We start from the raw sequence: 72,089 nt of genomic DNA on the forward strand, positions 1-72,089 counted from the left end.
GTCTGGCCTCTGCTTTTAGGTAGCCCCAAAAGGCACCAATGACTTTAGAATTTGGCCACTACCTGTGGATAAACATGCTCTGTTGGTGAGATGTCAGCTTCTAAAAGCAAAGTGACTGTAATAAAGATTCACTGTTAATGATCTAGAAGTGCACTTTACACACAAATAAAAATTTAATTTAAAAAAAGTCATTAAAATTTTTTTGTGTGACTAAATTAATGAAGATACTGAATTGGTTAAAAGGAAGATTAGAACATTGTTTTCTTTCATCAGCATGAGCATGGATGAGAAACCTGCAAATAGTAATAGCTGAAAGAAAAGTCAACAAGTCTGGTTTTGGGAAGAGGTAGGACTTCCAAATATTTAAGTACACATGTGAACTTAGAGCATTTGATACTGAAGAATTCAAGAAAGAAAACCTTGTTTAAGGGAAAAAATAGAACATGATATAGCTGGACCAGATTCCTGCTCAGAAATTCCATAGGAAGTAGGCAACAAATGTTTTGCTGCAAGAGGGTTATTTGGGGCTTACCACAAATGCTGGATGACATCAGGGCTTTCAGTGCTGACAGAAGTGCCAGTTGCTCTGAGCTGTGTTTGCACGCCTCGTGCTTGTCATGCTGTATCACTGCACAGATGTTTTGCACCAGAAAACAAAAAGGAATTTCTTTAAAGTCATCTTCTTGACTATGTTTTCAGAATCATGAATTTGCAGTAAAACAAAAATGGTTTTGAAATGAGAAGTGAAAATGGCTAAGAATTATTTACCTAAATACTCTACCTGACTACTTGAGTCACATTTAATTCTGCCTTAATCTTCACAGAAGAAGAGGTCAAGATATTTTCTGGACTGAGTTTTACAGTTTGCAAATTTAGAGGCAGCACTAAAGCACAGCTAAGTGTATCAACTCACTGTTCATTTTTTAAGACCTTTTTCTGCCAATTATTTTTTAAGTGAAATAGTTTGACATCACTATATTTTATGATGATTTAAGTTCTTTTGATCTCTGATGGTTTCATAAAGTTGCCCATCAGCTTGTAAGCAAGCATTAAGATGAAGTTCATTTTTTTGTTGAAGCCTTTTTTTTTTTTGATTTCTCCATTAGTCTGTATAAGCTTTTACTGTCCTTGCCACATTGAGGACCAACCAAAAGTGCATCAAACCAACCAAAGTGCATAATTGATGGCTAATTACTGACATTTCACATGGAGTCTGTCCTTTCTTCAGTCCTCTTCTTGGAGGGAAAATTGCATGCATAATGAAATATTTTCCTTTGGCAGAGTTTTATTGTTCAAATGTAGGGTATGTTCAAATGTATGTATGACGTGTTTATTGGAAGATTGAATAATTGTGTCTTGTACTTAGAGCAGAAGCTGGTGATACATCTGCTGATGTTTGCTACCACAAAAGTTCATTCTTGGATGGTTCTTTAAGTGCTGGTTTCTTCAAACACAAATATTGTCCACTTAAAGACCTGTCCTGGGGTCTGAAACTTTATTACCTGTCCTCCAGGAGTCAGGGTAGGCAGTAGAGGATTGGGTTTGATTGACCTTGGGTTATTGCAAATCTTTCCATGCCATCCTTTCTGATAAACATGAAAGTATTTTGGGATCTTCTTTTGGTTCTTGACATTGTGTCTGCTTGCTATGTCAGGCTTCTGTTCCATATTCTGCAACCACCTTGAGAGCTTCTTTTGAAGAAATGTATTGATTTTAAAATTGCTCTCTTGACTTCTTTATCATTGTCCATTTTTATTTAATTGATTTTCTTTCTACATAACCTTCTGGAGGCTCTGTGAAGTAAGAGAGGAAAAAAAGACAAACAACTACCAACAGCTGGTTTCTTACTTCTGCTTAAACACACCATGACATTTCTCAAGGACCAGCAGATAATTTTTCCAATCAATTTGTATTTGGCTAATAATGCCTTTATCCCCTCTAGCAAAATTATGAGTGGATCTGTGGCATCAGTATTCTCTTGTGTTGTGCCTGTATGGCATATTATGCTGCTAGGTGTGGTTAAAACATGGTAGTGTGTCCTCTTAGGGAATTTTTAAGCCAGGCAGAACAGCTAATATGCACATGTACAACACCCACATCCATTCTCATTCATACTTAGGCAGCCGTCAGTAATAAAAGCACTTTGCTGCTAAATAAATTGAAAATAGTATTAATACAATAAATGTCCAAACAGAATTGATTCTGTGTATTTTATAGCATCTGCTATTGCTCCCTGATTTCAAGCTATTAATGTGTTCAAGTCTGCATAATATTGTTATTTACAGATACCATACTGGAGGTGGTGTGAGAGTGCCAATATTGGCTTATTTATCTGGTATTAAGTTTTGTCAGAAATTAACCATATGTGAACAATATCTTGTAGTCTACATTTCTAATGTATAGATTAGTTGTTTTCAGTCCCTTGTGTTCAATTTATATCAACTGCAACAAAGGTCTATCTTCTGTTCCCTGAATTTAGTAAAAACTACTGAAGCTCAACATCAAAGGTCAAATGTCAGTGTTATGAGGATAGTGGTGACTTTAAAGTTGTGGAAATTTACTAAACTAACTCTGGAGTAGGAGAAATGCCTTCTTGCCCCTCTCTGATTTCTATTACATTACAGGAGCATAACATGCCATTATTCTGTATTTACTCTTTCTATCTAGTTCATTTACAAACATAAGGCACAAGAAAGCAGTGATTAGTATATATAGGTATGGAAAGACATGTTACCTGTTAATGTAATGAAGCAGCATAATTCATTCTTTGCTGTCTACATTATGTAGAGGGAAGCAAATGTGCATTAATCATGCAGAAAGCAGGAAATTGAGATGTATGGAGGGGAAGAGTGATATGATACAGGAACCCATCCCCCAGCCTCACAGAGCTGGCAACAGGTCCATTTTTGAATAATGTATATTTTGACAGACTTGTCATTTGACAGACAGGGCTGACCAGAAGGGATGTAAGGAAGCAGCTAGTTATTAGCAAGAAAAAGGAGTGAACAAAGCATTATTACATCTAATGCAACATAATGCTGACCCAGTTAGCATCTGCTGATGTGGAAGTGCTGGCTGACAGGTTTCAGAGAGCAGCCATCCATAGGGACTCCATGCATTTGTGGTGAGTGCTGTGTCCTGCACAGGCCCCTACCAAGGTCAGGGCTGCTCAGCATGGCTTGGTCCCCTGAGCTTCCCAACACCCTGCTCTGCACAGCTTCTGCATGGGGAGGCACAGAGAGGGCAAGGTGGGAAGCATCACCTCTTCCTCGAGACAAGCGCAGGTCCCAGGCTTGCAGCAGTGCTGTCAGCAGCTTGTCCTGGGGCAGCAGCAAAGTCCTGGGAGATGCCACCTGTGCAGAGCCAGGGCACAGCCTGCTGGGGCCAGGGGAGAGCCAGGGCACAGCCTGCTGGGGCAGGGCAGCCAGCAGGGGCTGAGACCAGTGCTGGGAGCAGGGAAGCACAGAGAGCTCACAGCTCCTGCTCTGTTCACACACACTGTGCGCTGTGTGCCCATGTTTCACACGCCCACGTGGCTCACAGAGGGAGACAAACCCGCTCAAACTCCGCTGTGCCCAGCAGAGCAGCACTTGCACATTTCTCACTGAAACTCTGGCTCCTGGGGTGCAGGACCAGCTTGGCACCGGCTGTGCCAAGGCAAGCAAGACAAAACCCTGGGGTCTGCTCAGCTGGTCCCTGTCAGAGCCATCTCTTGGCATCCATCTCCTGTCACTCTTTCCCCAAGGCGCAGCATCGTGGCAGCACCACAGAGGCACGATCTGGGTGCCACTTTCCTGCTGTACCCAGTTTCCTTCATGAAGGGATGTCACACTAGTGCTGCTTTGACAGGCCTGAACTCTTCATTTCTGAGGTCTTTTGGAGGGCTGCAGTCCCTTCACCACACACAGTTTTGCAGAGGGAAAACAGGAGATGAGTGGAAGCTGGTCAGCCCCCTGGTCCAGCTTCATTGAAACCCCTCTGCTGCTCTCAGTGGTGCTTGTTGGTGGAGGTGGGATGTGAGAGTGAAAATAATTTCTTTTTCAATCACTGATTTGTGAGCTGTTATTCCACACTGGCCAAGGCAGATGTTGCTGAAGGTGCCCACCATATGCTTCTTCTTGATTCAATTTTAATTCACAAAAATGCTGCATGGGACATTCATATATACTTTTATATACATATGGACATTTCTGCACACTTTGAATTGAATAAGGTCATAAAAATTGTGAAGATTAAACATAAAAAGAAAACCACAGAAAAAGCAATGCCTGCTGATGTTCATCAGCCTAGCATGTTCAGTTGTTACTTTTTAAACTGTTACCTATTTTTCTACTAGTTGTCACTTAAGGAAAGCTAAAATAATTTTTCTTTATTATGACTCTCAGAAAAAATTATCACTGTTTATTTAATTGCTGGTTTATTTCCTTTTCTCCTCTCAGCTCTGTCTTTTCATATCTGTCTCAATTTTAGATTTAGTTTGTAGGAATTTCTTTTGCTTTTCTATTTCCCCAAATTCCAAAGTTCTTCATACCTAAAAGAAACCAAATACATCTTTCAAAGTGATAGATATTTATCTTGCCTAGGTAGTCTCATACCTAGGCAAATAGCATATAATAAAAATAAATCGAAAGGGAGAAAAGCGGTGCTTGTGAAGTCATAGGCATAAGTGTTAGATGCTATTGTGCTGGTTATAGGTAACAGATTTTTACATTTAGTTTGTTGTTAATTGGTTTGGGGCTATTAACTAGGAACTGTGGTTCAGTTGCTGGCACACAGGACTAAGCTCTGTTACTTTGCCTTGGTTTTGATTGTTCTGCTCTTCTTTCTCTCTTCCCATTTTCCCCATAGCTTCTCTCACATCAGGACAAAATCTGCAGCTCTGTACTGTTTTGCTATAGAAAAATTATTTTTCAAGAGCCCCTGGATGATATTTCCAGTCACTTTTTTGCCACATCATTTTGTCTCCAGCTGCCAGAAGAAATTTGAAATGCATCATAGTCACTTCCCAAACTGATAACATGTGAGAGGTCCAGAAGAAATTGTTTATACAGTTTCTGACCTAGTATGTCTTGTAATGCTGCTCTGTGTCATGTTCCATAGTTTTATGTCCTAATCTGACATTATGAGATTACATAATGCGTTCAATCTTTAAACAAGTATTCCTTTCAAATGTTTGACAGAGTTATGGCACTTCAGATATTATTTCTTATTATGGACAGATAGGTCAAATCTGCAAACAATTTAATGGCCATACATTGCTACCCTTGTCAAATCAATCCTCCTAGCAAGTGTGCTATCAGCAGAAGAAACATTTAGAAGCCTAATCCTTCAAGGTGCTAAACATACCAGTGCTCTAAACCCCAAGCAGAGCTGAGGGCTCTCAGCACCTCACTGGAGAAGGGCTCCAATTAACCTACTCTTATAGTAATCCTGAATGCAGGGACTTCCTGCACATGTGTTAGGATTCAAACTGCCCTTCAGATTTACTCCACTGAAACCTGAGAAGAAGCTATGCAACCATGGACTCAAATGGCTCCATATGCTCCTTGGCTCCAGAATGTGCTGAGAATTTGGTTTTTTTCTTTCTCTCAGATGAGAATGCTGCTCTCAGTTCTGCAGAGCTTCAGAGAAATGTGGTATTCTCGTTAACACTTTAACCCTGATCCCAAATAAATTACCTCATACCACCATTTAGCTTAGCAGCAGCAGGCACATTGAGAGGATCTGAGGTGTCAGAAGGGGACCAAAATTGACCCTAGAACCTTAGGAAATAAGTGTTTCCTTGTTTGAAGAATTGGAGAAGAGAACAGTGCCTGAAATACACGCAGCCTTGTGGAGCAAACACTGATATGATTAGTCCTCAAATTAATCTAGGTTGTCCAAAGAAGACCTGACAGATCCTCTTGCTTCCTTTGTTGGAGCAGTGCCCTTGTGCATGTGTGCATTAGCTGAAGTGCTGCCTGTACAGGGAGATCACTGGCCTCTCATGTCATCTGGTTTTCTGTGTAACTCAGAGGGAATTCCTCTCTGACTCGTCCAGACAAAAATCCTGATGTAGGGAAGAAAGCTCCAGAAGCTGGCCCTGTAAGATTTCCAGGACACTTCCACTTTTTTGAAGGTGTCATGGAAACACCAGCTTTCACTTCAGAAACCATGATGCCTGCCCTACTGCTGCTTCTCCCCCAGGCTGCCAGTTTCATGCCTTCTCTCTGAATATGTGTCACAGCTTCTATCTCCTGGTGTGCTGTGAAAGCCACGGCGCCTGCTGTGGCCAGGGGCGCACGCCAAGGGGTCGGGCAGCGCCAAGAGCAGCAGATGTCCCCAGCGCCAGCGCTGGCCCCCTGCCCCCAGCTCCCCAGCGCTCAGCCAGCACCCTTTGGACACGTTTCCCTGAGAAGCATTTCAGGTATGCCCTGCAGAGCTGAGGAGAAGGATCAGGGTCGTGACCAAGCAGCCTGCGAGGGAATGTGTGCGCCGGGGAGGCGCTGGGCGCTGTGGCGTGTTCCCTCAAGCCTCGTGCAGGTGCACGGAATAAATCAGCCCCAGATTGCCTGAAAGTATGCAGGAATTTATCTGTAGCCAGGGGAGCATGTAATAAGGGTGTCTGGGAATGAAAAGCGGGTCAGCTCCAGCCCTGCATCGCTATGGACATTAACAGCCTAAATCAGGGAATATCTGGTGAGTGTGGGGACTCTCAGATGGCCTTGCAGTACCAGCTGAAAGAAGAAGATGATCAAAACACAGCTCTGCACTTGGACCCTGCTCTTAAGTCAGACCTAACAGGAACAAGACCTCTGAATATACTGACTGCAAAACATGATTTGTTTCTGACTCTGTAGAGCCTTGCTGTGAAGAGCCCTGGAGCCATGACATATAAAAAGGGGGGGGGAAAGGCTTAAATTGGAACAGAGAAAATAAATTCCATGTCCTAATGCTGGCTGTTTAGATATGTGGGGTTGTAAATGAAGAGTTTTAAATATTTCTTCACTGTAGCATGATGTTCCCACTTGCTAGGAAGGCATTTGTGTTCATGGAAAAACAAAATCAGTACATGCTTATTTCAATAGATTGTTTGAATATTCCAGTAAAAGTTTATTTTATAAAAACACATTAAGCAGCAGTGATGAAGTAGCATTTAGCTATAATACCACACAGGTCCTGAGTAGTGATATCAAAGCTAATTTTACCATTCAATGAGAATGAATCAGCACAGTGGGAAATACCTTTTGTAGCACATTACATATTTACAATTCCTGCCAATATATTTCCCTCTTTCTTCTGAAGAGAGTTCATTGTGTTTTCTTCTTGCTATTCCATTCTATTACACCTGTGTGGACTCCTCTGAGTCTGTGTACAAATATGCATGTACACACAAAATCTCTTTAAGATTATTTTAATAACTTTGGCCCATGAATAAGTAGGAGTGCTTGGTAAGTCCCAGTAAAGCCACACTATTAGAACAGAGAAGGTTCCTTGTGAAATATTTCCAAATGTGTTAAGTAGTTCTGGATTCTTCTAGGAAGTTCCTAAGATAGGACATTTCAGAAATGAGCATAGTGAAACTAGAGCTTAAGCATAAGCAAAACAATTGCTTTGACATTATATGTGTGTGCCATTTCTGCAATTATCCATAACAGCAGGATGAATCCCATGGGCCTGAGAAACTGCTTTGCAGTTGAGATTCTCTGAGTGTTTCACAGTCCAACAGGTGATCTGTTGGTTTGGGCCAAACAAATCACTGACTCCTGAGCCTGTGATGCCTTTGACGACTGTAAGTAAGAAACTATTTAGTAACTCAATGCTTTTGTATTCATATATAATTAGAAACACCACAGGAACATACAGTACAACTGGGCCATCTGATTAAACTATCTTTTCTTATTCTTTGTGTGATCTACTACTAGTTTACATATTTAAATGACTGCTAACAATTTAATACAGGTTATCTTGATCACACTAATATAACATGATTTGGTTGCTCAGTGTAGGTGTTTGTATCAGCTCTCACAAACCCACTTACAATGACTGCTGACTGAACTCCTGGAAACAAGATCTCAAGGAGTACTTTCCTTTATTGGCTAAGTGGCTGTTTCTTCATGGGGAAATGTGAAAATGCATTTATTCTCTAGTGAAAATTTCTTAAGAGATGTGTGACCAAGGAGTTTGTAATCTGAATTTCCAGATAGCTGAAGCTAAGAAGGACCAACAGAGTCACAGCTTCAGAACTGCTGGTAGGAGGTGACCACTGGGGTCAGAAATTGGAAACCAGGACTAGGCTGGCTTTTAATTTTTCTTACTTTTGTTTTGTATTTTCTGAGATTTTTTTCACTTACTAGTGGAAATTTCTCAAGACCAGAGAAGTTTTCCACAAAAGCAAACCTGGAGAGAGATGAGGTGAGGCATGTGGGGCAGATTGTAGTGTGGAGCTAGTTCCATTTACCTACAAGGCTGGTGTAATCCTGAAATGCTTAGAAGTGTAAGCATTACATTCAAGTGGGATGTTGGAAGCAGGTTGTTGCTTGCAAGTTTGTTCCAGCCTGCAAGCCTGCTAGAGCTTGTGAATTTAATTTTAGCTCTGGAACTTGCTCCAGTTTTGTAAGGTTACTGAAAACCTGAAAGAAGCCAGATTTCTTACATGCTCCAAGAATAGCATGGCAGTGCTTTCCCAAGAATTAAGACACACCCCACACACACTCCCCCCCACCCCAAACCAGTGCCCCCCAGCACCAAGGGCTTGAACCAGGTTTTCCCACGTGTCAAACACATGCTGGACCATTGCTATTTGATAGCAATCATTCCCCACCCCTTTCCTCCCAGGAGCTACAAGGATTTAATTAGTGAGTTTTTTCCAGCCTCAGAAACCAGGAGACACAAAGAAGACAGGAGCCAAAGTTTCTTGGTGCTGCAATCCACACTGTGCCCTGCTTAGCTTTGTCTCTGCTGCCTGCATTGCAAATAAAATTTTAAAAATTCTTTCAAAAGTTAGAGCAACATTGGTTTGACAAACAGCCTGCTCCTTGCAAGGTACTTGTATTTGAGTTTATTGAACATTCATTATGTATCAGCTACTCAGCCTTGTAAAATTGATCCAGGCAAGGTTTGCTGCCCCAGCTGTGCTCCTGCCTTGCTGGCTGTGTGCTGAAGAGTGCATTGCTTTTGCTGCACACTCGAGCAGACAGCACAGCTAAAGTTCCCTGAAGCAGCCTGAGAGTGAGAGCACCAGAACAGCTCTTTTCCTGGCCATTAATTCAAACTTCATGCAATCAATCAGATGAATCTGCCCTCCTTTGCAGCTCTTGTGGAGATTGCTGTGCTCTCAGCTCCCTACGGTCACCTCAATGCAGTAGCACATCTTCCTTCACTTGGAGTCCATGATAACCCACAGGCAGGCTCATTTTGCCAGCAGGCACGTACCACACAATGGTTTGGGTCAGAAGGAGCATTAAAAATCAGTTCCAACCCCTTGCCACAGGCAGGAGCACCTTCCACTAGACCTGCTTGCTCAAAGCCCCATCCAACCTGGCCTTGAACACTTCCAGGAATGGGGCATCCACAGTTTCTCTGGGCAGGCTGTTCCAGTGCCTCATCACCCCCAGATCACTCTGCCATCACTGCCTGGCATCAACAGATTGCTGCTTATAAACAGAGCTGACATGAAAGCAGCAGGCAGGGCAGCACCCCAGGAGACCACAAACATATCTCTTATGGCCCTTCTCTCTGAGGCTGTCCCACACCCTGGCTGGGTTTTCGTGGTTTTCTTAATTCTGAGCACATGTCAGAGCTGAGAGTGGCACATCAGCCTTGAAAGAGCCCTTTGAAAATGCCTATGTAGGCAGTCTCATCTCAGCACCAAGCCCAACTGCTCTGGAGCAATGTGCATTTTAAGGAGAAACAGCTTTGGCACTCCATCAGTTTTCCTCTGTTGCTGCTGCATATTTTATGTCACCACTGTATTGCAAAACGGATACTCCATATTACAAAATTAATATTGGAAATATTTCCTCTGCATTTTATGGACCTTATTTGTGCTTTGTTTTCATGAGATTATCTTATTTTTGCCTCTGGAGAATTAATAGTATTATTATCAAGGGCAAACAAGCCTAGAATTAATCTGTTTTAATCTTTAATTATTACTTATGATGGGTTTTAGATTACATACCAGTATTGTTGAATGCCATTTCACAAGCTAGAACAGAGAGATGCACAGTGAGCTGGGGCCCTGGGATTTCTCTGAGACTGCCTCAGTGAGGTTTGTCAGCAGTGGCAACAGCCATTGTGTGCTGGGAGGTTTGGTTTCAATTGCTGTGGCTCTAATCAAGCAAGCAGGGACAGCACTTGGACAGGAAGCTGAAGAAATTATAAAAATTTTAAAGCTGAGCTGAGAGCACCCACCTGGATAATTTTGTAGTGAGCACAGCTCAGGCGTCCCAGCCTTCCTCTTTGGCAGTAGCTGTTGTCTGGAAGGTTGCACACAGCATCCGCTACAAAAAGGAATAAAAAAAGAAACTAAAGGATTAGCGCACATGTGTTTAGTATCATCTGTGAGAAAGCAATGGGGTATTTCTGTGGCTTCTTTTGAAAGCTGGTACAGTTGAGTTTCCCTCTAGAGCATACCTGGCTGCCTGGCTTGCAGAAATCCTGAACAATACAGATGAAATTTTGGGCTCTCTGAAGTTCACAGATAAACTGCAGTTGGCATCAGTGAGAGGGAGGGGTTGAGACTCTGATTTTTCCCTAGTCTGCTTCCTGCCTGCCCTCAGAGCAAGGGCATGGATCTGGCTGCTCAACCCTCCTGCTTTGAAAGTCTGCTTGGGGCACTGAGAGCAAGCCAGTGAGCAGCCCATTCCTGGGAGGACAGTGACAGTGCACAATGGAATAGCCATGTCTCCACACTGAGAAGTGGACACATCTTCTGAGATCATTTCCAGGCTTCCTAGAAAGGAAACCCTGCAGTGAAGCCCTGATGTTTGGCACTGTGTAGGCACCAAAATCAATAGCAGGGCAGCGTCATTCTGTTAAAGATGGGCTTGCAGACCCTGGGATAGTGCTGTCCTCATCAGGGTTGTGCTTTCTGCATCACTCCAGGTTGGGGAGGGAGCTGGAGCTGTGTCCTCAGTTCTAGCAGGATTGAAAATACCTGATTTCAACTCACGTTACCCAGTAGGAAAAACTGCTTTTAAATTTCTCTTTTTCTCTTTGTCTTTTTCTTGTTTTTTAACTTGAAGAGTGATTGCAATAACGGAGCTGAAGGGTGACCAAATATTGAATGCAAATTGTTTCATTTAAGATAGGGCTTTATAACTTCTGGCAAGTCTCAGACAAGTCATTCCTAAAACCTCCTAATTGCTTGTGGCTGTCCACATTTGAAATTTCGTTTACATGAAGATTTAAGAGCATTGCTAAATAATTACACAGCAGGATAATCTGTTCTTTTTATATAATATTATAATAATTTTTAAATCTATCCATGAAGTAGTTCAGCAAAAACTGTTCTTCAGCAGCTATTTTGGGTTAGCTCAATGCATAGTCTATTAGAGGTATTACTTCTGCTGCAGAGTCATGAATCATGTTTGCAGTCACAAAGTCACTTGTGTAATTGTCATTAAATATAACGAGTACAAGGCTATTTAAAGAATTTCAAGACTGTCTGATGTTCTGTTAGACACTGTTTCTCTGGAGAGAAAGAGTAGAAGTCCCTTATTCCAGTGTTCTCAGTGTTTTAATATGGAAGAAAGGGCATTGTCGGGGTTTGTGCAATGGGATTTTGTCATGCTTTTGCAATTTCTATATAAAGTGGAAAGAGGGCTTCTTAATTTGGAAAATTGACTTGTAAGCAGGGTATAAAAGTATAGCAGAACTCCTCTGCATATTAAAGCTTTTATTATTGATTTTAAAACTATTCTCTTTGATTATTTATTCTGAGCCCTGTGTTAGCACAGGACTTAAACCCCCTATTGCAAATCAAAGCAGAAACTCTGAAAATACTGATTGTTGCAGACAAATTCCCTGGTGCTTCATTTGACAAAAAGATGGATTAGAACAAACTCCAGAGTGTTATTATTACCCCATACATGAAAGATTGTTTCTTTTATTTGTATTAATTACTGATTAGTGCTTTCTGTATCTTCAGCTCTTTCAGATCTTTTGAATGAGATGTATTGCCTTCCATAGTTGCTTATCTAAAGGGAACCCTGACAGAAAACTGGTGTCTAGCCCCTGTGCACAAGGAAGTCATTGTGCTGAGACACTGTCCTTCAGGGAAAACCCTGGGTGAGATTCTTGAGAGGTAAAAATAAGTTCACAGGTAATAAGGCAGACAGATCATTTTCTATCCAGCAAAACTGTCCTGAGAAAATATATAGTTTTAAATTGAAGTAGAAGAAGGAATTGAAGCAGGAGAAGGAAGCTGAGTGTGTGGGGCGCCTTGGCTGTGTGGTGCTTGGGGGGCAGCCTGGAGCTCAGAGCAGCCCCAGCTGTGGAGGGGCATGGGGCATCCCTTGCTGGATGGATTTCCAGCCCTGCACTGTTGGATTTCCAGGGCTGCCCAAAGCACTCCTCAGGCAGACTGGCACTGCTGGCATTGTCTGTCTGTGGAAATGTCTGGGGGCTTTCAGTTACTTGGAGAGAAGCCCAGCAGAGGCGCTCCCACCCAGCTGGGACAGAAAGCTGTGGGACATGTCCTGGCCAGGGGCATCAGGGACAGACAGGGCGGCTTCTGACCGCCAAGTGCCGCACTACCAGCCAGCCCTGGGCTGGCAGCTGCCCCTGTGCCAGCTCCGTGTTCAGTGGTCTCAGCTGGGGCAGAGTGTCCTCACACCGGTCCCTGAGTGCCTCTGCTCAGAGGGAGCTGAGGCCTTTCTCTGCCTGGGCAAAGGCACTTGAAGAAGCAGCAGGTACACAGGTAGGTGGAGGAGGTTGTGCTTAACAACTTTAAAATATTATTGAGCCCTTGTTTTCCTATGGGGATTTCAAAACAGAAAACTCCAAGGCAGGTTGCCAAGAGTTAGGGCTGCAGGTTCAGCATCCTACCTGAGTGTTAGGGGGGAAAAAAAGAGATTTTTCTGAGGTTCAGTGGTCTTGTTTTCATGTTTTTGCATATAACAAAGTGTTTTTGTTGCTAGGAAGTGAGGCAAGGTATCAATTAAGGTATCAATTAACATGAGGCCAATGTTTTGCCAGGTGACTGCATGAAATTCAGTGATGAACCTTTCATGGTCCAGGTTCTGTTAAAAAGGGTAGGTTTAAAATAGCCTGTTGTACGTCATCAGTTGATATGTCATTTTCCATAATTCATGAGCACTGGTGCAAGATTAGACAATGGAGCCTTGAGTGAGAATTCATTAATTTCCTCCATGGTTTTAGAAATGTCAGGGGTGCAAAGCTGAGAATAATAAAAGTCAAACTCCTTAGATATATCTACTGTACTAGGAAGAATATTACTCTGAGCATCTCTGATAGTATACAGCGTCTTAGTGTGCATGTGTCTTTAATTGGTATGCAAGGAGTTTATCTGCTTTACTGCCTGCACTTATCAGAAAAGATATAAAATGGGATGGTGATAATGGCTGCCTTCAAAGAAAAAGATATGTTCTTTCAAGGGTGTAAGTGCAATAAATCTTTCTGCTTTAAGGGCTCACTGGAAGCAGAAAGATTCTGTTCTGCTGACAACTGAATGTGGGGAATTTTCCCAGGGGAAAACAAATCACATTTCTCCATTCAAAATATAGTAAAAAATATCACTGAAATGTGATACTCCAGAATGTATATTACAGTATTTCCCACTGAGTCCTTTACCAATTAAGCACACTTACAGTTCTCAAATGGTTAATCAAAGGTGTCTGGCACTGAATATGTTTAGAATACACTTGTGATCTCCCACTGTAATCTGCAGCTCAAATTTAAAAAACAAAAGACTAAAAATAAGTGGTCAGCTTTAGGTCTTTTTTTAAACTATACTGCAGGAATTAATTTGCCAGGAATAAGAGAGACAATGCTGAGGTCATTGCTATTCCAGACCCATTCTGCACGTCTGTGGAAAGCAGAGTTAATACTACCGGTACCTACCACGTCTCGAAGGGATCTTTTGTGAGTTGAAATCATTTTATTTACTTTAGAAAAGCCCACATTATTCATAAGAATCAAATGTTGTGCCTGACTGTTACAGCAAAACAAAATAGACAAGGGTGTTTTAAATTAATCTGTCAGTATGGTGCTTTCCAGGGCTCACTTTGTTCATGCAGCCAGCAACTGATGTTAGCATGAATTTAAATAATTCTTCTTGCTCTGAATAATGACTGTGAAAGTTGAGTAATGGTATCTAAGAAATTTCCAAACTTTTGAGGAGCTGCCTCCTATCTAGGACTGTTTTCTTGCTCCTCATCTCCCCCGCCCCTAATTGCAGGGAGGTGCTCCACACAGCATATAACTGAACAAAATACAATTTGATTTGTGTTGCAGCGTTCTCCAAAGAACAAATCTATAAAATTACAACATGTGAAAGCTTAACACAATGATATAAAATGGCAGTGGCACGGTTCATATCTTAAACTGACAGACTGATGGTGATTATTGCAAGGACAATGCCCTGCATATGTCAAACGATTTGCAAATAATTTATGTCACCTTATCCTCCATTATTGTTTTTGCAGAGGACATAAACTGTGTCACTAATATTAAACTGTCTGCAAAAAAAAGCCTACCTCAGCTCTTTCCTAGCTGAGAATGCAAAGACATCTGCACAGAGACAAACATGCATATGGCCATCATTTGTCCAACATCTTACACATTGTGAAGGTTTTTTACTTGAAATGCCAACCTATGTGGCAGATGATGTATGTGTTTCTTCAGTCCTGTGATTACCAGCACAGAGCTGCTCTGCAGTGCTCTTCACCTCATCAGTTCCACAAGCTGCACTCCAAGGTGTGTGAAACATTTGCAGGGAGATGGCATCTGACATGCAGCAAGGCAAAAGCATTCTGGTGTGAATATTTGACTCCAGATTTTGTTCAAATCAGGGTCAGATTCTGACCTGGAGAAATTAGTGTGGGTAGAGATTTAGCACTACAAAATAGCAATTTGAAAACTGGAATGAATATATTTTAAAGATGGGGAAGCAGAAGAAAGTGGTGCTGTCTCCTGGGTGACTCCCAAGGGGCTGTGAAGGAGAGGGGAAGGGGGAGGGCTTTATAAATGACCTGGGCTTTATTCTTTGGAAATAAGCAGAGGACAAGGCAATCTTAGTCATTTCTGTTTGTTAAGTTGCATCATCTCAACTGCCGGGTTCTTTGTTTAGGTTTTGATGGTTCATTTATTACTACCAAGAAATGCCTTTGAAGAGTGATTTTCAGAGGCTGTTGTGGTTAAAAAAGCAGCAAAGAATGCAGTGTGGTGGTTGGAGTGTGGAGCTGGGAAACGAGCCCTCAGCCTCCCGCTCTAGATTTTGCCCTGCTCACATTTGGGACAAATTACTTGCAACTGCTGTGGCTTGACTTACTCTTATGTCAGGCAGGTTTTTCTATGTGACTCATCCAGTTGGTTAAATTCACCAAGTATTTCATAATCCTCAGCTGGAAATAACTCCTTTGACTGCAGATCAGTGACATTTCAAATAAGATGCATCACAGAGTTTCTGTTGGCTTCAGTGCAAGAGATGGCTCCAAATCACTGCGGTGAGAAGGACGATGCACTGACAAACTCTGAGCTAAGGACTGGAAGGGAGCTCCATTCTCTTGCTGCTACTAGTTTTGCCTCTTTTGGATGCCTCATTTCCCAGACTGAGGGAGTTTAAAGTGCAAAGCATTTTGTTCTTTAAACTCCCTCAGGAGTGAAGAATCTTCTTCTTGCCCTTCCAAGCTTTTCTCAGTCTGCTTCTCATTAAATCAGAGTTTATGACTGCATTGATAATTTTTCAGTGTTATGAGACATAAGTGCCAATGAAATTTGAGAGAACTGCATTATCTATATGAGTTTTAATCTCACTTCCCATTCTTTCAATGTTGAATTTTGTCAAGCTTTAAAAAATCCCAGTTAACACCAATTACCTTGTTATTGCAATTGTTTCTGATTACTGAGTTAGAAAGCAAATTTTGGGCATTTTAATTTTTTTGAAACAAAATGCGTTTCCTGTGGCAGCAGCATTTGGACTCCCTACAGATGCACAGAGCAGAAGGATGCAAGCTTGTAGGATGACTCTCTTTGCCTAAACAAATCCTCGAAAGCATGCTTGTTTCTCTACTCACACTAAAGGGATTTTACTGGCACAAGAAATCTCTTTGGAAGCAGAGGGAGGAATAGAGCCCACAGGTGTGAAAACCTTTCCCAGGAGTGAGACCCTTCCTTTTCTCAGCGCAGGAAAACCCTGAAGCACCAGAAGGAGCAGGGGAATCACAAAGGATATCAGGGAGAAGGGGTAGCAGGATGGGCCCCAGGAAGATGCACTGAACCAAATGAAAGCGCCTCCATAGAAACAGGTCTGCAGGAGCTGTCCTGAGTGTGTCACAAGCATTTCCATCAGATGACAGGCAGCTTTTTGCACAGCGGTGCCTTTGGGCTTTGCCTCAAATGTGCTTTGGCACAACAGCCAGACCTTTGCACTCACATTTGCATGTAATACACAAGTCATGGTCTTTACACACACGTGCAGAAACCTACCTGTCTTTTGCAAAATGTCATAACCTACAATAAAACAAGCTGGAAAGTTTATTTAAGTAGTTAAAAACTTACCCTTCCCATAATGCCCCCAAACTACTGATCTTCATCAACTGGTTCCTTAAACATGCCACAACACAGACTTAAAGCTGCAAATGAAAGAGATCATGGTGATAGCCAGTAATCTCAGTTATACACTTCTTTGCTAGGAGGCATCGTAGATCAAGGTGCTACACACTTGTGAGGGAAGGAGCCTGTAAAAACTGCAGAGGAACTTAAGGGAGGAATTTACACGAATTAAGTTAGAAACAGCAGTGAACCTAAAGAGAAGTTTGCAGTGTCTTGACAAGAAAAGAAAATGGCTAGTTCTTACCTAACAGTCCAAGTGATAACAACTGAAAGATGAAGGATAATTTCCACAAGATAATCTCATGTAATAATCCTGTGTGTTGGTGAAAAAAATATTGATCGCAGCAGTGAGAGAATGTTACAACCAGAAACAGATGCCTTCAAAGTCAAGAAACCTGGACAAAGCTGTACTTTGTAGCCAAAAGTTGAAAGAGATGTCACCAGCCATGAGAGTATGGCAGGGGCAACCTGAGATGTATGACTGGGGAGGTGGGCTTGCTGTTGACAAAGTCTTGGCAGGAAGAAGTGACAGAAAATGTAAATGCATGCTGGGAGAAGACAGCCTTGGAAAAGATAGATGCTCTGGGGACTGGGTGATGCCACAGCTTGGCCAGAGCAGCTGGGTGGTGATTGGTCTACAGAATTTGTCATGGCTGAGCTTCCGTGGTTCCTCCCCACAGTACCTACAACAAGGTTCATTCAAACACATTCTGGTGATTCCTGCTTAGCCTCAGAAGATGGTCTTTTGTTTGCAGCAAGCCATTTGCTGCCATTTATATTTTCTATGCATCATCATCCTTTTCATTCTTGTTTCAAGTCTTTCTATGTGAACTGAGAACGTAAACCCTGGAAGACTGATGATTTGAGCAGTGAATGAAGGGAAGGTGATCATTATGCCCTATATTCCTAAGGTCTTTCATTTTCTTCTTAAGTGCAGAATAAACTTCCAGGTATAAAAAAATCTGGATGAGAAAACATATATGTGACACAACACTTACAAAAAAAATCTTTATTGACAAACTGGGTTACTGTCAACCCAGTACTATCTACCCACAGCTACTGTCAGGAGAGGGGTGAGTTCATGTTGACCTCTCATGTCAGCTCATTGTTTCAAGTCAGCTTCTGAGCACACTGGCTTGTAGACAGGAGTTACTTTGGCTGCCATAGATGTCATGTGTGGCATGGATGGCAGTCCATCTGTGTCAACAGTGTGAAGTTCTTTTTCTCAACTAGCACCATATTTGAGGTCTGGAGCAATAGATGGGAATGGTTGATATTCTCTATGGAAAAAGCCTGTCCTTTCTTCCTAGATAATTAATTACTTGGAAGAAAAGAGGTCTCTAAAGCTCTCTGTTTAAGTTTTTTCTTGTAAGTCTCAACAAGCTAAGATTCAACAATCACTGTTTTCAGAGGTGAGGCATCTCCCCCAGGCTGAGTTCTTTGACCATAGTCAAGGCTAACACTCCATTTTTACGTCTCATTTATGAACTCAGGAATTAGCACCTCCGTGGGCACACAGTAGGTCCTCAGCTGCCCACAATGGCCTGTCAGGGAGAGGATGTGGTGTCACGGTCATTTGGTGGCTTGGGGTTGTAGCAGCACACACAGACCTGACGCCAATGCAACCACTTGTGTGCAGGCCAGCCCTTTCTGTAGGTGAGGTGCATGTTGAAACACACCTGACCAGGCAGCTGTCACTTGTGGGCCCCTTTAATCCCAAGGGTGCCTAACAGCCCCAGTGTGGATCCAGGGTGTGAACTTCACTCCATTGGTGTCGCCAATCTTGTTTCCTGCACGCCTCTTATTGCCTTCACACAATGGTATTTTGCCAGGCTGGTAGCTGCTCCTGTGGCAAAACCTGCCAGCCTAGACAAGCCCTAGAAGCTTTAAGTCTTTCATTTCTTTCAAGGCAGTTACACAACAGGCCTCAAGCTCCCTGCCAAATGCTGGTTTTTACAAAGTTGGCACGGGGGATGTAAGCCAAGTATCACAAACCTGTGAAGCATGTGTTAGTCAGTGAATGACAGAGTAGATCAGCCAGGAAGTTTCAAACTGCATCAGGCTAGAGCCTGACTTTGCTAATGCTTTCTACTTCCTACTCCTACTTTTATCCTAAGATCAGATAACGAGTAGCAGTTTTTCTTTGTAACAATTCATTAATCAGAGAAATGATCCTTGCTGGTGTTTAGATGTTTTACTTAATTTGGTACTTCTGGCCTGCTGCCCCAGTAGTGCCAAAATTATTATTTCTCACCCAGCAGGTGATAAATAACAACTTCAGTCATGATTAATACCATGAATTTCTCAACCTGACTAATGCAAAAACTTCAAACCTGCAAAACAAGTGGGTGCTAATTGTTGTGAGAGCCATTGGAGCTGCACTCTGCTTATAAAGAAAGAAAGCCACAGGAAATGAAGTGTTTTTTAGCAGCACAGCTGATCCTAAGAGGCATCATTAAGTGCAGCTCAGCAGCATTCTCCATGTGTAAGGCTATGCTAGCCTCTTTTTTTCCACAACACTGAGCTTTAAGTACATTCGAGAGGCAGGAGATTGCCAGGTTGTTTTCCTTTCCCTGGGGAGGAAAAGGGGAAATAAAACAAAAGGCAGAGAAAACAGCAGTTTAATGTCTCATTAACACCACTCAGTACTAAAATTTTTATAACTGGTATGTGAAAAGTGATAGGTCCTAGCAAAAACTGCTCCCACCAAAACCGTCTCACATGTCTCCCTTGAAATCTCATCACATAATAAAAGGCAGCATCAAGAGGCTGCCCAGTCAAGGAGAACTTGCTTCAGAGAGGAACAGGAAAACCAGAATGTCAGGGAGGACTGTCAGCTGGAAACAATGCTCCAATACTATAAATCAGCCTGTGGCTGTCTGGCCACCTTCAAATCACCAGCTGGTTTGCTACAGCCCGTGGTGGAGCAGGGTGGTTGCTCCTTTTCCTGTGCTGTACCTAAGAGTGGCACAGGGCACACAGGATCCACAATCTAGCTGTGTGTACAGCACTGTGCTGGTCAGGCCAACGAGGCCTTCACACCTGGAACCGGCACCCTGCCTATTTCTGATAGGAGCAGACACCAAAATCCAACAAGAACATGAGCAGGTAACTGTGCTGAGGAGCATCTGTGCTGAGCAAGATTAGCCCATCCACAGTCCCAAAGAAGCATCTAGGGAATGGAGAAGCAGTCCTGTTTTCACCAGGACTTCCCCAATTGTTTTAGCTCCATCAGGTGAAGAAAGGATCTGCTACTTTCCAACTTGAGCCTTGCCTCTGAAGCTAATTACTTGTAGAAGGAAAAGACTAGGAGAAGCAAACCACAATGGTCAGGTGATTTGTACTCACTCAATTATGTCTATTCACTTGTAGCTCTGAGAGCTTTTGTAACTTTGTGTGCTGTTCTGGTTAACTCCTGCACTTCCTGGTGAGGCATTTTTAGAAGGTGACTGATAATCCACAGTACAGTTGCTTCCGACATTTTTTTCTGTTGGAAACCTAAATTTTGTCTTAACTTGGGGAAACTTTAGAAGTTCCAGCTATCTCTCTTCACTCAAAATCGCCTGTAAGAACTTTGTATTTTTGAGCCTGAAAAGCTAGGAAAGAAAAACATTATCCCCAGTGTCCTGCCATGTGGGACAAACCATAGGCCTTCCTGGCCTGATACCTGTCTGGTGCAGCAGCTGTGCTTTAGGCATGGGAGATCTCCCAGAAACACCCACAACTCCAGGGTAAAATTCTCACAGACTGCACATGCACAGCCTTGTCTACCAGAGGGCCACTCACACCAGCAGAAAGCCCTTGCTGCTACGCCTGGGAGAAGGCAGCTCTGTGCCCTTGCTCAATCCCCTTGTGAGAAAGGCTATGGGGTTCGGGTTGGTTTGGTTTCCTGACAAACTATGTGCCCACAGAAGTGCTAATTCCTGAGTTCATGAAGGCTATTTGGCTTGGGTTGGTTTGGGGTTTTTTCTGCCTTTGTTTTATTGCTGGTGTTGTTAAAACTTTTCATTCCCTTTCCTGAGCTGTGCCCAGCATTTCAGGAGCAATCCGCTTAAGTGTCCTTTGTAGGACTGCAGCTTCACTGAGTTAAAGCACAGCTTGCCAAGCAAGCCTTGGTCCTTGGAGCTCAGCCCAGTCTGCTCCACAGCACCAGTCATGCTACCAATGTCACTTCAAAAAGCATAATGGTTTCTTGTATTTATGAGGTACAAAGTCTGTCATTTGGCTAGGATTTTAATTGCTATTTTCCACACGGGTAGCAAAGCCAAAATTTTCCTTCTAAGTTTAGATATCACCTAGAATGAGATGCAGCCTGAACTACAAACCAGCTCTGTAGCAAATATGCCATACAGAAAAAAATCCTCTTCAGTCAAGGAAGTAAAGAATGCTCTTTTCCATTTAAATGAAATTATCAAAGTCACGCACAAGGAATGAGGGATGGTTAAACTTTCAGAAACTTCAGTGTAACTTGAGAACTCAGTCTCTGCTTGTCCTCTCTCTTCAATATTGAAAACTCGATGTGATTTGCCTGTCTCTGTATCCTTAAGTGGAGTCTGAGTAGCTCAGGTGGATTTACACAAACTTTGTTTGCAAGAGATCAGTATCTTTTGCCCAACCACTTCCACAGAATTTATTTTCTAGATGAGATATTCAAAGCAGGTTAATGCATATCGCTCTGTGGGGGTTTTTTACTACTCTGAAGTTATAAAGCTCGCTGTATGCTGCTGCACAAAATCTACAGTAACTTGCTGTTCAGCATTCAAGGTGTTGTATTACCAGAGCTTGTTCTGCCTCACCTTGCCAGAATACAAAAAGTTTCATTTAATGCTGTTTCAAAGCAATTGCTGAAATTCAGCTACAAGGTGGCTAATGGCCACTGAAGCCCTGAAAGAGGAGGAACACGTCCATCTGCACTTTTTAAGACCAATAAAAATTAACAGGCAGGTTTAAAAATCCATTAAGTAAATTAGTCCTGTAGTTCAGTCTACTGGTAGCAGAATTGTGAAAACTACATAAGCTAGCTTAAAATCTTTCCTGATGATTGGTGCTCTGCAAATAGTGAGAGGGTAAAAGACCAGTTTAATTACTCTGAATTAAGATACTTGAGTTTTCACACAGGATTTCCTCATCACCACAGCATGCTAACTTTAGTCTGCTCAAAGTAGCATGTATCACAGTATTCTCTCCAAACTTTAAAAAAAAAAGCAAGTTTGAAAGAAACATCTGGGTTCTCAGCTACCAACTGGTTTGATAGTGGAAATGGTCACTAAGCAATCAACAGCTGATGGGGTTCAGTTTCACAAGTATTCAACACAGAGACGTGTGAAATTCTAAGACTGAAATTTAGGACAAGGGCAATCTGCCTGTCCTGGCAAGAGTGGTTGGATGAAAGACCAAGACACTGATACTTAGTGGGTTTGGCTGCAGTAGGACTTTGGACTGTTATATCAAAAAGCAGACAGTAAGAATTCAGCTCTGTTTTCCAGTCCAGCTGGCAAGAGTGATCCCCACAAAAACAGTGAGTAAGCAGGAGTGGTTCAGGAGCCTGACATGGGAGATGAAGCCAGTCCAAGGCATGCAGCTGCTTTCTGCTCAGTTTAAGAGAGAAGGAAATGGCAGCCAAAACCTCATGACCATTGTATAACCATTTATAACCAGTCCAAGCCATTAAGTGTTCTTACACTGAAGCATATAGTCAAATGAACATATTTCAAAGTAAGAACACAATGGTTCCAACAAGCCAAACAGCCTGAGCTGGTTCCCAGTTGTGGCCATGACTTCCTGAATGCACAAGGTTTGTTTCAGCCACCAGCATGTTCCTGGTGGTGCTTTTGGAAAAGCATCAAGTACAACTGACACAGCAGAACAGAGCAGCACCATTTAATGCACTCGAAATAATACCAGTCAGATCAGTCCTTGCCTGCACACAAGAACTCTCCCTTGAAAAGTTCCAGGTTGCCAGGGTTTTTGGAGCACCACAGTGATATTTCTTTGTTTACTCCTGTATCATTGTGGCTACATGTACCATGAATAATGTGGAGGCAGAAGGACCAAGAGATGCCAGCCACAGGCTCACAGAGACTCCTTTTTCTATGAGAACTACATCTGGTAGATAGATCAAAGTTCAGAAGCAATGTCAGCATACTGGAAGTAAAAACAATGAGGCAGACACTTACCTGGCAAATTAGTTTCTTAAATACACAGCAGGACAAGCTGAGGATTAAAACTGGGAAACGACAGGATAAAAAAAATTATAATCAAAAAACCAAAGGTGAATGAAAGATAAAAGCAGAGGCAAGACACATACAAGATGAAGGACTGACAGCCAGAAGGTACTTTGACACAAAAATAGTAACTGAACAAGATCACATTAATTGTGTGCTACAGAGCTCCAAGACATTTTTTTCACCCAGTTTCTGAATACGTTTCAGCTGAGGCAGACAAACATTAAGATCTCTAATGCGTACTTTCATTCCCAGCCTAGTAATTGTAAATAGTTCACAACTTTCTTCCAAGTGTCCTGTCAAAAGGATCCCACTCATGAACTACACAGAACTTAAATTTAGTAAAAGAGGCATTTAGAAAGATCACAGATCAACTTTCAGTGTTTTATTTTTTGAAACAGATACAATATTTTTCCAAGGTGACTGACTTTACAGTAAGTGGCACACAGGCTTTTAAAATGGAAACACCCGTACAGACACTTCAGCTTAAATGTGCACAGTGTATTCTACAACACAAAAACTGTATTGAACATTTTTCCTTACTCCAGAATGACTTGGCAGCTTCAAAAAGCTAACACACATTTCCATTCTCAAAATCCATTTATAGAGCAATGATAAACCCAAAACTGCAACATGATCCACCTCAAGCACCATGTTTATCTGAGCAGGGACCTCTTGGAAGATCGGGCTGCAATTGCAGCGCTGTCTCTCTCCTGACCCTCGAAGTACTGCTGCTCTATTCGCCGACAAAACGCTGTGAGGTTACTGTAGTTCTTCACTTTTTCAGAGAGTTCATCAGTGATTAGCTGAGTAGTAAGGATTGTGAACAGATGTCCAAACACCAGAGCATCTAATTCAGTTGGTCTGGAAAAAACAAAAAAAAAGAGAAAAAGAAGAAGAAAAAAAAGAACAGGTATTTTGGAAGACAAGTCCTGGTGAAGAAAAACTGTGCTGTTCTGAGTAACATGTAGCTAGCCATTCAGCCTAGAACTGGGATGAAATCAAGCAAGGCGAAACCAAATGTATGAAATCTGTCTAAAGGGTATATTAAGAACTCTGCTTGTTCTCAGGATGGCATTTTCCTTGCTTTAGGGAGCTTGGAAAGTGTCTCTTAGATCAGAGACACTTACTGATCTAGTTTCAAACCATGCTCCACCTTTTAGTCCTGTGATGAGGGCAAATGCTTATCAAGTGGTTTGTGGCTCTTCTTTTTATTCTGCAGATGTGTGTTAAAAAATCCAACTATTATCTCACAAGAGGAAAAAAAAAGGAGACGAGTGGAAGCTTATGACTCCCATTCATTTTTTTGTGCTCTGCAACAGTTTGGAACTACTGAACCAACAAAAAAGGGAGTTCCATGGTGGCAGCAGCTGGAAACATCCCTTTTCTGAAAGGGGATTACACAGAAGAAAACAGGTTTTTGGGAATGTATTAGGTATGATGATCCTTCTGAATTGTCACCTTGGACCTTTAAGTAGTCCTTGTATGTAAGTAGTCCATGTAAAAATAATAACCATGTAAAAATAATAATTTTTTTTCAAATCTATTAATGACTTCAGAGTCCCCCTCTACTAATGTTACATGTCTGCATCACAAAGCTTTCCTAACTGGTAAAATTTTTGCTTTTTTATTTGTGGATCACTAAGCACTCTCCAGTGGAGATGTGGGCCCCTGCATAACAAACTTTAATCTGTCAAAAAAGGCTGCTTTTCTTATTTAACTCCTAAAGACTCGCAGAAGTCACAGACTGAAAACTACTGGACCAAGAACATGTATTTTCTTAGTAATATTTCAGACAGCTAAAAAATTCAAAGGTTGAAACTACCAAAAAAGTATGATTAACAACCAACCAACACAAATTCCCCAAGTTACAACTCTTTAGAAATACAGAAAGAAAAGTTAAGAGATACTATGTTTAATAATCAAAGGAGAAGATGCACCTTAAAGTCATGTTCTGTAAGGAATACTTCTGTATCCTCTGAATTAAGACTACCCAGCTAGTCTCAACTTGAAATAGATTAAGGGGCAAAGCCACAATGCAGAGAAATAACCAAATGCTGCCATTTTAAGACATCTCCCAGTTCAAATGCAGTAAACTGAAATCCAGAACTGAGCAGTTCTAGGCTGATCTATGCACAGGGGACAAGAGGGAGCTAATGTGATGTTATTTAAGTCTGTAACATTTCCAAAATTGTGAATTATTGGAGAGAAAAAAAAATTAAATTTCATATTGCAATTGAACGAAACTGGCGAGAACAAAGGACATTCCAAGGAGGTCAGATAATTTCTTTTTTCTCTCCTGGCAATGTGAATATTTTTTTTTCACTTTATATTTAGTTCTTTGTGGATTAGCTAGCTTCTCCCCCAGTTCTTAGAACTCAGACACCCTCATGCTAATTCAGTTCATTCAGAACTGTTTCTCACGTTAAAACAAGCTGCCCTGATCAGGTTGGCACAACATACATTCACTCCTCTAGCAGAGAATGTTACCCAAGAAATACAAGTAATGCTTTAAATATATCATTTTTATTAAGAAACTAACTATATAAAAATGTACATTTGTAGCCTACATAAGTTGTGGTAGAATCTGTAAGACAAGCAGGAGTAAAATGAAATCATAAATACAACAAACTTACAGAGGCTTTCCCTTTAAAACCTTTAAATACTTATTCCTGAAATTTCATGTTTAGATTCCAGTCACATATTTGTATTTTTGCAATGACTCACACAGCATTAAAATAAAATAGGAGTTTCATATAAATACATTTGTATGTATGTGGGTATATACCTATATCTCATATTGCTGGGTGCAGTATTTCAATGAAGAGTAACTTACTGCTTATTGAAGAAATATGGTTGTGTTCCTAATCTCTGGGAGAGAGCATGACAGCACTGATCTACATCTTCAAGCACCTATCGAAATACACAAGAAAGAAAGAAAAATCCATATTGTCAGGAAGTAACACCATTGCAAGAAAAAACCTCCTTATTCTATTTGCACAGTGGGAACAAGGAATGTAACATGTTGGAATATCAAAAGCTGTTAAAGTCAGTCAAACCTACACAGCAGGCAGGTAGCAAAGTGTTACTTAATCTAACATTTGAGGTAAGGCAACTCTGATTAAGTGCTTCCCATAACATTTACAACTAAGCTTAATGAAAGTACTGACTTAAACCCCATAGCTTGCCACAATCCCACAAAGAGTGCCTATCAGCATCATACAGGAAGCAGGGCACAGAACTCACAACCTATTTTCAGGACTATGGCCCAAACTAACACTGACAGAGCTGTGTACAGTTGTGGCAAAACATCCTTCCTTGGACCCCATCAGGTTGCACATAACTTAAAATTTATTGCTGCTGGAGGCAAATACCTGACTCCTGATAATGTTTAAAGTACAGAATATGCATTTCACTACATCTGTTTCAGGAACATACTACTCTCCAATGCCTATTAAAAAAAAAAAAAAAAAAAATAAATTAAAGAAATAAGGTTGATTTTTCATACTCACCTGTTCAAGTGTCTTTCCAGCCCATCCAATGGCTTTCATCTTCCTCCTAACCTCCCACTGCTTCTGATAGGATAAAATGCGGTTCAAAGGCCAGGGGTAAGGAGAGCCATACCTTGGGTGAGTAATCTGTGTTGAAAAACAGAAAGGTACTATGTTATAATACAAGAAATACAGATTGAACAAAACAGCTGATATTTAAACATTTCTCTCAGAAAAGGAGCTGCAGAAGAGAAAAGCAGCTGTGTGTATGCTGTAACTATTTGCACAGATCCACTGTTTGCAGCATAACTATTTAAAATTATTATTTCAGAAAGATGAACAAAACCTGTATCTATTCTGCAGTCAGCTCCCTCCAGTAACACAGCTTCTCTAAAATGTGTATGCAAGTGAAATTAAAGTGAAAAGACTTTATCATTAATGGTATAAACCCCCATGTTTCATTTATGAGTAGGGACTTGCAGTTGTGAGCAAAAGTGTTTTCTCATTAAATTTTAATTAAGATGAATGCTGCGGAACCACTCACCTCCTCTACTGTAACATCATCACACCACTGGAGATAGAGCTAGGAAAAGAAAGAACACTTACTAAAACTTCCTAATAAAGGAGAATACAGAGACAATCATTTTTCACTAGCAGAATTTTCTTTTCTAAATTAGATTAAAATTTCCATTTCATTTCTTCTCATAGACCTTTGATGTACAACAGAAATTAAAACTGGAAGGCAAAAGCCCAGCTGCTAGTCCTTACTTCACCAGCACCAAAACTTGGCTGAGACCAAAAAAAAGCCTGCTCCTGCTGCCCACACCACACCCAGCCCCAGGCCAGCAAGCAATCCACGGTGTAGGAGAATTTATTCCTGTCATTTCACCTCAAAAGCTGATGACCTAATCTAGGAACAGCACTATTTCCACTACAGGGAAAAATCCTAAAGCTTTCTTGCCTACAGTGTGTGGAGTTACTAGGGTTTGCTATACCTCTGCTGTCAAGAGCATATTATTGACCAATTCCATGTAGGCTTTCATCTCAGCTTTTTGGACTTCATCCAACCCATCACTAAGAGAATGGCCCTAATGGGGAAAAGAAAAAAGACACATGTAAGAATGGGTATTGGAATATTCAGCAACATATGACCCAAGGACCTTAAACATCAATGAGCTTTGGCTCAGATCCTATTCTCTTGCATAGTTCAATAAAAAATTACATGTGAAATTTTTACATACAGTATCCTTTACAATTAGAACCAAATCATCATTATGTAACTAATCTAATCCATAAGGAATCTAAGCTAATCTACAGGAAATTTAGACTATTATCAGTTATAGATGAGCACACTTTGAGCACACAACCTCCTGGTTAGTGTATCCCTATAGCACAAGGTAAACAAATTTACATCCATGATACAAATTCAACTTCTCAGTGAAAACATGGTATTTTTAAAAATACAGGGGACGGCGGGAGAATAAAGGCAAAGTTGAACAGTATTTGACATTTCAGGATTTAAAACAGTCAATTCTAGACTTAAGACCCCTGAGACCCAGAGACAAAGCATGTAGGAAAAGTCTCAGAAACTGGCACTGGAATGCAGCTATTCTACATAGAATTTACTGGGAGAATTTGAGGAAATTACAAAGAAAAACATTTTCACCTCACAAACTCCTGTTCCATGATATCTGTCTTTTAAAACAGTACTAGATTCCTATATTGTTTTAACAAATTTAGTAAGATTCCAGAAAAGCACACTAAATCAGTGCAATGCTCAGCAGGATTAACATTCATAATTAATGAAAACAATGAACTATTACCTTGGCTTTTACAAACTGGACTATGGGTCCAAGTTCAGATACTACTTGATTTCCCACATGAATAAAGGGTACTTTGCCTGTAAAAGGAGAAATATATTGGAGTAATGAGACAGAGGGTGGTGGGGCGAGAGAAGGGAACAAATGTAAACCTTCTCTGAATTATCATTAAACCAATATAAAGAAAGGAAACAAGGAAAGTGAGTAAAAGTGAGTAAAAGTGAGTAAAAACAGTAAAGGACTCCAGGAGTAAAGAAAGGGCAAAAAGAATACATGTAATTCTGGCTACATTTAAAATTGAGGCAGTATCATTTTCCCTCTTGTGCTCCTTGTTTTTAGGAGAAGGAAGTGTTCAGACCTAAATTACAACATTAGGTGCCAGTAAGTGTGGACATGAGATGTGAGTGGCAGAGAAGCCATAGCATAGAAGTGTCACCAGTCCTACTCCTGCACATGCAAGATGCCCCTGTGTGCCTGGATTCAGCATTTCAAATCTCTATTTGCTAACAAATAATTCATATACCTGCATATTTTGCTTTTGCAGGGGTTTCACTCCTCCCATGCAACTGTTGGTTTTGGGTATTTTTTAAATCACCTCATTTCACTGCTTTAACCAAAAATATCAGTACCAGCAGTAGAACCCATATAGCTGGCAGACACATAGTGACAGGCACTTCCATATGGCAGTGATCAGCCAGAGCCAGGTAATCAGTAAATATGGAGCTCCTCACACAACAAAATTCTGGGACAGAGCGCGAGGATCTTGGCACCTTGTGTTCTGTAATTCTTTCTGATTTTTAGGCAATTTTCTGAAGCTGGTCTCTGGGCATTTTTAGGCAGTCACTTCCAACAAAAACAGGCTGTGTACTTCACTTTTTGGTGCTGGGTTTGAATTTTTTTCCAGACAGTCTCATGGATCTGAGGAAGATTTAAAATCACCTGTCACCATTTACAGTGAAAATGCACCCTTTGGTCTCCTGCATCCTGGCAATCAACTCCCACACAGAGAAACAAAAGAGAACCTTTCTCCAGCATTGTTTCATTCCAGCAACAGGAAAATATAACAGCATTTCCTGGAATATTCCCTGGATGCAGAATAAAGCCATTTTTGGACACATTTGTCTTTCTGCTTTATGGCATTTGAGAGAAGGTTTCCACCAGGCACTGAGCTGTGTGAACACTTTACACAGGTACTGTTACACATGGTGCCAAGGTTACTTTGCATTTCACTGTTTCGATTGCTTGCAGAGGTGAAGCTGCTCTGGAGAGGAGGGGGAAAGGCAACCCACACACAGCAGCACTGCCTGTTATCAGCAAGACAAGGCCTAGTTGCCATGGTATCAAAATGGAGGTGTAACACAGTAATCTAAATGAAGGCCACACTTACCAGATGGGGACATGTACTCGGCGTTTGCCCTGCAAATCACCCGGATTGGCAGATTGCACATTTGCAAGAAGGCCTGGAAACAAAGAGTCGCATTTGAAAAGCATTCATACACCAGTGGCAAACAAATGTGGTGCTCTCCGTGCATTTGCCTGTGTTAGCTGGCTCCCAGCACACTCTTAGGAAGTATAGTTCCCTGCATACTGTTCTTAGGAAGAAAGAAGGGTAAGTAAAAGAAAAACAAAGGGATTTTGACTTCTTTAGATAACTGTTTATCATTCAAACACCAACTGGAATTCTTCCAATGCAGATTCATCTATTTTTATTGGTTTTTTAAGATGGGCAAAGAAGCAGTATCTGACAGACACAATTAGTGCTGTGGCTCTACAAAACTGAGTGACATTTTGCCTCTTTTAAAAACCACAATATTCATTTCTCCTGGCTAAAGCTGACTCATCAAGGTAATGTTATGGAACATGGCAAACACATAGGGCACCTTTCCACATTATAATAACAATTTTGCTCTGTGATATTGTCAAAGCACAAGTCTGGCTGGGGAGAAAGTATTATTTTTAATTTATGGGATTCATGGAGAGCATAAGTGATCGATTTACCATTTCCTTCTATCTGTGTTCTTGGATTCAAAGCTTTCTCAGGAGGATAACAATTTCTGTCAGCACCTGCCACTACCACAAAATCCACAGGCTGTTTCTGCTGAAATACCAAAATGTCAAGACAAATATTTGCAGTTTGGACAGAACACGGCAAATAAGGAATCTCTTACTTGGTAGAGATTCTCACAGCTCAGCTCAGTCCTAATCATTCATTTTGTCTCTGCAATTAGACAGGTCACAAGTCCAGATTCCAAAATTATTCTATTAACTATTTATACAACGTGACTTGAGGTAAAAAAGGCCTAGAGCAACCAGGCTTCCACCATGAAGAAAGAGAGTGCTGTAACACAGCATTTTCTGCACAAGCCTCCTCCCTGCTCTTCAGAGGGCAGGATCTGGCAGTAAACCACATTCTCACAGCTTTAGCTGCTCAGACTCTAATCACACACAAGAAAGCAACCTAAACCCTAACCTTAAGATTTGCTACTCTTCGTAATACAGCACAGATTCTAGTAATATTAGAAATCATTGCGTCTACCCTCAGTTAAAAAAATCAAAATTAAAAAGAAATGTAAGAAGACCCTAAAGTAAACACCAAATCAAAAACCTGAGAAAACTTTCTTGGAATAGTCATCTTTAGTTCTGATGAATGCCTCATTAGGACTGACACTGAAAAGAATGATTCATGCTTAAAACTGGATAAACCCATCCAGTGCTGAATTTACCAGATCAGTCTTCCTGCGAGTTTCTGAAACAGTGACCACTGGAGCTGCTCCTTCAGCAGCTTTACAGGGCTTCATCCAGCACCCTCTTCAGCATCCCCATGCCAAGACCTGTTCCACTTCAGTCTTTGGCTATATTTAGGATTGCCTTTAAGATGAGTGATGAAATAAACCTAAATATGTAATATACTCTGTAATATTAACAGTATAATCTAAATATAAAATACAATCAACCCAAGAAAATGTTTTTTGAAATCCTGCTGTTACATATTTTAAAAGATAGAAGCCCAGGGAATAAAAAGACCAGTGTATCTGTTTATTATGAGCTGTGACTTGTATCCAAAGCATGACCTGCTCACCTTTAAGTGCTCCTTACAAAATGTTCTGCAGCAAAATAAAGGAAAGGTCCACAGTATAAGACAATTTTAATCCTTATTGAATCTACACTGCTTAACTAAACATTAACTGGAGAAGTAGGCCAGTATCTACTTCTTGCTTCAGCTTAAATTAATGGTCCACTGGACACCCTTCATGTCAACTAAAATATTCATGTGAATCAGTAAAAGACAGCAGTATTATCCCAAATTAGGAGGGCTCAGTCTAAGAAACAAGCCTTGTAATTTGCATTACTATGAGTACTTACATTCTTTCACTGATGTAACTGACAGGCTTTGGAAATTATTACCATTAACAAGTCAGGTGGTTTTGACTTTTCAAGCATAGTGAATGCATTCCATATTTATGGAAATTATAGTTTCTTTTAGAAAAAAAAAAGACAAGGATCATGACCGATGCATTCCTATAAATATTCACTGCCAGAAAACTTTTTCTGGTGCATTCAACTAGGTATGCTAGATATTAGACAATAACTGATATTAGACAGTAAGTGGCATGAACTATTACCAAAATAATTGAAACTGGAACAGTTCAAAGAAATCTTCGAGAGAGAATACAGAACAAAGCAGCAATTTCTCTGAGCCTTTATCTCATTACACGCTCTAGCCCAGTGATCAAGGGAGGATTTGTTCCCTTTTTGACCACTCACACAGAATGTCAAGAACCAGCACATTTGGTGTGCAGATGGTATGAGACCACCATGGCTTCCAACTCTGATAAAAGATGCCATGGAACACTGATTACTTCAGCTCAGAACATCTTGTTTCCCTTTGGGTACCTCACATACACAGTCTGAGCAGGCAAGTTACCCTTGCTTTTCTTGTGAGAGAAATCTTTTTCTGTGAGCAAATGGGAGTGTGCTCAGCTCCTCTGAGGGCTTTTGGGCAAGACACTGAAGGCTGAAACCACCCCAGTCCAGCTTTGCTGAGATTTATGAAGATTTATGAAGATATCAACACCCCTTCAAAGACAAGGCATCAAAAATTGAGCAATCTGAAAGACCAAGGGCCCAGGCTCATTCTAGTACATCAGAGATTATTGTTAACATCTGAAATTTGGCTGATCAACTTTAAAAAGGACTGAAAAGGGCCAACTAAATTCCAAGTAACACACAATCTAGTTAATGACACCCTTGTGAAAATTCACCAGAAAATGGCAAGCAAGACAGTAACAGCAAAACTAGAAACAAGATATTTAACTGAGCACAGCCTGTCCCACCTCACAAAGATGCCTGTTGTTCCAACAGCATTATACTTCCAGCTCTCTTCTGCTCTGGAAAAAAAAGTGTACTACCAAAGAACAGAGAGGGTGACCCTACAGGCCTCAAGCTGGATCTCCTCCAGCACCAGAGGAACAGAGTGTATCCTTTCTTTGGATGAGGTTAATGTAAGAAACAGATAAAGGCATTAAAAAATAAAGATTTGGCTTAATAGGGTCTGTCAGTTTCTCTCCCACACATGCTCTCTGCCTCTTTCCTGCAGTCTGACAATCTCCTCTCTCACACCCTTCCAGCCTCTCTAGCTGTAGCATTACCTAACACCTAGAAAGTGAAGGAAGAAATATGAAAAAAACATTTTTAGCAATGATACCTCTCTTTTTCCAGGCTGAAACCATTGAGTCTACAGTGCTGCTGCTACCCCTGTGTACCTTGTTTTTAATGGGAGACTTTACTGTAAACAGAGATGGAAGGTTTCTGCACATCCATGAAGAGAAAGGGATGAGAGCAAGGCAAACAGAAGCAACCAGATGAATAATGTCTGTCCTCCCCTACCCTCCCAATATTTACTCTTACAGAGTAGGGAAGAAAGAGTTGTGGACAATGAACTGAAGAAAAGTCTGGGGAAGCCTCTCAGTGCCTTTTCTGCCCCACTGCACACTGATCCACACTGACTGTGGTTTGTATTGAACTGCCTTACACTCGCAGAGAGGAGCATGAGCCACTCTGTTTTCAAAATTAGGTGGAACAACCAAGTTCATATTTTTGCTGTGAGAGAATGAGGTATTGGTAACTATGTGAAGACGGCTGATAAGAAGCTTTGAGGTGACACTTGTTACAAAATTAATCAAATATCTTATGCCTATCATTCATTTCAATCATGGCAGGTGACACCTCCTGCCAGAATTATGGAGTATATTTACAACAGCACTGCTTAAAGGACACAATCCATGTAAGGCTTGCTTCTTCTTACAGCCCACCCAATTTAAAATTCAAAACATAAGTAGGATGTTTGATTTCAATTATTTAAAAAAACAATCAGAGCAATCACTTTTGCACAGATTTGGCATAATTCAAAAGCCCAGAGCCCAGAAACCACAGCCAGACACAGGACAACTGAGCCCACTCTTCCCTTCCTCCCCACCCTCCTCTTCTCACAGGACTGACATTCTCATCTCTGCTGCTGCCACCCCCGGAACAATGCAAGAAAGGGGTGCCACTGTGTCCTCCTCTGATGACAAGACGGGAAGAGACTGTACATGAAATACAATGGGAAGGCACAGGAGAAGGGAAAAAGGAGGTTTTTTTATATATTACCAGAGTTAATTGGTTTAGGAGTGATTTTCACTCTTGCTCTCCCTTCCTCTCTGCCCTGCCAGCTAAGGACACCGTCACCCGGACACACGACAGGCGCTGGGCAGCCAATCCCCCTGCCACAGCTCCACCACAATGCCCTCCTCTTCCCCTACAGCTTCCTCCCAGAAAAACACAGATGAGCAAACACATACACTCTTTAAAAATGAGTTACAACTTGAAGTAAATCATATCCAGATTGCACTTTCTGAGATCAGAGGCAAGAATGAAATTACTTATGCCAAGACTCAAATAGTTCACAATTTACGTCGCCACATGAGGAACACTATTTTCAGATGGCACAGTCCGAGCTCCATTTGAAGAAGATATATTCATGATTAGTTTTTAATAAAGAACAAGCCATTCCAAGCCATCTCTTACTCAGCAGCCCTTCTAAAGGCACTCACACAACATACTGTTAGGAAGAAGGAGTGAAATGCATTTTCTGTTTTCATTTTATGTTATTTCATGAGCATACAATGAAGAGTATGTGATGACAACTAAAGGGTTATTCTCTACTTTACTGCAGGAACACATTTTAAAATTAAAACCTATGAAAAAATCTACAGAATAATTCAGTTTTCATATCAAACAGCTGCAGTCCCTGTAACTGAAATAGTGTGTCTAAGGTTATAAATGAAAACTGTTCAGTATCATTGCTTGAGTGACAGATTAAATTCCTAATCCAGTTATGGTAATGGCCACATGTGTAGTTTAACATAAATTAAGATCTTAATTATATTTGTGACTATTTTAAACAAAATAACAAATTCCTCTGTACCTGTGAATGTAATTTATAGCAAAGCCACGTTCATTCTCCAAAACAATCTATTTTATACTGCATCATGGCACTGCCTCTAATGGTATAATGTAATTCTTGTTGTAGAATGTAGAAAGAGTGGATTCACTGGTAGCACAGGGGTTTTGAAGATAAATGAAGATTCTATTCATTCAGAGGTAATTTCATCTTAGAACTATATGAAAGATGTTTCACTCACAAACAGTACCTGTATAGCTTGGGATTTAAGAATGTTTTCAGCAAAAACACAATGCTGCTAGATTGATTATGTTGATACTGCATTCCTCATCATGAAGAATTCCAGCTTTTATTCTCTTTTAAAAAAAGGATTGGCAGATTTTCATTTCAGTACCAAGCTTTTGTTTAAGACTCAGCAACAAGTTCAAATTTCTGCTAATGTTTTGTCTAGAGAAAAACTAAACCACAATTCATACACACACACACAGAGAAAAAAAAATCACAAGTCTGTCAAGGGCAATTAATCATGTATGATTTACACATTTATTTGATTACTTGTTGAAGTAAATAAGCAATTGGTCTGTGTAACACAATTTTAAATTGCCCAAACTTCCTTCTGTCATTCAGGCCTAAGAACAGACGATTTTAAAAGCCCTTCTCTGGAATATGTTAAGACCACTTACAAGGACATTGACTGCACAAGCAATTAATACACATCTTAACAAAATGAGCTGCAGGCTCTCTAACCTCAGGACAGCTGTCAGAATTTCCAGAATTCTGAACACTTTAGACAGCCTTTTGAGCAAGACTATGAGACTAACTGCATAAAGATTCCAGAAGAACCTGTAATAAAAGAGGCAGTCTCATCATCCACATTCCTCTTCCTGACAAGTTGGAACAGTGCAGAAGATGCTTTGAGCTGCCATTTGAGGCAAGAGGCCTGGCAGAGTGCAGCTGTATTAACCCCCTCCCTCCTACTTGGCCAGGCACTAAATAAAATGGCTTTACCTGCACCAAGCATCAATAAGGAGGCAGAGCCTGGACAGACCCTCTGCTTCAGACTGAAGTACACTCTCCTATGGTGATTCAGTATTAATCTACTTCAAACTCCATTTTTCCCTCCTTAAAGTTGTAGCATTGTTTTGTTATTGAGATATATTTGTGTACTGGTTTTGGTGGCTTTTTTTCACTGTGATAAGCCAGATAAGCAGGAATGCTGCATAATGGTAGCTGCACATGGAGAATGATTTAACCATGTGTCATGTTACCCAGGAGGTGTGTTTTCATTAACACTGATGGGAAGAGGGCTGAGTGTCCACAAGAACAGAGCCTTCATTCTGTTACAATCTCCTTCCAACAGCCAGATAATCATTACTGATTAGTATTTTCCCTTGATTTTAATTAATTTGCACTGAAAATAAAATTTCATTCGATACCACGGCTTTGCAGCCTAACATCAAGTGAACTTGGCTGTATAACACACTACTTCAAGTTAACAAGCAAGAAGTGCAAACACCAAGACGTACCAGAGATAATGCACTTGCTACTTGAAGCAATAACATACTTGAGGTTATGTTGTATTTTCAGAAAACACAAAGAACCTGAACCCAGTAAAAGCCAAAGAAATTGCTAAATTAGTCTGATTCCAAAAGAAACAATGAGCAGAAGAGGAACTGAAAAACAAACAAACAAAAATAAACAACCCTACCAGAGAAGTTCCACAAAATTTTTGTGTTTGGTTGGTTTTTAACTACTGTAAGCACCAGCACAGTTACTCAGCAATTCCCAGAAGACTGTCATCCTTTCTCTCATCTGACATGTGGTCATTAAGAGTCCAGATTTTATTGCCCAATGAGAAGTTTTAAGTCCAGTCATTATTAAAACAGCAAGACTCAACCAACTTCCTAAATTCAACCTGCAGCCCTCTCTACTCATTAATTACATCTGCAGTGAGAGCAGCTTGCTCTGCTCCCTCAACCAGCAGTACCTGCAACGCCATCTGTGTTGCAGGGATGGCAACTGTGAAACACCTAACTGTTATTTACTATGGCACTGGACTGCATGTGTTATTTTATGTGTAGATATCAGCATGTATGTCCCTCTGAGACCTGAGAGCAGCTTTACAAAGAGGTGCTACAAGGAGATTTTATAAAATACCTGAAAGACTGGCTACAGCACATTCAGAGTCTTGCTGTTAAACCATGTTTCTTAAAGATTTGGTGATGGCTGACTCCACATGCTTTCGACTCAAATTTCTGATGTTTTCACCACATGGAAGTTCAACAACCTCAAACAAGCTATGTATCTCCTCTGGTGATATTGATGCATCCCTAATCAGTAACAGGGGGAAAAAGAATTACAGTAGTAGGAAAGAAGTCCCAGGTACCAGCTCCTATTTCTCCTCCTATCCCTCATTCCCAAATTTTCCTTTGAGAAAGACACACATCCCCCAACTCCCACCACCTACTTAAAAAAAAAAACAAAACAAAACCAATAAACAGACAAACAATCTCTCAATAAAATAAAAAGCAAACTCCTTATGCAAAACACACTGATGTATTTAAACCTCTCTGATCACTATACATCCTAGTATCATTTCAAAATGGATCAAAGACACCAAGAATAGTTATCCTCTCCCTGTCACAACCATGTTACACAGATTCTTCAAAATTGATTCAATTCCTCAATACAGAATTATTCTATAAAGTTTAAGATCAGATATCCACCAGAGCCGTATTTATAGTCATGGCTACTATCAGCTGTCCAGCTAGAGAATATTGAAGAAAAACAAGGATTTTTAATATATTATAGTTAATTTATCATCTAAGTGACATGTGTAGGATAACAATGTACTAGAAACAGTAAAGAAAAATGATGCATTAGAAAAGGAAATTTTAGGGTTATTTTGTTGGTGAGACGGGGGGGTTGTGTATACATGTATTGCTAGATGGGAAGGAAATTCATGAGAACCCCCAAAATACAGTTGTTGGGGTAAAAAGGAACACTGAGATCAATATAAAACATACTACTCAAACCAATAAACGCTGCCCCATTTATTAGGTGTATCAGAGGTGATTCCTCTTTCCAGCAAAGGATAAAGCTATCTTCTTCCTGCGATCGAATTTACTCTTAGAGCTATCTCCTAGAGTGCCAGACTGGAAGGAAAAGTTAAGAGATCCTGGAAGTAGTTACCATGATCAAGTGATCCTAACCTTTTCACCAGTAATATCAGTTACAGTCTCCATGTGTCCCATTTTTGGTAATGAAATGTGACCTCTTTGGACAGCCCTCAAAGACTGCATGCTGAAGCTTCTCTGAGCTAGACCACACACAAAAAGCAAGGCACAGGAGAACAGTGCAACTCCCTGCTAAGCAAAGCAGCCACAAAACTGCTCTGAAGGACAAGAACCTTACAGACATCCTGCTCCCCACCACTCTGACAGCCAGGCCTTTGCTCCTAACGGGGAAAACGTCCCCTTGAGATTTGGGGTTACTGAACCTAACAGGTTAATGGAGATTACACGGACTTCACAGCCACAGAGGTGCTATTAAGTCAATTAGAGGTGCAAGCTTGTCAATTGTATGGACTATTTCTAAAAACCACATTGGAGCTCCACTCTGTACACATGATGAAATTGAAAAAAAACCTACCAGAGACACAGAAAGACGTGATGCTCACAGCATGAAGCAAATATGCCCTCAGTTTGGGCATATTTGGGCATAGTATTAGCTATGAGAATTAAATGACTGGCAAACATCATGCAAGGTGCTGCAAGACAAACATGCACAGCAAGTGACAAAAGGTATGAACCATGCAGTTCCCAGAGTGAGCAGGCAAGCAGATACTGTACATAGACCAATATAAACAGGAATACAAGGAGCAGAACTCTACATAGGACTTTCAAAATCCTCAAATCCTCTAGGCTCTGGCACTTCAATGACAACATAAAGCAAATCAGAGGCAGGAAGTAAGTCATTCATTTTGGCAGAAATAATTCTTAAATTAATCTTTTAACTAAATATCGTTATGTTACCTAGATAATAATTTTAAAAATACAATTGCTTTAACATCTTTAGTTTAGAAAATATGATCTTTTACCTGAACAGCAAGGGAAGATGCATTATCAGAAAGCAAAATTTGGTCCTCTGTTGAAAGAAAAAAAAAAGAAGAAAAAATAAACCACACAATTACAAAAACACAGCGCCCATTTAGCTACTGACCTGTAACGGTAAACGATGCTGGGTTATATTTCTTATGCATAAAACAAGGAGCACATATATAATTATTATGCAGCTGGACTAGAAAATCTATACTATAAATATTAAAAAACGGGGAAAAAAAACCAGGAATTTTTCTCCCACAAATGCAATTGCACTTATCATATATTATCACCAATGCTCAATAAAAAAAATTAAAAACACTACAAGGGAAAAAGCAAATGCCTGACTTTTATGCCAATTACTCTCCTTCTAATCAAAGTTAAATAAAATCGCATCTTCATATCTCCTCTGGCTAAAAAGTAGAAGTATTCAGAAACCTATAAAAGCAGCTTGCAGCTAATATTGCACACTGTGTCTAGGTCTGTCACACAAAAGAAAGATGACAAGTTCACTGCAATAAAAATTCCATGCTTAGAAGACTAGAGCTGCTACCTATTAGTCTTCATTACTTTGCAGTCTTCTGACAACTGTAGCAGGCTGCTGAGCCCCAAATGGGGGCCATAATGTGATCTGATGATATATGAAGAGCTGCTAAAGGGAGAGTGAACCATCCTAGCCTATACATTTTAACAGTTCCTTTTTACTGAGAGCCCACTTTACCACAAGACTTCAAAAATCTGCTGCCTCAGCTATTGGTGCAGTAAATCTGCCAACTGTGCCTGCAACCACATCATTTTACACTGGCTACAGCAGCCAATATAATGAGTCAATAATAAACCAAGGACCTCATAGGCCATGAATAGCTGGTTTATATTGGCAGATGCAAGCATAACTAAAACCTCTGACCAAACAAAAAAACACAAAGGACTACTTTAACAGTTTCTGTGCTTCCTTGCAGTTAATTATCTTAGTGCATATTTAATGTGTTTTCTAAAAATAAGGTAATTATTAATTGCCCAAACCAGTGTACCTACCCTTCAGTTGCTGATACAACGCAGCATTTTCAGGCCAAGGCTCTGCGGCTGTGGAAAGAGAAGATATTAATTAAGCAAGCTGAATACCAACGTGCTTATAAATGCTAACTGAACATGAGTGTTACCCAGAGCAAGAATTTATAGTGCAAAGATGATGATGCAATATTTAGCCTGCCCTAAAAATGTCCCACTGACAAGCTTTCCTGCTGTACTTCTCTCCTGCTCACAGGGGCACATCATGGAGAAGGAAGTCCCAGAACGGAATGTTGCAGGAAGAGTAAAATTCCAGCTACATTACAGAACGGCCTTGTAATTCTGAAGCAACTGATGCAGCTATTTTCCCTTCCTAATTCTGGCCACTTCCCATCCTAATCCTGGCCACTCCCAAGAGCAACTATTTATTAAGGTCCTAAACGAAGAATTCTGGAGAGAACAGAACAAGACACAGAGAAAAGAAGCACAAACCTCCAATGTGTGAAGAATGCTTTAGGGAAATGGAAAAAAGCTTTCTGCCTTTTAAAGTTGTGTCCTCATGATCCTATGTAATAGCCACAGAGCCAGGAGCCCAGGCATTCAGAACTCTGCCCACCAGAGCAGGATGACCAGAGCTGCCTATAGCTTTAAGCTATGTACTGCTCAACCCTAAAATGGGAATGTCAATATGCATTCAAGAAACTGAATCATCAGTTCAAAACAGTTGAGCAGCAGTTAAAAAAATGAGGCAAGGAAATAAGAGACAATCACATCCTCCAGTTGAGAACCATTGCATGTAATCAATCATACACCATATGAATGTAAGGGAAGACAAAAATAATAATCAGTACCAATTTACTGTTAATGGTAGCATTAAGGTAACAGTTCATAACATTTTTTGTATTCAATACATTCCTTGTTAACGTCTGATTAAAAATCTGTTTTTAAATATCAGTTCAAACCTTGCATTCTACCCAAAATAACCATTTGTAAACAAAATTTATGCTCTAATCATGCAAATTATTTTTTAAAGCAACAGTGTATATAAATAGCTATGCGTGGATCAAACATAAATATGTCACTGGCTTAAGTAAGATTCTGCATCTTTGCCTTTAGAACTCAAACTGAAAAAGTGCACAATTTTCTAACTATCATTCCTTTTGGATACTCATGAAGTATTAACTTTCATGGGAGTCACACAAAATGTAAAGCTTAAAACACTGTACACAGTTTTGTGAGGGTCACTGCCTCTAACATTAAGGCACAGAGCCTATCAGTGATACTAGTATGGGCATGAGAAAGCAACTAATCACATTTAAGTGTCATGGAAAAATGTTTTATGCTTTATTGTAGCAGTTATTAGTTTTACACCCCACCATTAAAGTTTTGCCCTGAAGTAAAAATTCTTGACATGGAAGTACATCTACATCTTTAAATAAAAAGAAACTAAGATAGTGCCTGTAGTACTACAATCTTAAGAATTTAAAATAATTTATCTAATATACATTTCTTCATGTCCACTGAAGTCTTGCAGGAGCAAATGGAAGGAGGAAAATAAGAATGTTATTACTACCTTTTAGCAAAATTATCAGTTCTGGATTCTGAGATACTTACAGAAGTAACTAAGTGAAAAAGTTACAATGATCTTGTAAATGCTTTGGCCAAACAGTGAAAACATCCTTTTTACATGCCCAAAAGGGTACAGAGACCTTCAGTCGCATGGGTCCATTCCTACTAAAACTTTTTGCCTGATCCTCTTCTGATTGAAATGTCAGATTTATAACTAATTCTTGGATTCCAGCCTAAACATGGCTGAAATATTTCTCGACCACAAAAATCAAACAAAAGAGCTAGGTACATTCCAAGAAATTCAGATTCTAATTCCAGTCTGATTTTGGCACTCAGTTAGCTATATGCATCCATGGAGATACAGAGATATAATACACACACACCCCCCAGCTTCTTGGCACACAGAATCCAAAACCACACTGCTGCTAAGGCATGCCATATCCATGCTATAAACTAAAATACAAGATTGCTTGTATATATTTTGCCCTTTTCAGCATAAATCTTACTTCCACAATCTACTGATCACATATTTATTTTCATGAACCGTATTTGCTGACCCTAATTTTGTTAGTGATGATACGAAGTCTTTATCCCACAGCCCCAGCACACAAGAGCACCCAACTTGAGGGAAGGAAAGGACAAGGAAAGTTTAAAGCCTTTGCATTCACTTACACATAGTTTAGTTGTGTACTAATATATTTCTGATGAGTAAATGAAACAAGGACAAACAGCCAAATTAAAATCTCAGCCTCCGTTATGAGTACACCTGGGACTCCAAATTTCAGCTGTTGTAAGAAAATGAATAATACACCCTGCACTTGGCATCTGACAGTCTCCAGAGTGAGGCCACAATTCTGACCATGTTTGGATGAGGTAGACACATGCTCACAAGCCTTGAACCAAAGTCCTCAGTTCTTTGCATGCAAAGCAGATCAAATGTAATTGATTTCACTGTTTCTATACAGACTGGATTTTAAAATTATCAGTTTCACATTAGGATTCACATGTAATTACCTACATCCTAGAAAATAAACAAATTCTGCAGTATGCATTCAGAATAGCATGCAGATCCTGTTCCACAATACCAGATGTACAAATACCTGTGCAATACTCTGGAAATCAAATAATTAAATACCCATTCGCTATCTGTCCCATACCTTACAGTTTCTCCTCATTCTCCCACTTCCAAGTTGCCTAGAATATGAAACATTTCTTTCTGATGAAGCAGGAAGTTTAAATACACACTGCTAGGTGAGGGGTGCAGGCTCATCAGGTACAAGCTAAACTCAAGCAGGAGCCCCCATGCTGCCTCTGGTTAGTTCCACGGTGCAGACACGCAGCCAAGGGACAGCAGAGCCCCGCTGGGGCAGAGAGGAGCAGGGATCACTGAAGGCTTGTCACATGTCTCCGCAAGAGGAGAAAGTGTGTAACATCTTTAATGTGCAGCAATGACTCTTGCCTTATGAATGTAGGTGAAGACATAATTTGTAGAATAATAGGCACTAATATTACACGCTGCTTCAGTTCTGTCATATTTCCAATCCATCAAGTTGATTAATGCTATAATAACTCCTCACAAACTTATCATTTGTGCACTAATGAAGTCAAATCCAGTTTATCCTTTGGCAACTATAATCTTCTGGTCTGTAGATGTTCATTTCCCTGCTAACCACGGCTACTGTGGCACTCGGTATATAAAGAGAAAATTAACAAATGCGATGTCAATTCAGCTTCAGAAGCTTTCAACACAGAATCACATTTATGTGTTAGATCCTACGCAACAGACATTTTTATCATTACTTGCTCACAGGATGAAATAACTGCCTGGAAGCATGCCTTACAGGAATAGCTTCTCTACATTTCTTAGAAATAAGGAACTATTTCATTCTTCCTCCTGCCTCTATAATCAGAGGAATTACTATTGTGTGGTTTTCAATGGGTCTGTCTCGCAGGCTTGCAGTCTTTAGTAAAAATTGTTTTCCCACCCTACTGAAACTTTTCCCATGATTAACAAATTCAAATATTTAGTCTTTCATGTGGATTGTCTGCTGTTCAGGACAATCAAATCTCATACTATTGTCTTTCCCTACTTCTCTACCACACTGCTTGTTGATTAAAACAATAAAGCCAGTTATAGGAAACAGCCTATGGGAAACAATCTGTGGGATTATTCCCCCCCTCTACCTCCCCTCCATTAACAATGTCTGAAAAGGGCTTGAGTTCAAAAGTAACAGGGAAATAAGAATTAAAAAGATGTGGACCCAGAAAACATCACTACATAAGCCTTGTAATCCTGGGTGCTGAGAATTCAGCAGACACAGCACCCCTACAAATGGGGAAGTCACACAGCAAGCAAACCTACAGCAAATCTTCTTCGGTTTTGTGGATGACTAAAAATGCATGAAAATTTCACTAAGCTAAATGTATTTGTTAGTCTAAGTGTTTTACTTATTAACAGTTTAGCATACAAAATGCTGAAGATTTCAATGTGATAACAGGGTTCTTAGTTGTCAAATCAGAAGAAAATTCTGTGAACTGGTGCGTTGCACATTCCCAGTAGAGTTTTAAGTACTCAGGTTTGTAACTACTGAAACAGATTCCTAACTCCTCACCTGTCCTATCAGAAAATGACTTAGAAAAAAACATAATTTTTGCTCTTAAAAAAAAAAACTTCCAAAGCACAGAATTAATCATGACAGTCACATCAAATTCTTTGCCACTGAAGGTGTATTGTATTAGGTGCACTTCTCAGATTTTCATATTGTGTGAAATATTTTATTTCAGCAACATTAAGACCAGAGAGAGACATTCAAATAACAACTTGATTTCAATGTTTCCAGACGTTTCAGACTGACATTTCAATAATAGGACTTCACCTACCCAAATACTTTTGGGACAGTAAGAGAAAAGAACACAAATATGCTGTAAGAAGACTCAAGAGCACTGAACCCCACTACCAGCAGGGGATCAATCAGCAGCTCACCTGAAGCCTACACAGCTCCAAATAAAGCACCCAAACAGGACATTCTGCACTTGCCCACTGGTGAACCTCAATTCAAAGAATGAGAGGCTGCACTAACATTCCCCCAGTGAAGTCTGCTCAAGAGGAAGCACCATACCACTAAGATGCTCTACAGTGCCTCAGCCCCACCAATTCCTTGGTCAGAATCTATTCATGAGTGCACAAAACTTGATTTCAACTTCTACACTCTGAATTCCTGGGAAACTCTTCATCCTGTGTCAGTGCTGCCAGGATGTATGGGGGAAATAAACATTTTTATCCACCTTCCCCCAGCAGCTTCATGATGATGAAAGAGATGTAATGAAATAAATGGTTTACAGTTATGCCTTTAATCCTCTTACTTAAAAAATAAGACTGACTGTGAAAATGAGAAGACAAAATACTTTGCATGTTAAATTGTGGAATATGCTAAACAACAATTTAGCCACTTCAGTGGTCCAGTAAGAATAGCCAGTTTCAGCAGTAGGGCAGGCAGTGTGATTTGCCCTGTAGTCTGCCACTAATTTAGCTTGCTGGCAAGCTGTGGCATTCTTGAACACCAGCCACAGACAAAAGCCAAAGCTCTAGATCCAGGCATCAAGATGTTCCCTCCTGAATGAGAAATGAAGTCATCAACAAGTTAAAAGTTTTTAGGAAAATACTCAACTTGAAATTAGTCTGTTCCCAGCTCTCAGCAATACCATAGAATTCTGTTGGAACAAGAATATTTTTGGAAGACAATGCAGATAGGAATATTTTTCTGTTATAAAAGCAGCCTATGCCTAGTAGGAATCAAGGCTAATAACCAGTAAATCAAGATAATTACTGCCCCAAATCTCCTCCAAATAAAGTTTACTATAGTCTCAGTTTGCCATGATTCTCAGTTTATTCTATGATACCTTCTGTTTCTGTCAATGCAGCATTCAGCTGACTAACAGTCTCTTCCACACAGCTCAGTGTGCTGTTGTGTAGGCAAGGCTGGGACCTGGCCTGGGAATATATGACCTTCTTTAACACAGCAACTTATGAAATATTATGAAGTTGTTATGGATCATATAAAATAAAGACTACTCCTTCTCTAAAATCACCACATTTGCATGGATCATTTTCCTTTTTGTTACATTTTTCTTAAACACTTTGATACTAAACTTACATTACAAAAATACACTAAAATATCTGTATTTACCAGTTTGACTCACTTGGCATTAAAGGCTTGCTGTAAGAGCCAAGAGGCAAGATACCTTCTATTAAAAACAAGCAAAGAAAAACACTTGGCATTAATCTGAATCACTGTATTGCAGTATTACAGCTGGAGAGATTAACTTACACATTATTTTCACACAGCTTCCTTTAGCCTCTCCCTAGGTACAGATTTGATTAAAATATAATGAAGATTCTAAAAACTGCTTTTTCACAAGAGTAAACGCTAAAAAGAAATTCAGTCTTACATCTGGGCAACATCTATATCCAACAATGCTATTTACAAGTCTCTAAATGTCATGAAGCAAACATCACAACAATCAGCAGGAAAAGTTACCCTTTTTGGTTTCCAAAGACTGGTGACATGGTGAGGACCTGCTGCTCAATACCAAAGAATTGCAGAATATTCTGAATTGGAAGGGACCACAATGTTCTAAATTTAGTAACCAAAAGAAATTATGTTAAATTGCATCAAAGAAACAGTTCATACTCTTTTAACATAAATCTGTGTTTTCATGCAACAACACATTGTTTAAAAAGAAAATTCCAGGAACTGATGTGTTTCTAGTATTCAGGAAATAAGTGGAGGGGTACATTTTGACCAATACAGTGAAGCTGCAGCCACTTTGGAACCAAAGCAGTTAAATGTCTACATCTCATACATTAAGAGTGATCAATAAAGGAAGTACAAGAAAGTTGTGAATAAGCTTCCTTAAGACCTACCAGTTCAACCCACCCACACTGGGTACACATCAATTTCATGTAATTGCCTGATCCTATAAACTAACAAGAGCCAAGAAAAAATGAAAGCATCAGCAACTCCCTGGCTCTGCTGAAAAAGGACCAAAGCATGTTTCATAGTGCCTTGCCAAACGAAAACCAACTTTCACACTGGTTAAACACTTTGCATTAAATCATGTATCAAATAATTACATCATTTGCTCAAATCTGTCCCTGGCCTCCTCTGTAGAGATATTGCAATTCAGATAAAACATGACTGTCCAGTAATTATTGATTGAGCAGATATTCAATGTAAAGACTCCATCTCAGCAGCAATTCTCAAACTTGAGTTTCCTGTAGCTGTACCACTATGAGAGTCAGCATGAGACATTACTGCAGCAGCCATTTAACATGACATAATCTGCTTCTTCACCCTCCAAGAAAGCTATTAATTGCATGTATTTAAGCATTAGTGCAATTCTGTTACTGTCTTTGAGTTGACTTTCAGGAGTGTACACATCTGTGGTTCAATCCTCCAGGGTGCTTTGCACTCCTGCTGCTCAGGCAGGCCACAGGAGGGAGATCCTGTCAGGAGACGAAGCCAAAAAGATCTCAACAAAATCAAGTCCATAAATAAAAGTTGCTCCTAAATCAACATCTGGATTTCTTCAGAAAAATCAGACAGCGTGCCAGCTAAATGATCTCAAAAAATTTATTTAAAAAGTCCTGACAAGCTGGAGTTATTTTACTTATTTCTGATATTCAGCATAAGTGCTCCATCTCAAAGAAGCTCTGTAATTCTTAAAATTAGCTTTTTATAGATCTCTAAATCAATCCCTTCCCTTTGTGCTACTTAACTCCTTTGCTCCTCTTTGGTCCTGACCCAAGAAGTCAAACTTCAAGCACAGGAGCTGTGAAGAGCAGGACAGTGGAGATATGATACTTATTAATGCCTTATTGGACTGGAACATTTCTTAGCCATGATATCTACATTTGTAGATGTGTTCATTTATAAATCAGTCCTTTGAAAGCCCTCCTAGATTGTGACCCCCTTTCTGTGGTAGTCTGAACTCTTCCTCCCCTGAAGATGTCTGGCAGGCAGCCTGACTACGGCTTCCGTAGTGTCCCAAGGAGCTCCCAGCTCCCTCCTTCACAGCACCCCTGCTCTGGTCCACACACACCTGTCCCACCAGACAGGACCCCAGCATCCCATAGCTGCTCCAAAAGCTGCTTCCCACACAATTCCAGCTCACCCAGCCCTGGCCCCTCTGGCCTTTCATTAAGGCTCCCCTCCACTGTGTCATTCCCACAGCCCTGAGCACAGCAGCACCAGTCCTGCAGAGGTGCCAGCGGAGCTGAGCCCTGCAGGCAGGAGAGCTCTGCAGGGTACAAGTGCAGACAGTCAGCACTCTGCAGCCAGCCTGGGGGTGCTGCCAGCAAGGGGGAGATGCTGCCTTAGGGTTCTGAGCCTCTAAACCAGCCACAGCAGACAGTGGCATTTGCCACAGCACCTCTCACACTCTCCCTCACCTCTGGGGAACCCTGCACACTCCCTGCTTCAGAACCTGAAAACATTATCCTGCTCCCTTAATCATACCCTCACAGTCTCCCTCATTTCTTTTCCAAGCCTTTCAGTGAGAACACTCCAATGCATCCAGAGTTCCTCCAATAGAGCATTCAAATGCCAAAAAAACCACACATGCAGTTGAGCTTTGGAAGTTCTTGCTACGAATGCAAACACTACATTGGCTTCACTGTCATTATACCACAGCTAGAAGGCAGAATTGTTAAAAATTCCCACCTCTCAGCATTTTTACTTTCTAATTCAGTATGCACAAACCAATTTTTTTTAGTTGAGCTCCCATCCTCCCCAATGAGACTTGTCCTGCATTCTCTGCAGCATCATTGGAATTTTTTCCTTTGATGTTTCCAGTACTTCCTGAGCATTTCATGGGTTTTATTACTACATATAACTTCTTATGGTTTGTGTTAAAACATCCATGTTCATGTGATATCTATGTCATCTTCTTAATAACTAAAGACCAGAGAGTAAAAGTAATAATAAGAAAAATTTGAGAGCATGGTGTGTACTTTCTCTCTGTCCTCACCATGCAGCTGCAGTTTCTCACTCCCTTTCAAAAGAGACAGCTGAAAATGCCCAGCAGCATACAACATGTGATGCCTGCTCAACTAAAGCAAAGAACAGCAACCAAGCTCTTTCATTTATTCTTGTTTTGAAAAAAGGTGACTCACCTGGTCCAAACCTACAGGAACAGACCAGGATAATGCCTGAGGACAGTCAGAGAACAGAGCACCCAAGGACCAGAGAGAAAAAAGGAGTGAGAAATAGAAGAAAAATCTGATTCCTCTCCAAAGTTGCTCCCATTATTTGCTTTTTTTTTCTATGACTTCTTGAGCTGGGGCTCCAAAACAGCACTCCCATCCAAACCACTTGCCATGGTTTCATCAGCCAAGGAAAGTTTACTTTCCAATTCAAACTGGACAGTATCAAAAGAGGTGCTACATTTGGTTTACTGATTTTGTTACCACTATTTCTAGAGCAATCTCATTTCTGGAATGAGAAAAGATGACATTGCTTTAACAGAAAACATGTAACAATAAAATGCTGATTAGAGAAAGACTGCTTAGTCTTAATGGAGACAGAAACAATTATGGAAGCATGCTCTATTATAAACTGTAATTATGCTGCTGCTTAAAAACAAGAAATAACAATATTTCAAAATGAAATATGTACTATACTACAATAATTGTGAAAGTAATGTTTTCCCTGACCTAAAAAAATAGATTGGATAAGCAATCCACTCAAAGGATTGGTGGAAACCAAGTCATGAAACATGTCTGAGCATAAATTGGCAGGAGGGACATAAGAAACTTGCTTATTGAAACTGAACAGGAGTTAAAAGGGATTCCTTTCAGCTTGATTACCAAATGAAAAGCACACATGTAAAAAACTCTGGAAGATAAAACCATGTAGCCTGACAAATTTGGTATTTTCAAATAAACTCGAATTTTTCATTACAAGATCCTCTGCAGCAGGCTGAAAAAATCTCTGCTGACAACAACCTATTTTAAGCAAGAATAACTATTTTTTTCACCTCACACACGGAGGAAGTGCTATCACTTACCCATGCACATCTTGATGCACAAAATGCATACTCAGTTTGAATATCACGTATTCATGAATGGGAACAATTCAGATGGTCAGGTTTTGCTCCCAATGAATTTTTTCTCACTCAGATTGAAGCTTGTCTCAATACACAAAACATGCATGTCAAAGATTTATTTGTACTCTGGAAGGCCACACTGGAGGCAGACTCACTATGAACATAAAACACCTTAAGGCAGAAGGGCACCCGCTTTTCACACTGCATTCAGTTCCCCTAGTATTAAAACCAGCCTAAGACCCTTGGACATAACAGCAATAAACAGAAGTCATTTTCCAGAGATCAAAGGACAAGCAACAATTATTATTTTCTCTCTTTTGATCGCTGACCTAAAACTAATGTATTTTGGGAGAAAAAATAAAGCATATTGAGTAATTCAGTGATCAATTAAATGTATGTTCAACAATCATTTAGAGATTATTTGAGCAGTCAGCTTTTCAAAACTACTAGAGTTAGATTAATGTTGTAGACCACTTGAAAGCTGGCACTCTAATTCTTCTTACAGCATAAACATTCATTTCCTATCCTGTTAATATGTAATTGATGCTGAGCTACTCTAAATAAATTCTCTACCATATTATTCAATTAATATTTTCTACAGTTTAGAAATGGATGATTTAAACTGTGATGCCTCTTTTTCATGAATGCTTACAACTCATGAGGCTATGGAAACACTTGTTTATTATTCCTTGAGAAATAATATCAACCTCTTTGTATTTCTGAACGAGCAAATGTTGAATGCCACTAATGCAAGCACGACACTCCACACAGGTGATTCAGTCATTGCCTTGTGTTTAATCATTAACACACTAGAGCAGGAGGCTGTGCCCAGCATGGTCAGGTGAATGTGTGCTGCTCAGAGAGGATGCAGAATTACTGCAGCACTGCAAGCACTGAGAACTGATGGGCACAGAACCCCTGAGGCTGGAAGGCACTTCTGGGATGCCCATGGGAAGCCACAGCAGGCTGCCCACCTCCACTCTGCTCCAGGGAGGGAGACTCCACAACTGCACTGAGCAATCTGCTCCAATGCTAAATCACCCTCACACTGAAAGAAGGTTTTCTTACGTTCAGAAGGTGTTTTCTGTGTTTCAGGTTGTGATGAGATGGTGAAAGTGAATGCACAAGGCACACGCAAAGTGAAGATACTACTTTAAAAAAAATCCAAATACATACACAAAATGTTGGTGTGTAAAAGAAAATTCTGATCCTCTTCTCTACTAAAACCCTCTCCTAAGCTTTTAAAATATTTCTAGAAAACAAATTACGCTGAGCCGATTATCTAAAATACTTGTACATAAGGACCTATGCATTTTAGCTGTTATATGTTAAGAGCAGCAGCAGCTCGTTTCAACTGCTGTGACAAAGGCACATCTTCATGAACAGGAACCCAGTGAAAAGCCAATAAAATTTCATTTTCAGGAACATGGAAAAAATTCTTAATCATTCACAAGCACAGATATGGGATAAGATGCCATTAAAACAAGCGTCATTGTTAAGCACTATTCTTTCCTTGCAGGCATACCATTTTTCTTCCTCACTAATATTCCTAGATCTGGGGGATATTTTCTTAGTACCAGAATTAAATACTCCCTATGTCTGTGTTAACATCTCAGGAAATCCAGCTGTGTGGTGGGCATTGGCCAAGATCCTGGTTAACCTTCTTTAAATTTGAAAATTCTTTCATATGAACAAATTGAGCAATGAATTGCAAATATGAGGAATGTTGCCATTATTTACTTTCAATCTGGACCTGGTGCCTAATACAGACAAGCTGCAAAGGTCACAACCCACTCGCAAATGTATCTTTTATTTTTAAGGCAGATAACTGCTTTTGAAACTGTGAACAACAGCTTTTTGAATAACAGAACAGTAAGATGCCTACACACAGTATAGTCTTGAGTTTGTGTTTATAATTCCAGAAAAAATAAGTATTAGCAAGCTGTCACTCTAGAATATTCATACAGGTTATAGAGCAGACAGGAGAATCAAGGTTCAGTCATGTACACCATTATCCCTGTATTTCACAATATAAATAAAATATACTAAAGGCAAGTAAATACCCTATTCTCCACATCCCAAGGATGCAGAGCTCTGGCCCTCAACATAAGCATGGCTTGTGCTAACATCTGAGTATTAGCAAGTGCCAATTCAAGAGGCCAGCACAACTTTCAGGTTTGTCTATGGGTACCTCTACAGACCCAGACTGAAGACCCACCACCCTCACATGATCTACAAGTCAGGGTACGCTCATAATAGAGATTCTTATGTGGAGGCCTCTACCAAGTGGCAGAAGACCCAGCTCCTGAGACAAAACTCCAGCATCCTCCTCAACAGGTCAGTATTAATCAACACACTGCTCCCTTGCAGTATTTATTGTCTGGCAGTTTGCACAGCAGCAAAAATTCCAAAACAGGGAATAAGAAGAAAGGAGAAACTGACCAAGGCACTTATTTTAAGCATGCAACACACTAACTGGCTTTTGAACTTCCTAGCCAGGCATTATCTACGGTTCAGGTTTTGGTTTTTTCCTTGAGAGCACTTTATTATAATTTCTTGCTAAACAGCTCCACAGTGACACACACTTTCTCTTTCAGCTCAAGGTCACGTCCGGCGCAGACGGCGCAGCTGCAGCGGCTCCCGGGAGCACCGACAGGTAGCAAAGGTTCCGCCACACGCCGGAGGCTCCCCGCACAGGCAGGGGACACCGGGGACTCCGGGACACAGCGCGCACCGCGGGGCACGGGCCGGGCACGGCGCCGCACCGAGCCCTCCGACGCAGCGCGGCTCAGCGCCAGCTGCCGCAATTATAAACATGGTGTGCTGGACCACTGACGAAAATGAATCAGTTTCAAAGAAGTTATTAAATGAAAGTAACGAAGCGCGCCGGCACAGCCAGGTTAGGGAGCCCATAGAGGAGGGGACCTGGTGGCCGCGCAGGGCGGTGCTCGCAGAGGAGCCGTGCAGCGGGACCTGGCCCCGTGCTCCGGGCCGGGCTCCGTGCGACACCGCTCGGTACGGCCGCCCCCCGCCCGCCACAGCCCCCTCCCCGCGGCCCCATCCCAGGGGTCACCCCGGCACCGAGGCCGCGGGAGCCCGGCGCCGCCGCCGCCCTCACCCCGCGGCTCGGAGCGCGGCCCCGGCGTCCCGCCCGCCCCCGCCCCTCACCGGCCAGCTGAGTCACGAAGGCCTCGGCCACCAGCGACATGTCGCGGAGGGAGGGCGCTGCGCGGGCGGGCCGAGGGCACGCACAGGAACTGGGCCGCGCCGCTGGCGGGGCAGCGACTGCATCCGGGGCCGGGGCGGGGCCCGCGGCTCCCCCGCCCGCGGGGCGCAGCGCCGGGCGGCCGGCGGGGCGGGAGCGCCCGGAATGCTCCCGGGGGAATTCCCGAGCACCCGGGCTGGCAGCGACAGTCACTCCCCTCCGTTATCCCTGCCCGAGGGCAAAGCCGGGAGCTCCCGGCCGGGCACTGCCTGCTCAGCCTCTGCCCCCTCAGCCTGGACATGGGGCACAAGGGAACGGAGCTCCCAAATGCTTCCCGAAGCGTCTCGGGGACAGTAGGTTAGAAATAAAGGGTATAGCTCCCTTTTCTTCGTCTTAAGGCTGGGAGTCTTAATTCCAGAAGACAAACTCTGCTTTTTGCAACATACACCTTGCCTTGAAGCAACCATAAATTTCTTGGTTTTAATTCTGTAATATAAAGACTATCTAAGTGTTGGAAAATGCAATAAAATTACATACTCGTTATGTTGATTGCAGAGAAGATAAAGGATATGTCAATTACTTGTTTCATTATCTTGCAGTCCCTCTTGATCCTCATTCCTTTAGCCACACTTTAAAAAGAATTTTAATATCTCATCAAATATGACTAACTCTACTGTGAGGGACAGATACCACAACATTTCAGTCTTGTAAAATCTTAAATATTTTATATACAAAGGACATGAGACAGAAGCATGTATTAATGTTTGTAAAGTATGTGAAACTCCCCTGGTGATATTTTACTACTGAATCATTCTAAACATGAATATATTGAATATATTCTTCACATGATAGTGGAAGCATGCTATTAGAGCAGTAGCAAAAGCAGAAGAGCCAGTAGATACATTGGAACAATGGACTGAGGACTTAAAACAGTGAAGTTTAAGAGAACTGATTATTTTAAATGCTGATGAAAGCTCCATTTCTAATTACAGCTGTAAGTTGAATAGCATTGAAATTACAGAAACTCCGAGCAGTCTTGAGAAGCTGAGTGGCTTTGGATTAAGATATTGCAAGAGTCTAAATTAAGCTGGTTTGTGCTGTTTGAGTCCTTTCATCATCATCATTTCTTAGAAGGATAAAAACACAAGCCATGGGGCAAAAAGCCGAGCCTGAACTAGGGACAAGCTAGGCCAAATCCATATCTTAGCAGCCAATTAAAAAATAATGTTTCTTTGAAGAGCTCAGTTTGATACAAAGATGTCATCTGCAGAAATGGAGGCAGATGATGCAAAATAAATCAGGGTACAAAAATTAGGACGCAATCTAGCAAGTATGAACAAATAAATACCACCAGCAATCTGCTGCCAAATCCAAACAATTACTCGAAACAGGAGGAAAACTGAGTGGTGCTGAGGCCATGCCTCCAACAAGTGGCAGAAGAACACAGACACTCGGGCTTCCATCTCTGGGACAGGAGACTGGGGCAGTAGTTTCTGCATTCCCAGTCCTCCTCCCTGCTCCAAATGAAAGGACTGTTTTAGCAGAGCACCTTGTATGAAATCCTCCAGGGAGATCTCCAGGGACAGCAGATGGGAGCAATGGAACTGACTGCATCCCCACCTTCAACTTTATTCAGTATGCCTTTCTCCTCCAGCTTTTCAGGGAAATGCATCAGTCTCATGAGCCTGGCTTCGTGCAGGATCTGCGTGAGTTGTTTCTTCAAATGCCCTCACCATTAACAAACTTCATTGTGGTAACTCTTGTTCCATGCCATGGAAAGCTCCCTAGCTTCCATGGATTTCAAAGGCTTCACAGCAGATCTCAAGGTGCAGGTACCTCTGATTTCAGTGCAGAGAAGGATGAGCTTTCAGCTGGGTTTTCAAGGGAAGCTAAAAGCAGAATTACACTGTCCCCTGAGCTTCACATTTGAAAAGGTCCCTCAATGAGTGATGCTTACACAGGCACACCAAAAATGGAGTTCCATTTTCTCATAGCCCATGTCTCCACTGGGCTGCCTGTAAGGTATTAGTTGCTAGGGTTAAACTGACTCCAGGTGAAACAGGTCTAGGACATATATACATACATACATTGCATTTTAAATAGTGTGGAACTTGAATAGGATTAATATTCTGCCTAGGAAAAAGCAACTGTTCTTATTAGTTCCCTTAATATTATTTTGGCAGTTTTTAACATCTCTTTTTCTCTGTTAATATTTTACGAAATGTATGGCTAACAATAACAATGCCTTTATCTGCAGAATGAGTCCTTTGCAGATACGATTGTTAGGAATATTTTACAAAAGGAATTGTGACATAGATGACAACAAAAGACTTTTGGTCTTGTGCATTTTCTCAAGCTGCTTGCTTTATAACACTATTTTTGGCCATTCAAATTACAGTCTAGCTAGCCATGTGGATGACAGTAGATAAGCTTAAACAAATCACCAGAAAATTAAGGCATTTAAATTAGTTTCTCCCAAACTGAGAATGCTGCTAGGTGTCACATGCTGTTCTCAAGTTCATGAAGCACATTATGGGCTAAGTCCAGTTTAAGGTGGATACAAGAGTATTGTATCAGCCCAACACTGATAGCAAATATTCCTCTTCAGAGAAATGTTGAGGTGCAGAGCTGATCTGTGTTGCAGTATAATCTTTCTTCTTCCCAAGACAGCAAGTTTGGGCCACGTGCTGCTCAGCAGGCCTCATCAGAGCACTTTCTCAGTGCACAGCTGGGGATGTCTGCCCAAAACACTGCTCTGCATTTCCACAGAGCAGGTCTCTAACAAGCCAGGCCTTTCCAAGACATGGGAGGAATGCTGACAGTCACAGATTCAATTAGCAATGGTTCTGTCAAAGAGAACTGTGCAGAAATTTTGTGCATGGGTGAAGTGTCTGAAGACTACTTGTGTGGTACAGCTGGAGTTTTGAGAAAAGGCCAAGAAGTAGAGAGACATGGGGGGAAAAAACAGCACTGAAATGCCTTCTCCTTGCCTGGCCCACAGTCAGGCAGCCCCTCTGGTGTAGCTTAGGGCATCCTGGGGGCTGCTCAGCATTATGGTGCCTGTCAGTGTCTTTAAAGAGCTATTATGGCTGCTGGAAATCTCTACAATGAAGGAAGACTTGAGTGAGTCTTTCCCTGCCAACACGTCCAGTGCCAGGCAGCAGCAGGAGGGTGTTTGTAGCATTACTCCATGCCAGAGGTTCTCTGTACACTAAACAGTCTGGCAAGGTACACAGACCAACAGAAACAGATGAAGCTGGACCGGCATGATCAAATGATCTAATAGGGCATTTGGTGTACCATTAAGGCAAGTGTTTGCCTCTCAGCCATTTAATGCAATCCACTGTTCCATACAAGGAATGGTGCCAAAACTACTCAAGCATGAGCCAAGTTGCAAATTTTTCAGTTACACACACAGTCCTGTGAGTTTACTAAGGAGATACCATTATATGGAACCTGAATTCAAAATTGAGGCCAAATTCACCTCTGTAGCTCCAATGCACTTCCTTGGGAAGTTGGTGTAAATGTTTTGTGGTAGTGTCCCTGATGGAGTAAGACATAAAGTTGGGCTTGTGAAAGTTCAGGTGTACCTTACAATTGATTTTCATACTAATAAAATTAATTGCATGCTGCTGACAGTGTTCTCTTATTGTCATAATCAGATAGGCTCAGAAGGGTTTAATTGTTGCGTAAACAAGATAAGATATGACTTCTAGGAACATGTGTCTATAAAAATGCAATAGTCAGAGTACTAACATTAATCACTTCACACTTAAGGAAGATACTGCATTCTTAATTGACAAACAAAATAATGCTGATGCCTTTTGCAGCAACCTACATGAAGATAGAAAGGGTTTATTAGAGTTTTAAGAGATACAAGAATAGCATTTCTGAAAGCAAACAGGGGGGAATCACAAACCGTATGAACACTGTTTGATTAATCATTTTCTTCACCTTTTCTCACCTCCTTTTCTGCATTCTTTTATTCAGCAGGGTGGGATTTTCAGGGGTGCCAGGCCTACTTTAGCACATCTGTCGTCCCTGCAGCTGCACTGAGCGGACATCAAAGCATCTGTGCAGAAACCTAAACTTCACTATTTTATTCACTGAAGGTGTTACCAGCCCCCAGGCTGTTGCACATCCCTGTCATTCCCAGCAGCTGCTGAGGAATCTGTGCTCTGAAATAGTTAAGATATTGAAGTCAGACCTTGATGTTCCCAGGTTTACCTGAGCTTCCCAGAGGAGCTCTGCAGGTGGGCAGGGCACAGCCTCTACAGCCCACGCCAGTGCTCTCAGCCCAGGGCATCAGGCACTTCCACAGGGACAGGGACACCAGCTCACAGGTCAGAGTCTAAACAAGGAGGAGCCACGGCTAGGCAAAGAGGGCAATGGCCTGGACTGAGCTTTGAACAGATCCACTGGGTCACTGGAGGGGAGCTGTCCCAGCTGGGGCCCAGGACCATGGCAGTGTCTCAGCTCCCCATGGAGCTTATTTCCACATGCCAGTGGTGCATTTAGAGCAACAGGTTTCACACAGTTTATGCTTTATGGGATCAGGATTTGACTTTTAAACAAAATCTCAGATCAGAGATCTGAGATCTGCAGATCTTACAGAGATCTGCAAGCAGGAGCTTCCAGAAGGAAGACAGCAGGTTTGTCCTGGTTTCCCTGTCTGTGCTACCACACAGTCCACTACTCTTCCTGCCAAACTCTGCCTTTGGTTTCCTTGGATCCAACCTCTGTTAACAGGCTGCTTCCATACTTGGCTATCTTTTCTTTAATCCCTAGTTGACCAGACACCAAGAAGTCTTTTTTTTTTTTTAAAGCATGGATATGGACTACATTGTCAAAATGGCACAAATGTCAAAGCAGCAATCATGACTCCAGCTCGCAGCGGCAATGTCTGTAAAGGTTCATCCTGATATTTGTGTAGCTCATACTGTAGCAAAATTCAGATCCATCTTGTTAATGAAAATAAGAATAATGATTCACAGTTTGACTGTAGGCACTGGTTAGGCAAGTCTTCTCAAACTCTACAGATGTTATCTGGAAAATTAAGGAGCTGCAATTGAACTCATTTTCTGGACAAGCATGGTAAATACTGAGGAGTTTTATTAATTCATCAAAGCTCCTTGTGAGAGGGTCTAAATCCTCTTCTAGAGGCCAGCATAGAAAGAAAGTACTTTCTTCTTCTTCCTGTAGAAATGATCAAAACTGCCTACCCTTGCATGGAGGGAAGAGACAGCTGTAGTGAAATATTTATCTGCAACACACTGTAAGAGGGATGTGCTGTGAATTATTGTAGACCTGGGCAGGAAATGGTTGCCTTGTCCCAAAAGATTTTCAGATTAAGAATGTGTTGCTATTCCACACCAGGATAAAACCAAAACCCTTTGAATGATCTAAGAAAGGGAGAGGGAGCAAGACCCACCTACAAAACCCTTCATCAGTCCTATGTGTGGAGCTCTTAGAACAGCTGAGAAGAAAGTTTGGTAGAGAATTCATCAGATCCAAGCCATCTCATTGAACCTCCACAGCCCTGGGGAGTGCTTCAGGGAGACCAACATGCAGGAGCAGGGACATGAGCCTTGCTGACCTGGCATGAATGCTGTCTCTGCTGAGCCAGGATGTGGCTTAGGACTTGGCTTTTCATGCTGTTCATTTCACTTCAGCAAGAGTTGTGACTACTTCTGCCTGATTACTTTGTCCTCAAGACGCAACCCATTGTTTATAGGGGCTTTTCCATTTTTACAGCTAAATGCTGCAGAGCTGAATGATCTTGTATAAAACTTTCACCTCTAGGTGGGAAATCTCCTCTTTTGAAAAGCCTACATGGAAGTGACTTTATTTTCTGAATCATTTCCCCCATGTATCTCATAAATAAGTTTTCTCTAGTGGGGTTTGTTGGGTTTTTTTTCCAACACTTTCAGTTAAGACACATAGCCTCATCATCAGAGTGCCATTCTATATTTTTAAGGGAGGCTGAGAACTGATTCAGTAGATACAATGTAGCAGAAACTTCAGAAGTTGAATCTATTCCATCTAAAATCATTGTCTTGTTCCATAAAAGGAACAAGAAAAGCTTTGCCATATCTTCATTACAGCTGTAGAAGTTCATACTTGACATAGTTTCTCCCCAGGGTACAACTGTGGTAAGGAAAAAAAATATGCTGACTGAAATAACTTGGATGTATATACATTAAAAACATATGGTCTTTCTGGTTGTAGGTATGAGTTGGTGTGGCTGGGTACCTCCTGAGATTTGTGAGATGTGGCAGATCAAATTGATCCTTTTCTTGGCACCAGGAGAAAGATGTGAGAAAAGCACCAGGTGTTTTCTTTGGTCTTTGTAGAGACAGAGCAAGCAGAAATAAAGAGTTGTGCACCAATGATTTCAGAACATTTTGCAAATAAGATGTACTTTTTATCTTTTTGAGCACTGGGACATGGAAAAGGAATGCCTGGCTGAGAAATATTTTGAGCCACGTGAGCCATATTCAGTTTACATAAATGTGCAGGGAGCACAGGCAAGCTAAATTTCAACCTAATCCAGCTAAATTCCAGCCTAGTCCAGCTAACAGCCATGTGTATGCATGATGTTCCAAATCCCTTACTTCCTCTCAGCTCCCTGGAGGCTGGCAAAAGTTACAAGAGTAATGTTGCCAGGATCTGAAACCCTCTTAGTCAGATGTTTGGAACTAAATGTGTTTAGTTAAATTAATGCTGGTATAGAAGACTTGCAGTGATGAGTCAGATGGCTGATCTGCCTGAACTTTCAGCAGAGTTGGATACAAAGAGGACCAATGCAGAACAAGCCCTGAAAGTGACAAATGCAGCAAATGTGAGCAATTGGTGACACTGCTGGTACATCATGTGGCCACTGGTGAGGCTCAGGCTGCAGCTGATGAAGACTTCAGGACACAAACTGCAGGCTGGCAGTGACCACAGATCTGGGTGTTTCTGTCTGGATGTGACTGATGCCAACAACATCTAGATATGCCATCACACCATCATCTTTTAATTGAATACAATGAAATTCAAATTTAGGAAATTTTTGTTCAGAAAAACAGGCCAAAGCCATGTTCTTCCAATTCTTGAAAGCATGGCCATCTGCCTCTGGGATGGGTGAGCTCTGTTGCAGGCCTTAGATCACTGGTTATGGACACAACAGCATCACAGATGAATGGCACTGACAACCTGCAGACAGGATGTAAAGGTTTTATTCTTGTTTGGGTGCGTCTTTCTTTTTTTCTTTCAAATTTGTTCTTACACCAGATTTGTGAGAGCCATTTTCTTGTAAAACTCTTGCTGCAACAATTGGCACATGTAAAGTCCCAAATCAGATTAACAAATCTATTTGATTTAGTGCTACATTTGAAAAGCAACCAGAAGCACCAGGTGGTCCATTTCTTAAGTGAGACGTGACATTAAGAGTGTTCAGCCAGTCCTGTCCTATTTTTTTTGAACTTTCTTCCTGGTCACATTGAAATTAAAGTCACATTTCTCACAGTGCTGGTTACAATTACAAAATTTTACAAAATCTTGGACCTATTAGAAGATGTCACCCTGTTACATGCACTGCTAGGGGCTGTTCTCTCCAGCCTGAGAAAATGGGGTTGATAGCTCATTGATGTCATATGCCTACTACACAGTTACTCAGCTGGATTTCTGAAGGGAAAGATAGATTATTTTATTGATAGGCTTTTAACACTGTTTGATAATTATCATTGGATTTGATACACTTGGATGTTTAAGAAAATGTCACTCCACATAAATTGGGTAATTTATAAATCTATAAATGTCTGTGTATTAAAAATAATTATTCCAATATCTATGCTTAAGATATGGATCAAATACTAGAGGTTGCCAGGATTAGAAACTGTTTCCATTATCTGAACAGTAATTGGGTAAAATCGGATCTGAGTAGTCATTAAAAAATTTAGCGATATTTTTATCTGTTTTCAAATACCACTCTAAACTTTATAGTGTTTCATCTAGCTTACTGGTTAAAGGAACATAAAAAGAGGCATTAGGAATGTAGATTTAGTGTAGCACAGCCATTAAGATGAAGAGTAATGGCAGGAAAGCCTTAGCTCTCAGATCCTCCTGCTATGCTAATGTCACCAAATCATTTTACTGGGTTACAGGTGTTTTCCATTGGCTGTATGGACAGAAGGAATGGTTCTTTTTGCCCCACAGAAGCAGGTCTCCTGATCCTCTGAATTCACACATGGGTGGCATTTTATGCTCACCCACAGCAGCATGGATTGATGCATTGATGAGGCCTTTGTTCCCTGAAAGGGCTCAAGCACCCAGCTTAGTGTGTCCCCCGTGCTGGCAGTGTAGGGGTCTCGCTCTAAGGTCAGGGCCATAGGCCAGACTGACTGAGTTAGACCTGTTAAACTGTCCGGTTATCTCGGCTGTTTGAGGGGCCTGGAAAGGCCCGGGGTGGCCTTGGGGCAGCCCGCGTATCGAAGGACGAGAAGAGGCTTCAGTTCTTCTTTCGGTTTTTATGTTTATTAATTGTTTATCTAAAAGATGTTCTTTCAGCCGAACAGAGATCTGCTCAGCAGTCAGCCATGAGCACACTGTCTGCCCTCCCGGGCAGCCACGTATCTTTATACCCATTGTTACGTGTACAATATTTATCATTTTTCCCCAATACCATTTATTCTTGTAACTCGGTACACTCTCAGTAATAACCAATCCAAAGATGCCACCGTGGCCAAAGAAGATGGAGGAGAAGAGGAAGAAGAAGAAGGACAGGATACACCCCAATTCCTCCATCTTACTCCTCTAAACCCCCCTGTACATAAATCCTAAACCCTGTGTCTCACCCTCTAATTAGCTAATCTTTTCGCCATTCACCCCGCTGAAGTCCTCTTGTCTTCATAAAGGTGTCGTCTCCCGTGTAGGGTCAAAGTCCTGCCACCAGACACTTCTGGCAACATTCCAGGACTCCCGGGCCCCCCAAGGGTGGTCTCGGAGGCCCGGCATCCCAGGACTCAGATCCTGAGATCCCACATTAAACACTTCCATAAGGCATGATACACCATCCTGGTTAAAAATGCCACATTTTTCAGAACAAAATTAATTTTCTGAGCTATTATTTGCAATACTGTGCTTTCTGGTGAAGCGTAGTAAAAAAGATCTATTTTCCAGGTGGTGGGAAGTCTGCTAGGCTAGTAGAAAAGAATCGGACTGGATTTGTTCCTGTGTTTGTTTGTTTGTTTAAACCAGTGGTTTTCAATCTGCTAATCACCAGTGGCTGTTGTCTTTTAAAGAAACAAAACACAAGAGTACCAAAATTGTTTATGAAAAGCTCTTTTGTGGACCAGTGGTCTAATTTTTTTTCAGTATAAAGGAAGCCTTGTCCAGTTTACAAAAAGTTCTCAGGACTGTATCTCCAGCAGAGATTTTAACACTCTATGTAAGAGTAAATTGGCTCAAACAACCAAGGAAGATTTACAGCTGAGGGTTACTTTGTTCACTTGGCTGATGATCAAGAACAGTAAAAGACTTCCAGATCAAGCTAAACTACAGTAAGACATTGGCTCTGTGAAGCATCTTTTTTCCCTATATATTTCCCAGAATTATCTGGAGGCATTTTAGAGATGTGGTTAAGTAGGCATGTGAATAACAGATATTGTTACGATGGGGAGAAGAATGATTTGTCATTTGGTTCATCTTTATCAGGGTGACTTTCCTTTGCCAAAGACTCCTTAGTTCACTGACATTAGGGAAAGTTATAAAAAAGCAATGATTGAGACTGAATTAATCAAATAAACACATAGCTGTATGCAGCCATATATTGCAAATAGAACAGAATGTGTGTCCCCTAAACTTCAGTCACCTCTCAATGACAAACTGGTAACAGCCATGTTTCATCTGGGGTTTCTCTCCATACCTATTTCTCTTCACTTGTCAGGGATTTGCAAGTGTTCTTGGGGGCTCCCTGGCACTTAGGCTAGCAGAGTGGTGCAGGACAAATCATAAGTATGATTTCTTAGCTGCTAGACACAAGTTCTTGGAACTCCAAGGAGGTGTTTGCAATTTGTAATTTTGTCTGCAAAGATTTTTTTGTTATAAGAAATTGTAGTCTGTTCTCCTCTGCTAGCAATCTGTACCATTATTTGCATAAACCACAGTTCCAGGTTGTACCAATAAATACTGGAGAGGGACACTTTCAAAACTATATTAAAATATGAGGGGTGTGTTGCATATTTTTCTTTTCTAGCTTACTGCTGGCTACTTGCATGGTCAAAATAAACCTGGATATGCAGCTCATAGCATAAAACAGTCATTGGTTTGACCCTCAGCAAGGTGCTCCCTGTGCTGTAATTCCAAGCAGTAACATACTAAATCTGGTCCTCTTGAGGAGACAGATACCCAGGCAAGCCTGCGTTCTTGCCTAAACTTGGTTTTCAAAGAGGTGCGTTCTTCTGTTATCATTTACCTATCCAAAAGATATTAAATCTCTACATTCACATATGCCACTTAGGAACAGTAATTTTACAACTTTTTTTTCCTCTTGGAAGCCTTCCAAATCAATATTTTTGTTCTGTTTGAGGCAAAATGGGAACACATAAAAAATTACTTTGTTCATCTCCCTTTGTAGCCTGGGGCCCTTTGAGCAACAGTCAGTAGGCAAAAATTAATATATGACTGAAAGAGAATGGTCTTTCTGTGGTTTCTGATGATGGCTGAGGAAAACTAAGGCCAGGAAATAGTAGTTTCATAATTTGTGGAATATTATATGGTGGTGGGTATCTATTGAGTCCAGACTGGAATATTTTGTTCCGATTGCAGTGAAAACTGTAGCTTGTGCTCTTACAACTAGCTGCCAAATCTGAAACTTGTTTCCAACTGCTAGGCATCAAATTGAGCATGTGTGAGACACAACTCTTGGGATTAAGTTTAAAAGAGTGAATCTTCGACCTTATCTATCATTTATTTGTCTCACAGATATCACAGGCATTTTTATTTAATTATTTAAGAATTGGCACATGACTTGCATTAGCTCCTTCCTTTGGGTAGCTTGCTGACAGAATAGTGCAAAGGAGCAATATCTAATCCTCATACAGCTAGAACTGTTTGTGAAGAGAAAGATCCTATTCAACTGGCCCTGTCATGTGAGCAGAAATCACAATTAATACAAAGTACTGGTTCTTAAGACAGAATATAGTTGTGTTCATACCACCAAATTCAGACTGCCATAAGAGAGTCATAAGGTTTCATCTTAATTTCAGAGTAAATCTCTGTGAATTTGGTCTGTGTCATTTTGATGGATACAGAACTGTGCACTGCTACAAGGCTAGGACACATATTTATTTATTCAGGAAAATATATGTCACAAAAACATTCATTGTAAAAGACTTAGTGTGCTCTAATGGTCTGATCCAGCACCACTGAAATCAATGAGAATCTTTCTTTCCATGTTGGTAATGCAGGAGTGTGCCAGCAGTACAGAAAGCATTCCTCTGGCCTGAAGTGCCTGGCACAAATGTCAAAATCATTAGGAAAATAAAAGGCTGACAAACAAGCAACCCCATAGACATGCGACAAATTTGGAGGCAACTGAAAATACAGCTGTTTTCTAAAGTTTGTATGTGAAACATGTTCTGAGAAAAATGGGTTATTCCAGCTGTATGTCTATGCTCACTTGTAGGATTAAAAAAAAACAAATGAAAGAGTGGTAACAGAGTAGTTCATAAAAATGGACCTTTAAAACAGCTGCAGAAAAGAGCTGGTTAGTAGTATACCTGCCTTTAAAATTCAAATTGCAAAACAAATTTGATTTATTCAAATTTTCATTAATTTTACCAGATTTTGCTTTATTCTGCTTTAAGTAGCACCTTCCAAAAAAAAAAAAAGTGGCAGAAATATTATTTCCTGGTTTTTAATGAATGATCAGCCTGCAGTATAAACACTTGTTTGGTGTCATTACTTTAATGAAGAACTGCAAACCACACATTTTGGTTGCAGCTACTTTCACACGAGTACTTCAGTCCTGGGAATTTTTAGGGCTATGCCATGAAGTGAAGCAGCCCAAGGGACATGAACCGTAACTCTATGTACAGAACAAAAATGTGCCTGTGCGCATGCACAGCCGTGAGCCTCTAGCAGTGTTATCCTTTGCTGGTACAGTCAGGATATGATGTGTGACAACCCTTCTGCCTTGGGAAGTCCCTTCCTTTGGATGTTCACTATGGGGAACATCCACCTCCTTGCCAAGGAGGCTCCTGGCCCCGTTTAGCCATGGACTTGTTGCCACAACATCATCATAACTTGCCTGCCCAGCTTTGGGGAGTAGTTTCCCAAGGTTCCCACCACTCTGCTGGAGCTTCCATCAGCAGTGGCTTCCCAGTCCCTCAGCAGAATCTTCAGAGGAAAGTCTTAAGCAGAAGGGCACCTGAGGAGATGGAAAGTATTACAGAAAGTAAGAATCTTCTTCGTTGCAGGCTTTTTGGCTTGAGGCATCCATCTTCATATTCCCTCTGTGCTCATTCTGCCCAGTAAGCATCCAACAAAGACAAATAGTTGTTGGTGTCTGGGGCTGGCTTCCAGACAGGGACCCAATACATTCCACAGGTCTCCTTGAAGTCTGTCTCCCCTAGTCCCACAATTGGGTTTTCACCCCAAGGTCCAACACTCAGCAGAAATCCAGGGCAGAAAAAGGCTTGTCCAAAATAAAAGTCCTGTCCACAAATAAATAAAATTACCTTCACATAAATCCAGATGTCATTCCTCTCCACATTGCTGTTTTGCTTTCCCACGCAGAAATGGGAAAAAAAGTCTAAGCTTGGTTCCTTTGTCAACTTTGACATGGTTATTTTATCTGTGGGAACATTGCCAGTCTCTTTTGTGCAGCTATCCAAGCAAAAGACCCAGGAATCCTCTTCCCTTTTGCCAGCATTAGCCTTTGGTCAAACCCAAGCATCTTTCTAAGCTTCAACAGGTCTTGAGGTTTGCACGTGGTGAGATTTGTTGCAAACAGATTTATAATGATGCAATTTTTTAACCATGGGATACAATGAAGACTGAGAGGGCTAAATGAACTGATTCTGGCCCTCGGAGCTGTAAGAGGCTTTATTTTGTCTGCAGACATGTGAGGGGAGCTGGGAGTTAGCAGAGTGGCCACTGGCCCGTCCTGGGCTGCCCAGAGCCTCTGCAAGGGAAATCCCAGCACCTCTGCAGTTCAAATGAGGAAGAGGTGCTCCTCTTAAGGCTTTATTTCTTTTTACGTTTTACCTCGCGTTTTTTTCTGTCAAAAACAGATTTTTTACTAAATTAGGAAAATAAATAGGAATGAATGAATGAATGAATGAATGAATGAATGAATGAATGAATGAATACAAGCAAAACCAGCCTCTTTTTTGCAGCAGTTTAGCAAAGGGCAGGGCAGAAGACAAGGACACGTCTTTCAAAAGGGGATCTTGGATTCATGCCATGACCATCCCTGACCCTTTCTGTAAGAGGAAGTTTTCCTGTTCTCCCCTGCTCTGCCTTCTCGGGGTTTCTCCCTTTCTGTACCAACTCTGCCTGAGCGCATGGATCTGTCTTTTCAAAATACAAAACGGAGAAAGGCTCGGGAGCATGGGGCAGCCCCTCCACGCACCCACCTCCGCCCGAACCCAGGGGAACTGGCAGAGCCGCTCGCTGCCCTGCCTTGGGGAGCGGCGCTCTCCGCTAACTCCCGAGTACACCCTCCCGCTGCCTCGGCCCGCTCCGACACCGGGCAGCGGCGCTCCGAGCCGCCGGTTTTCCCTGAATCCTCATAAATAAAACTGTACATAAAGTTCCAACAGAAAAAGCAGCGCAACAGCACAGCCGGGGTCCCGCGTGAAGGCACAGCCGGTGCCCCCCGGCCGCCGCTTCCAGCCCAGCCCCGAGGTCCCCGCGGGGCCTCAGGCGGGGCCGCCCGGGACAGCGGCGGCGGGGGCGGCCAGCGCCTCCCGCTCCCGCTTCTTCTGCTTCATGCGGCGGTTCTGGAACCAGACCTTCACCTGGGCGTCGCGGAGGCGCAGCGAGCGGGCCACCTCGAGGCGGCGGGCCCGCGACAGGTACCGGCTGAAGTGGAACTCCTTCTCCAGCTCCGTGAGCTGCCGGGTGCTGAAGCTGGTGCGTGCGGAGCAGGCGGGAGCTTCCCCCCCGCACGGCGCCGGGCCGCCTGCAACGCCGAAAAACACCGCGCTTCAGCGGGGGCAGAGGCAGGGATGGAGGCAGGAGAAGGGCAGAGGGGAGCCGGGATGGGAGCAGCCCCCGCCCGCTCCCGCCGCCCCACTCACTTCTGCCGGGCGGGCTCCGCTTCGCTCGCATCCACTCGAAGGTGCGGGGCGCCGCCGGGGCCGCCGCGGGAGCCGGGCGGGCGGGCGCGGGGGCGGCCCCGGGGCAGGGCGAGAGGTGCCGGAGCGCCCCGCCGCCCGCGCCCAGGCAGGGGCAGGGGCAGGGGTGCTCGGGGTCCCGGGAGCGGCCGCTCCCGGCGAGGATGGACGAGGCGTAGGCCGGCGGTGCGGCTCCCCGCGACGGGCGGCAGCCGGGGCCCAGCGCCGCGGGGGCAGCGGCCGCGTAGCCCGGCGCCTGCGGGGGGGACGCGGCGCTGGCCGTGGTGCCCAGCGCCAGGAAGGCGTCATCCCCCCGCTGGGGATACGGGGCCTGCGGGGCACCGCGGCACAGCCCCGGCGGAAAGGCGAGAGCGAAGTACCCCAGCTCCATGGCCCACGGGGCAGAACCGCGCCCCGCCGGGGCAATATTGCCGTAATATAGGCCCTGGAGCGGGGCACGTCCCGCCCCGCGGCCAATGGGAGCCCGGAGGGGAGAGCCCGAGCCGGGGGTCCCGGGCGCCCCCAGCTCCCCTGCCCCGGCCGGCTGCCGGGACTGTAGCGGGGCTGGAGCGGGGCTGCAGGTGGGCAATCCTGCCGTGCCGCACCTGGATTCCCTCGGGACAGATCGCTCCCCCTGGCTCGACGGAGTCTCCGCACACTAGGGACGTTTGCCGGGAGGTTGGAAGGTGAGCGAGCTGACGCTTTCCCGCTATCCGGGCGCCCGTCTGCGCTCTCCCTTGCCCTGCAGCCGGCCGGACTCCGGGGGCTCCCACGGGAGCCCAGCCGTCACACCCCGGCCTCCCCATCCGGGGGCTGGGGCAGGGGCGGGGTGCTGCTGCACCTCATGGCGCTTAATGGTCTCATTCCGTCAGATAAGTGCTCTGCAGCCTCTCAAAAATGAATCTCCTCACCGTTAACAGGCTCACACCGTTAATGGACTTCTATTTTTCCCTTGGCGATTCGGCATTGTTTACTGAGTGTTCACCAAGTTGCTCTACCCAGCCAAATCGTCCAACTCTCTCTTGGTTTTCAATCCTCCAGAATGGCAGGAAACAGCAGCAAGGTGAAGGAGGTGAAATCTGGACTCCCGAAGTGATCATCTTGCCCTAAACGTCTCCAAGTGACATTTGACCATCCAGTGTGAGCCACGCTGATGTTTGATTTGGGCAATGATCGGTTTCATCCAGTGCCTCGGCTGATAACCGTGTGTCAGTGCAGTTCAGAAGAGCAGAAGGGCATGCTGGGCAGAGCACACCTGGGCTTTGGTGACTTGGGATTGGACATACAAGGAACACAAGGGCTACATCATGCTGCTTTGAATTAGCCTTGCAACCTTCTAATTCTTAGTAGGTGGATGTGGAGTCAGCTGGCAAATGCAAGGGTTGTACTTTATTTAAAATTATATTTTATTTCTAAATAAAAGCATGAAATTTATATACCTTCATCCATCATCTAGTGCCTTCCACTCAACACCTCAAGGAGTTCCACAAGCTCTTGGCAAAAGTGCCGTTTGTTGTGGTCAGGAAGAGGCCACAAATTTTGCAAGGACCAAGCATGATGCCAGCCTTATGAAGGCAACCAGAATCCCCAGAGAAGGAAACATTCCACTGGATCTCCTGTGGATTTCAGAGGGCCAGACTGGTGACAGGAAAGGGATATAATGGGGAGACATAATCAGACCATTTCACTGACTCAGTATCAACTCTTTCCCACGGAGATTTGTGCTCTGCAGCTCAGCTCCACCATTATGCCCAGCTGATGAATTCAGAGCAGATCTGTTGGGTTTTTCCTGCAGGGGCCCTGAGAGGACACATTGCTAGGACAGGCATGCACATCCTGCAGAGGTACAGGAGCATTTCCCTGCACAGGGACTCTGATCAGTGACATGACCTCCTATCAGCCCCACTTTCTCCCCAGCTAATATTGTTCATCTACTACAAACCAGCTATTGCAGAGGCAAGGCTGGTTGTATATAGATTATGTCTTAAGGGTGCTTGAACTTCGAGTCTACAGACACAGCAGGCACTGAAATATCAGAGTCCTGACACTCAGTGTTCTCCTGGCACAGACTTGTTCACTCTGATGGGCTGTGCTGCCCTTATACTCTAATAACAGGGTATCACCTAAATTTCTATTTTCAGGGGGTGCAAGAAGAATTAGAAGAAAAAATTAGAACAGTTTAAATGAAATACACTCTGCCAGGAAACATACATTTGGAGGAAGGGGTCAAATTCTGGACGATGCAAACTTTCTCAGCACTCCCATGGCAATCAGAGCAGTTTGGAAAATGTTATCTTGTGAAAAATCAGAAGCCTGGGAACACCAGGTTTTCTCTTTAGCAGAGAATAGCTGTCCATGCAGCAGAGCATCTGTGCTCTTCAGTCTCCCCTGCTGTAAAAATTCCTGCCTGCAGGGAAGGAAAGAAAATTGGCTTCAGAAAAGAGCTGCTGCTTTACTTGGGTCTTGTGTTTGCAAAATGCAACTGGTTTAATTACACCTAAGACTGTTCTAAATGCTAGAAAAGCTGTCTGTGTTCACACCAACATATGATCTTTCCATTTACCCAGCTGGATGCTGTTACCAGTTTCCTGTTCATTACCTGTTTGTTTTGGCAGGACTGTTCAAGGGTGACAAAAGCAGAAATCAGTGGCTAAATACAGGAAAAACATCTCTTGTTGATACTCTGGCTTTAGAGGGAGAGCTTTCTCTACATGCAGGAATTTCAGTGTTCAGACTTTAAAAGTTAACTTCCAGTGATAGAGAACAGAGTGACTGAAGATGTTTTTTTTACAAGGAGTCTAATGGAAAAGATGAAGGACTCATTGGAAGCCAAAAGAAGGAAGAAGAAAAGTGGGGGGAAAAAGAATGTGAAGAACATGATGCTATCAGAGACAACTGGAGAATTGCTGGGAGGTTCAGGGATGCCTGTGTGAGTAATCAAGTGATGGTGAGACAGGGGAGCTGCTGGGGCAAAAACTTATGTAACAACAATGGACCAAATGAGTCCTTGTGTCACCATGTTTCTGGAAGTATGTGGGCCTCTACAAAGCCTGAGAAAGCTGTTGTGGAACCAAGACATGATGTAGGAGAAAGTCCATCCAAAAAGCCCTGAGTCCTGTTGGTTGCAGACACCAGCCCCTCACCCTAGGGAGGCTGCTTGAGCAGCCTGTGTTGAAGGCAATGGCAGCCCAAGCCACAGGCACTGCCTTGGGACTGTCTCCCTAGGACAGGAGCCCACCCTCTGTGCTTGTCACTAACACCCAGGAGATTCCTCCCCAGCCCCCAGCCTAGAAGTCGAGGTTCAGCATTACCCTGTCCTTTTCCCTCTGCTGCTGCAGCCCTGCCAGCTGGGCAAAGCTGGTTCCCAGTGCCAGGGGGGATGTACATCCATGGTGTGGGGACAGTGAGGGTGGGGATGGGCATCCTGAGGGCAGATAAGCAAACACTGGGCATTTAAGCAGTGGCCCTGTTAGCACAAACAAACCACCAAAGGCTCCTGTGAGAAAGGCTGTTACAGAAGGAGGGGAAGCTCTTCGGAGTTTATTTTGTAAAATGTGAATAAACCCAGGGATGAACAGAGACTTCAGGGCAGAGATGGGGAGTTGTTCTGGCACTCTAGGGGAGCCATCCTCAGCTCCCTCACTAGCACAGGCAGGCACATCAACCCTCAGGAAAGGGTGTTTCCCTCTGCCATCCATGTTTCCCTGCCACAAGTTCCTCTTTCCCAGGTGACCCTTGGGACAGGAACCTGTGTTCTCCCAGTATGTGAGATTAACAACAAAGATCCTCTGTATGAACACAGAGAAGAGGATAGTCTGTGCCTTCTTCTGTAAAGATTTGCTCTGAAGGGTGATTCCACGCTGGCCCCTTGCCATGTAAAGCCCTGTTTCCAGTCCCATGGCTGTGAATTTGTTGGGACAGAAATATTACACATATTGATAACCCAGAGGTGTCAAGGTAAGCCACGCTGCTGTGTGCAAAACAGGTGTCAATGAGTTTGCAGCCAAGATTTCTGTCTTCTCTTGCCTTTCTGGCTCCCAAGGATCCTAAAATGTTTCTTAGAGGAAAGACTGAGTCTGTGTACCTCACTCAGCATGGGATTGCCTACCTTCAGTTGTTGTAAGAAAAACTGCATGTAAAAATAAATGAAGTGTTCAAATCCTACATTTGTGAGAATTTTTACCCAGAAGATGTCCATCCTGCCTACTACAAATTCCTTGCTGTTTTCACTCTGCTTTGTGCTTATTGTCATTGAAGCTGAGCCTTTCTGTAATTCATCCCAGAACGTTCTGAAAGCTTCAGAACCCTGGACTCCAAAAAGAGAGACAAAGACTCACCTCTGCTCCTGAGCAGCATCTGCAGAGGCTTAGGGGTGTGCAGGCACAGGTACCTCACTGAGTCCCACTCTGTATCTTAGCCTATGTGGCCCAAGGGGTTCAGTCCTGCCCTGTTACTCGATGGCTCTCAAGCTCTGGGACTGCATTCTGTTGGATGGGGTTTCTGGTCTGGTCCCAGCTGGCTCAGGTCCAAGCAGAAGTAGGAGGAGCCACTGTCGAGTAAAAAGTGCTCTGGGTGTGATTGCTGACCCTTAACAGAGCCAGCCCTGTCACCCCCTGACAGCCCCACTCCAAGCAAGCACCACGGGGTACCCACTGCTGCCTCTCACATGGGAGCAGACAGGCATTGCCCATTCAGGGATTAACTTGCCATTCAGTCCCTGGAAAGTGACTGCAGCCAACAGAGCTCTGGCCCAGCTTACCTTGCACCTTTTAAAAGCAGAGGTATGTTGTTCATCAGTGTACAACACCACATGACACCCAGCCACCAGCACGGCCCTCACTGTCCTGGCAGCAGCAGCCCCTGTGTGCTGCCCACCCAGCTCCTGCCTGTGTTCCCTGGCAGGTTTGCAGTGCAGTGCTGGGCACCTGGGCTGCCCACCATAGAGCACACTGTGCCTTTGCCAGGCTGCCATGGTGTGTGGCACTGGGCACGCACAGCAGACTGGCATGCAGGAGGATGGCATC

At 42.2% G+C, this 72,089-nt stretch overlaps 2 protein-coding genes across 2 annotated transcripts; both read right to left on the reverse strand.

Moving 5' to 3' along the window:
- Positions 1-23,370: 23,370 nt before the first annotated feature.
- MTX2 (metaxin 2) lies at positions 23,371-52,827 on the reverse strand. The gene is given in 12 exon segments (XM_064718039.1): positions 23,371-23,864; positions 25,837-25,913; positions 26,513-26,638; positions 27,036-27,074; positions 27,487-27,579; positions 28,315-28,391; positions 29,699-29,771; positions 38,853-38,899; positions 39,889-39,936; positions 52,705-52,759; positions 52,761-52,797; positions 52,799-52,827. Coding segments are annotated over 12 exon segments (909 nt in total). The 3' UTR covers positions 23,371-23,656.
- A 13,821-nt stretch (positions 52,828-66,648) lies between these two features.
- HOXD1 (homeobox D1) lies at positions 66,649-67,456 on the reverse strand. The gene is made up of 2 exons (XM_064719022.1): positions 67,030-67,456; positions 66,649-66,911 (listed from the first exon to the last, which is right to left on the reverse strand). The coding sequence occupies exons 1-2, from the start codon at positions 67,454-67,456 to the stop codon at positions 66,649-66,651; spliced, it is 690 nt and encodes a 229-aa protein (XP_064575092.1).
- Between the last annotated feature and the right edge of the window lie 4,633 nt (positions 67,457-72,089).

This window comes from Zonotrichia leucophrys, chromosome 7 (assembly GCF_028769735.1).
Source record: "Zonotrichia leucophrys gambelii isolate GWCS_2022_RI chromosome 7, RI_Zleu_2.0, whole genome shotgun sequence".
Taxonomy (NCBI): domain Eukaryota; kingdom Metazoa; phylum Chordata; class Aves; order Passeriformes; family Passerellidae; genus Zonotrichia; species Zonotrichia leucophrys.

Excerpts from the sequence above, each read along its gene's own strand:
- HOXD1 (XM_064719022.1), bottom strand. The coding sequence starts at position 67,456 with ATGGAGCTGGGGTACTTCGCTCTCGCCTTTCCGCCGGGGCTGTGCCGC. Across the intron at positions 66,912-67,029 it reads GCGGAGCCCGCCCGGCAGAA|GCGGCCCGGCGCCGTGCGGG; the intron begins GTGAGTGGGGCG and ends TCGGCGTTGCAG.